This window comes from Phragmites australis, chromosome 8, assembly GCF_958298935.1.
Source record: "Phragmites australis chromosome 8, lpPhrAust1.1, whole genome shotgun sequence".
Taxonomy (NCBI): Eukaryota; Viridiplantae; Streptophyta; class Magnoliopsida; order Poales; family Poaceae; genus Phragmites; species Phragmites australis.
The window spans coordinates 25,226,072-25,298,160 of NC_084928.1; the positions used below are offsets into that span (position 1 = coordinate 25,226,072).

At 45.0% G+C, this 72,089-nt stretch overlaps 3 protein-coding genes and 1 pseudogene across 3 annotated transcripts; 3 read left to right on the forward strand and 1 right to left on the reverse strand.

The window, feature by feature from the left end:
* The first annotated feature begins 23,275 nt into the window (after positions 1 to 23,275).
* Positions 23,276 to 27,647, forward strand: LOC133925902 (glucan endo-1,3-beta-glucosidase 14-like). The gene is made up of 5 exons (XM_062371645.1): positions 23,276 to 23,526; positions 23,662 to 24,250; positions 24,676 to 25,144; positions 26,521 to 26,688; positions 26,973 to 27,647. The coding sequence occupies exons 1-4, from the start codon at positions 23,460 to 23,462 to the stop codon at positions 26,599 to 26,601; spliced, it is 1,206 nt and encodes a 401-aa protein (XP_062227629.1). The 5' UTR covers positions 23,276 to 23,459; the 3' UTR covers positions 26,602 to 26,688; positions 26,973 to 27,647.
* Positions 27,648 to 27,970: 323 nt separating this feature from the next.
* On the reverse strand, positions 27,971 to 30,195 carry LOC133927681 (protein DJ-1 homolog B-like; annotated as a pseudogene).
* Positions 30,196 to 31,837: 1,642 nt separating this feature from the next.
* On the forward strand, positions 31,838 to 33,572 carry LOC133925904 (protein trichome birefringence-like 37). Its single transcript, XM_062371646.1, has 5 exons — positions 31,838 to 32,145; positions 32,227 to 32,401; positions 32,482 to 32,657; positions 32,750 to 32,908; positions 33,045 to 33,572. The coding sequence occupies exons 1-5, from the start codon at positions 31,841 to 31,843 to the stop codon at positions 33,373 to 33,375; spliced, it is 1,146 nt and encodes a 381-aa protein (XP_062227630.1). The 5' UTR covers positions 31,838 to 31,840; the 3' UTR covers positions 33,376 to 33,572.
* Positions 33,573 to 49,008: 15,436 nt separating this feature from the next.
* LOC133926843 (protein PLASTID MOVEMENT IMPAIRED 1-like) lies at positions 49,009 to 50,728 on the forward strand. Its single transcript, XM_062372980.1, has one exon. The coding sequence runs from the start codon at positions 49,092 to 49,094 to the stop codon at positions 50,652 to 50,654; it is 1,563 nt and encodes a 520-aa protein (XP_062228964.1). The 5' UTR covers positions 49,009 to 49,091; the 3' UTR covers positions 50,655 to 50,728.
* Positions 50,729 to 72,089: the final 21,361 nt, after the last annotated feature.

Genomic DNA, 72,089 nt, shown 5'->3' on the forward strand with positions numbered 1-72,089 from the left:
AAATTTGTGGAAAGGAGTGGCGTTCATATGCTAAGGCCCTAGGCACTTTAACCTAGCTTTGCCTTTGCACAATCAGTGTACAAATTAGCCTTTTTGTGGGGGCAACTGGGTCTTGGAATGTTTTTTATTTGCTTATCATTTTTGTCTCGTCAATTTTCTGCAGATATTGTGCAATGGTCACCTTTACTTTTGTTATTGTTATCCACACTAATAGTACCGGTTGTGGTTAGTGAGTACGCTTACGTAACTTATACATCTCGTATAAAACTGTAACTAGCCCTCGGAAAACAAATAATAACTAACAGAGTTGCGGTTGTGAGGCTAGAAGCTGAAAAATAGATATACGTATCTATTAGACAATATTATGAAAAATATAGTTTTGTTTGCTTACAATCGTACTCCCTTCACTAAAAAATATTTGATGCTTTTGGAGTTGCATCTGGTCTAAAGATGAATATATCTAAATGTTCAGTCACACCCATTCGATACCAAGAGGAGAATTTGTCGGTTGTTCTGGAGTTCATGCCTTGTGAAATAAAGGAATTCCCATGTTTGTATCTCGGGCTTCCATTATCAGTAAGAAAACCAACTAAAGAGGTATTGCATGTGCTTATTGACAAAATACTGACTACCTTCCAGGATGGAAGGCCTCACTCATGAATCGAGCCGACAGATTGATTATGGTCTGTACAGTCTTTTCGGCTGCTCTCATCTACCTCACGATTGCAATGAACCTCCCTAAATAGGCTTGGAAGGAAATCGACAAAATAAGATGGGGTTTCTTGTGGAAGGGCCATAAACAAGTTAATAGAGGTAATTGCTTGGTCTCATGGCCACGAGTGTGTTTACCAATACAATATGGAGGCTTGGGCATTCATGACCTCCAAACACTTGGTTGGGCCCTCTTGTTGTGCTGGTTATGGTTGGAGAAAACCGAACCTAACTGTCCTGGAATGGGTTGCGTATGCAAGTGCACCCAAATGTGAAGGCTATCTTTGTACTGTCTATTGTCATGATGGCTGGTGATGGTGCATCCACCAAGTTCTGGACGGATCGCTGGCTTCATGGACGTGCGATCATGGATCTTGCACCTAACCTTGTTGCTCTTGTGCCTAAGAGAATTCTAAATTGAAGATCAGTGCAAGAAGCATTGGCTGAGCACAAACGGGTTACTGATATACGAGGTGCTTTATCCATTGCGGCTCTGGTAGAGTATCTAGAGCTTTGGGAGATACCAGATGATGTGTAGCTCCAGCAAGACATGCCGAACTAGCATACATTGAGTCATCTTCAAGGATATAATCAAGTAAATCAGCATACTTGGCATTCTTTGTTGGAACAATAAAATATGCTCTTGGAAGAGGATCTCGAAGTGCTGGGCACTATTGCACTGCAAATTCTTCATGTGACTTGCGCTTTCGAACCGATGCTCAACAACGGACAGGTTGGCGCGATGAGGACTACCCACTCGGTGAAATGCTCCCTATGCGATCAATCAGATGAAAACATGCAAGTTCTCCTCGTCTCTTGTGTGGTGTCCCAAGAGGTTTGGTTTTCTGTCTTAAAAAAAATATTCTCCAAGTACTCATGCCGCAACGAGACACATTATTGTCCAGCTGGTGGTGTAGTTCGCTGAAAAGATTGGAGAAGGAGGCTCGAAAAGGCTTTAACACGCTGGTTCATCTAGTTACTTGGGAAATTTGGAAACACCAGAATGATTGTGTGTTCAATGGAGTGTCGCCCGACCCATCCAAGGTTTTACAGGTTGTGGCAAATGAAGGATCCTTATGGTGTGCGGCGGGTGCAAGAGACCTCCGGGTGCTATTACCTGGATAGTTTCTTTCTGGGTAATGTGGTGTGTGTCGTTTTTAATGTATACATGGCGCGCATGTTGTAAGTGCTGGTAGGCAATTAGGGCCTGTAACCTAACAAACTTTCTTTCTTCTATTATTGAAATGACATATAGCTCTCTGCGTTGTTCAAAAACAAAAATACTTGACGTTTTTAACATGAGATGATCTCCAATGTGTACAGTTGACCACTATTTATATTAGAATATATTTATTAAATACAATAATGTTACGAGTTTATGAAATTATTTTTCAAGCCAAATCTACACATACCATTTTCATGTTTCCAAACTAAATATTTTAAAAATTATTTGGTATTCAATGTTTCAAATGTTTGACCGAATCTTGTCTAAGATGTTAAATGTTTGTGATTGGAGGCAGTGATTTTCATAAATTCTATCTGGTTAATCTATATATCATTGTAATCTACTGCACATGGAAATAACAGTCGATATTATCACTTTTTCTCTCAACGATTTGATCATTTTAGTGTAATTTTTAAGCACTCAAAGCGAACCAGTCTTTGATCCCCATCAATTATACATAGATAACTGAAGAAACCCCTATTTTACCGGCTTCCTTTGGTTTTCCAACCGGTGAATGCCCTCCCCTGATTATTTTCTGCTTCAATAAAGAACTTACATGCCGGCCGTCCGCCCCTCACCCACCACTCCGCTGGCTTACCCCTCCCTTCGAACCTCTACATCCACCTTTCAATTTGGATTTAGAAACTTTCAGTGCCTCGGTTTTCAACTCAAAAGCTATATGCATTCAAACAAATAAGAACTTTAAACTAAAAGGTCCATAAAGTTTTAAATTCAAATAGCGGACGTTATTTACCTCGAAAGTTCAGAAGCTATCAGTTCGAAGGTATCCAAAAAAAAAAAAAAAATCGAACTCTGAACTAGAAAAATCAAAACTACCAATCAGTTGGCTTTTAAATCAAGCATATATATCTTTCGATTGGAAGAAATTCCACCTTGCTAGATTTCTGCTCAATTGAGAAGAGAAGGAATGTCAAAGAATCGGTCAAATAAATAAACTAAAACATTAATCACGCACACAATCGGTAAGCGCAAGTGTGTTTACAGTGACAGCAATATGGTGGAAAGTGTTGCTATTAGGGCTTCATCATTTTGCAGCTGTATGGGTGACTTCACTTCGGCCAAAGTGGCACCGGTGGAAGAGGAGGGCAAATGGAGAAGGTTAGTAGTGATAGAAGAGGCAAAGAAGAGAGATAATGAATGAGAATGTCGACTTTAAGTGCCAGGAATTCGAGGATATACCCTGCGAAGGCTCCATGTCCCTCCAGTTGAATTCGAGGATATATATATGAAGCCAATTTCTACTCTGTGTGTATGTGTAAAACTAACCTATCTGAACAGCTCGACTTGAATAAATTACATAATTGATTTTCGCAAATCATGCATCTTTTTCTCGGGATAATCAAGTCGAGCTCGAGCTGGCAGATCTTAATAAGCTCTCTTACATCTTGTTTGGCTTAAGCCTTAAGAGAAGTTTCTTTTGCGAGCCTGCAAGGTATCCTTCGATCGTGGGCACCTCGTGCACCGTTTTGCCCTCAACATCTTTAATATGGAAAGAAGATAGCTCAAATAGGCCTCTCCATGTATGCCCTAAATAAACTAGGTACTATACTACAGCTACTAATTAAATTGAACACCTCAGCAAGCATATACTCCCTCTGGTTGCAAATGTAAATCGTTTTAGTCTCCTCAACTATTCTCTAAATATAAGTCATTCTCGAACTTCTATGCCTTTTTTTCTCTTTTGTTCCTATCTTGTCCTTGTTTAATAAATACTATCACTCTCACAAATGAATGAGTTATCTTTTCCAATACAGAATAAATGAAGTACAACAAGGTCATTTGATATACTTTCTTCATCATTGTGCACAAGTCTAAAACAACCTACATTTGCAATCGAATGGAGTATGAATGATGAATCTTTACGTCTTCGCATGTTGCGACAAACATCTCAACTGGACCATGATCGGTTGCAAAGGGAAGCCTTTTGTGGGACAAAGCAATTAAACAATAGGTATTCGAAACATTAAACAAGTAAAGCAAGAACACAAGACAGAAAGCGGGCATGCATGGAGGTCATCAAGAACATGGCCATGCACTAACCAGGACATGCAAGAACTTTGGATATACTTTAGTTTATCACTGTGTTGCTATTTCGGCGCCAATTGGCCTTTTTAAGCTGCAATGGGACTAAGCAATCTTGTGTGCAAAATGGGATTTCATTTATTCTTAATCTTACACTGATTTTTTAAATACACTGACTGACTCTTAGGCAGTGGATGCCATTGTTTAAGCAACTGTCAACAAATCCAAAACTGTTGCAGGAATTGACAAATTTTGCTCAGTTTGGACACAGGAATTTCATAGGAATATTCACAGGAAACAATATAATTTCAGCAAGAATCCCGTAGAATTCCCGTGTATTAAACGGGGCCTTCGTGTAGGTGCTAAATTAATTCAACTCCCATGCAAACTTCAGGTGTTCTCAGGCTGAGAAACAGCAACCATTGGTGATGGTTGGGCTGCTGCTCAACCTCAGAACCGATCAGCGACAAAGCTTTGTTCCAATATCAGTGAAATAAAATAATCAATACAGCCCGGTAACCGGCGGTTAAACTAGCCTTACTGGTGGGGCTCGGTAGTACATAGCTAGTCCAAATGAATAGATTCAACTTGAATTTCAGAAAACAAGATGGATAATTTCGAAATGTCATCGTGGGTTCAATTTTTCTTTGACAAATGTCAATAAATTTCAGTTGGATTTTGTTTCTGGGATAGTGGGATCAAACTGTGTTTAAATTCATTTGACCCAAAACTGATTCATATGGTTGGTTACCTATCATATCGGCCTTACCAGTGACCACCCGTCAAATTTTTGAACTCATCTCAAAGGATGGGGAGGTCACTTGGCTGGACAAATAAAGAAGAGAAATGCATTCTTCCAGAAGACTTATCCCAACTAGAATTGTTAGAAAAAGAAGGTACCCTTGGCAGTAGGCAGTGATACTACCGAAGTATCACTTTTGGTTCTAGAACCGGCAATAATAATACCGCCGGATCTACTTAGCTCATGAATCGGAGCAAAAAAAATATAAAAATATATTTTTGACCCCCCACCAGCCCTAGACACTACTACAAAGTCCATTTAGTAAGATACCCCTGTACAGATGGATCTATCCGAGCCGTCTGTACAAAGTACAGACGACTCCAAAATAGAACAGTCTGAGAAAATAGCAAAGAGCAGTTCCAACAAAGCAGGACGCTATAGTACGGATGGTTACAACGGTTCTAGTTTAGAACGATGTATACTGTTCCTTTTATAGTTATAGTATAGAAGGTTCTAAATTAGAACCGTCTGTACAAAAAGAAATATTACATACGGTTCTAAAGTAGTACCGTCTTTGCAGACGGTGATTGCTCAGCCAACAATCCACTTCAAAGCTCTCTTCTCCCTCTAAAATAGAGAGAAAGATGAAATCACATGGTGGGCCCAACGATCCACTTCAAAGCTGCCTCAGCCAATAGCCTTCCGGCATCACTCATCACATGGATCGGCACCTCCACCGTCCTGAGGTGCCCAAATCCTCATAGTCACCCCCTTCCTTCTTCCCCTCCCCCAAAACTTTCCCCAATCCAATCCACACTCTCTCTCTACAACCAAGAACCAACGCTAGCCGCACTGCCATCAACCAGGTCTGGTGATACATGACCCACCCCTCGTCCTCCTCCTCCCGCGCCCTGGGCTTCCGCTTCCACCCCACAAACGAGGAGCTTGTCTCCTACTACTTCAAGGGAAATGTCCTAGGCCACCCACTCAAGCTCGACGCCATCGCCGAGGTTGACCTCTACAAGCTCGAGCCATGGGACCTCCCCACCAGCTCCCATCTCCGCTCCCACGACTCCCAGTGGTACTTCTTTAGCCACCTCGACTGCAAGCACGCCAACCGTGCCTGCAACAACAGCGCCACCACTAGAGGCTACTGGAAGACCACCGGCAAGGACAAGGAGGAGCGCCATGGCCCCAGGCTCGTCGGGATGAAGAAGACGGTTCCTATTTGGTCGCGAACACCTTTGGGTCAAGCATTGCGGCATCTCTCACACCGGCTCCTTCAAGGACTAGATTTGTGTTGTAGTTCATAGATCTGCCCTGTCTTGTTTCGGATCTATGTTTGCTTCAAGCAATGCATTAGCTGAAGCTCTATCGTATCGTGTTACCGTTCTCAATTATGTGTTGGTTCCCCTGCATAATGTTGGTGGTACCCTTCGCTTTGGTACTTGTGAGGTTCGTGATGAACTGTCGTGGCATATCTCATCGTGCTCGTGTGATGATTGCTCTGGGATGATGTTTGCTTGATTGGTGCAGCTGATGAGCAACCAGAGCCGAGCTGACGAGCAGCCGTGGTGGGTGCAATTTTATTTTTATGTATATTTTGTGTTTGTATAGACAGTTCTAAACTACGATCTGTCTGTACTATTCTTAGTACACAGACGGCTCGATTCGAGCCGTCTGTGATATTCCATAGTATAGACGGCTCTAGTTACAAGCAATATGTACAAATCTTTTGTACAGACAGTTCAAAATCTGTCTATACAAATCTGATTTGTACATACTCTTTTTCACATATGATTCGAAAAAATGTCCCGCGCGGGGATTGCAAACCGTATGTACAAATGAATTCTCTAGTAATGAGACTACACACGGTCGCAACTCATAAGTCACATGTTTTTTCGTGCAAGTTATGCACGTATGAGGTTCATGGGAGTCAAACCTAGAAAATCTCACATTGTGCATAGCCTTCTTACCATCTAACATATCGCTAATTGCTGATAGCAATGTGATATCTTTTCCTTTAGACCCTTGTTCGCTGAAAGTTGTGATGATTATTTGGACATTAAAATGATTTCAAATGAAAAAGTTATTATAGATCTCATCGAGTGCTACAATTTTTATATAAATTTTGTCTCCATTTGACTATGTATGGAAAAGTTATAAATTTCTAAAAATGGGCATCACTGTTGGTCCGTATTATGGATCGGTAGTGACAGTGATAATCCAATGAGATATTTTTCAAAATGACTTTTATTGTTCATAACTTGTGACAATTATTTAGGTATCAAAATGACTTCAAATAAAAATTTGCTAACTATAAAGTTGTAGATCTCGTCAAGAGCTACAATTTTCATATAATGTTTATCTTCATCCGACTCCGTATGAAAAAGTTATGAATTTCCGAAGATGAGCTACATTTTACTATTAGTATCGGTTAATACTAGCAGTAATAATGCCTCCATTATGACTGTCAGTTCATGGCTAAAACCAGTAGTGATTATTACTGTCGTTTTTTACCGGATAGGCTATTACTACCTTTTTTTGTAAGAACAAGCAGCGATTCTTTATCATTTAGTCCGATAAGTTAATCAAGGGAGATAACAATACAAAATACTTCTACAGTGTAGCAAATGGGAGGAAGAGCAAAAAATCTATTTTTTGTCTGCTAAAAGATGATGTTAAAATCAGTGGTGATGATGCCTTGCTACAACATGCTACCAATTATTATAAAGACCCATTTGATCCCACTCCTGGAAATATTATCCCTCTTAATCAGTTCTTGAGGGTTGGGCATGAAAAACTTAATACAACTGACAATGAAATTCTAGATAAACCTTTTTCTGAGGAAGAGATAAATCATGCTTTATTTTAGATGGAGTCCATAAAGCAGCATGACTTGACGGTTTCCTGTTGAATTTTTTTTGACAGTGCTGTGATATTGTTAAATCTGACTTTCTTATTATGTTCAGAAAATTTCATGAAGGATCCATTGACATCAGTAGACTTAATTATGGGGTGATCACTTTGCATAAGTCCATGATGCTGAAAGAATTCAGCAATTCAAACCTATTTGTCTTCTCAACTGTACTTGTAAGTGTATTACTGAAGTGCTGACCATAAGGATGAAACCTTTTATGGATAAACTTATTAGTAAATATCAAATGCTTTTATCAAAAATATAAATATCATGGATGAAGTTTTGTCTTTGCATGAGATCCTTCCTAATAGGTGTCAGCGGGTTGGTATTGTCTTTAAATTGGACTTTGAAAAAGCATATGACAATTCATACATGCGTTCATTTACTTTGGCTAAAGCAGAGGTTACGAAACACAGTTGTGTGACATGTTCACGTTATGCTCTGATGGACCAGGTCCATCCATTAATGTGAGAGTGTGTACGCAGGTAGGACAAAACAGGGCGTAGTTGTAAAGACTGGAGGCTCAAAGGCTAAAGAGAGCTTAGCATGCATCATGATCATCACAACATATCAGCTAAGAGTGTAGCCGCAGATGCCCAGCACATTTGCACCGCGAGTATAGAATCCATGCAAAGCGGGCTAAGGAACCGGGCTACCTAGTTAAGCATAGCAGAGGAGCACACTTTCTTGTCGATCGATGTGCTGCTGCTACAAAGGAAATGCCTCTGTCAGTGCAACTTTCAGGGGGTTAAAGGGTGAGTAGGTTCTTCAGGAAGTCGGAACCAGAGAAGAACCCTGATCAAAAGAGAAGGAAATTAAAGAATCAGAGTGCTCCCACAGCAGAGGGATATCAGTTTTGGGTGTAGCCTTAATGCGTGGGTATACACACGTTATTCTGCAGGTATGCTCACTGTAGTTTATGTCTACGCACACAACCAGCTACAATAAAAAACAGTTGAGTTACAATCCATGACACTGGGAGTTACAATCGGACATAAATAAAAAAATTAAGTTGCAATTGCGTTATGAATGAACGTAACTTCTAATAAATTCATTACCTAATGATGTACAATTTAAGGAACACTATATGAAAAATAAATAAAGGAGACACGATTTAGTGATAGGTCTTTCTATGACCCATCACTTATGTAGCCTCAGGTCAGGACCAGACCATAATCCGTCACTGATGACAGATTATAAAATTACAAGTTATAAAATTACCTATCACTAATGACATTACTAATGGATCATAACTATAACCTATCACTAATGTATAACACATTAGTGACGAGTCTCCTTAGGCCAGACATTAGTGATGGGTCTCACTGGGCTAATCATAAGTGACAAGTGATATTACAACTCGTCACTGATGACACCCGTGTCACTTATGACTCAGCTCTGTTATTAAAGCTGGCCAACTACTGCATGCCTAGCAGTTATAGAGCGCGGCCTTTGGCCCCAACTTCTAGCGATTTTCTTCGGTCCCGCTAGAGACTCTCTAATATCTTATTAATTTAAAGTTAGAATTGTTGCTAGGTCTTTGAAGGTTTGCATCTTCCCTAATATCTTAACCCTTAAGTTGTAATCGACCATTTTGCATCTTTATCCAAAATCTTAGTACAAGTGATTTGTATTGATGTTAGATTTGATACTAGATTTGCCCGATCTACCGCGAGATATCACAGATCTAGTGTAATTGTATGAAATTTTTAATAGCATGCTTAATCACACAATTAAGGTAATTGTTAATAAAGAATGAATGTTTTTATATTGTAGATGACAGGCAGAAGTTGGATGTACCTTAAGACCTGGACTTGTCCAAATTACCTGAGTGGAGTAAAGTATTTCATGAGTGCTGCATTGGTGGATATGAAAGATCATGGTAAAATGACAATGTATTGTCCAAGTCACAATTGCAGGGATGATAAGAAGTTCCCGAAACAGTACTACGCGCACTGTAGATCTATCGATTTTCTTTGGTTCCACTAGAGAGACTCAACAGTACTGCGCGCACTGTAGATCTATCGATTTTCTTCAGTTCCGCTAGAGAGACTCTTATATCTTGTTGATTTGAAGTTTGAATTGTTGCTAAGTCTTTGAAGGTTTACATCTTCCCCATTCCTCCTTCTCTGACCTCTATTTGGTAGATTTTTTGTGCTTTGAGTTGTAATCTATCATTTTGCAGCTTTATCCAAAATCTTAGTGTGAGTTGTATTTATGTTAGATTTGATAGTGTTTTTTCCTGATCTACCGTGAGATGCCACTGATCTAGTGTAATTGTATGGAATTTTTAATTACATGCTTAATCACATAATTAAGGTAATAATTGTTAATGAAGAATGAATATTTTTACATTGTAGATGGCGGACATAAGTTGGATGTACCTTGAGACCCTGACTTGTCCGGAGTACTTGAGTGGGGTGAAGTATTTCACGAGTGTTGTTTTGGCAGATATGAAAGATAATGGTAAAATGACAATGTATTGTCCATGTCACGATTGCAAGAATGTTAAGAAGTTTTCGAAACCAGACAATGTCCATGCACACTTGGTCATACGTGGATTTAAAGAGAATTATACATGTTGGAACAAACATGACGAGGAAGGCCTTAATGAAGGAGAGATAGATTGGGGCCTCCATGCCGACAGTGTGGATCAAGGACTTACACTCGGTGATATGGGTCATGATCTTAGGGATGAGGACATATTAGGTTTCAATGATAATGATCTCGAGGATTTTATGGAGAATATGGACCAGATGGTGTGGGATGTCGAGTGGCACGACGAGTATAATAGTGGTGAGTTTGCTAAATTATAGTAATTTATGCAAGATTCCAAGGCGCCCCTTTATCCTAACTGTAAGGAGAAGTACATGCAGCTATTTGGGGACCTAAAGCTTCTACAGCTAAAGGCAACCCATGGTTGGATTAACAAGAGTTTTGAAGTATTGCTGGATCTACTAAGGGACATGCTACCGGAGGGAAACTTGGTGCCCGAGGGTGTCTACGATGCGAAGAAGATAATTTGTCCTTTAGGACTGGAAATAGAAAAAATACATGCATGTAAGCAGGATTATATCTTGTTTCATGGAGATTATACAAAACTGGATCAATGCCCCGTGTGAGCAACCCATCGGTATAAGCGTAGAAATGATGGTGGTGATGGGGATAAAGGCAAGAAAAGTAAAGGCTCACCTAGGAAGGTGGTGTGGTGTTTTCCTGTAATTCTCCATTTGAAGTGATTGTTTGACAACAGAAAGAGGCCCAACTGGTGCATTGGCATAAAGAGAGTCATAAGAATGACGTAATAATATAACACCTAGTGGATTCTGCTCAATGGCGAACCATTGATTCCATATTTAGTTGGTTCGCTGAAGAATTGAGAAATATTACATTTGCTATGAGCACAGATGCCATGAATCCATTCGGTAATATGAGTACCTCACATAGCACCTGATCTGTTGTATTATCGATCTACAATCTTCCACCTTAGCTTTGTAAAAAGTGGAAATACATTATGTTGTCGATCTTGATATCAAGACCAAAATAACCTAACAATGATATCAATGTGTACCTCAGGCATTTAGTCGATGACCTTAAGAAACTCTGATCGAAAGGTGTCGAGGTTTGGGATCAATACAAGCAATAGTACTTTACCTTTCACGCCATGTTGTTCATCACCATCAATGATCTGCTAACACTTCGTAACTTATCAGGTCAGAGAAAAAGAAAAGATGAAGCTTGCCCCCAATGTTTAGATGACACATGCAGTTTGAGGTTTAACGACTCAATAAAAATAGTGTACATGCAGCATCGACATTTCCTTCCCAGGAAGCACCTGTACTGAAACATGGACAAGCAGTTCGATAGCACAAGGGAGAAACCGTTACCTCCAAGGCATTTCAGCGGGGAAGATGTCCACAATCAGGTTAAGAATATCAATGTTGTCCTTGGCAAGCGAAAATGATCCTCCAAGGATGATGAACAAGAAATTAATACTATTCGAGCTAGAGTATTAGAAAAAATTAGATGTTTGTCACTCTATCGACAACATGCATATAAAGAAGAATATTTGCGAGAGTCTAATCAGTACATTACTCCAAATGAAGTAAAAAGGAAAAGATCATGAGAAAGCGCGAGCTGACCTTGAAGAAATGGGCTTAAGGCCGGAGATTCATGCACATGATATGAACAAAGGAAAACAACTACCCTAGCAACTATCACTCTCTCCAAGAAGGAGAAAAAAGAATTATGCGAGTTTTTACACAATGTGAAAGTTCCCTCCAGTTACTCGTTCAACATTGCAAGACTTGTTTCGGTGAAAGAGTTGAAAATGAATTTCTCCATGATGAACCCTCATGATTGCCATGTGACGATGACGTCACTACTTGCGATGCTATTAAGAACATCTTCCCAATTAAGGTTCGTGAGGCTGTCCTGAGCATGTGCTTTTTCTTCAATGCAATTGAACAAAAGGTGCTCGATTCGTACTCGCTGGAGGAGCTAGAAAAAAGACACTGTGAGATTCTATGTATTCTTGAGGTGTATTTCCCACCATCCTTTTTTGATATCATGGTCCATCACTACTCACCTTCTGAAGGAGATACACTACCTTGGCCCCGTGTTTCTGCATCACATGTTTCCATATGAGAGATTTATGGGCGTTCTCAAGTTGTACATAAGGAATCGAGCCTTTCCTAAGTGATGCAGCATATAGGGTTACGCGATGGAGGAGGCATTGGAGTGTTCTATTGATTATATTGACCCAAATAACCCAATTAGCATGCGTAAGTCTTGTCAGAGGGGAGGCTCGCAAGTGCAGGGGTTCTGGGGAAGATGGCAATAACTCCTAATCCGAAGGCATACGATCAGGCTCATTTCCTCGTGCTGCAACAAATGAGCGAAGTGTGCCCATATGTCAATGAGCATAAGCAGATGCTACTTGAAGAGAATCCAGGGTAGACCGAAGCTTGGTTGCGAGGCAACATATGCAAAGGTTCACCACTTGGTTCCGAGATCAAATTAGACAATCGAGTACTCCTACAAGTGCTCTGATAAAGAACTGGCATCGGGTCCTATATGCACAATTGTCACATATCAAGGGTACGATGTAAACGGATACATATTTTACCCGGTTGCCCAAGATAAGAAAAGCATATACCAGAACAGTGGTGTCCGCATAGATGCTTATGACAACGATATGCAGAGGGGCACATACTACGATCAAATAGAGGAGATCTGGGAGCTGAACTACTTGGGATTCAAGGTAGCCCTATTTCGGTACCATTGGGTAAATAGGGCAATGGGCATCACTAATGACAAGTATGGATTCACTAGCGTTAATCTCAAACATGTTGGATACAAGTCTGAACCCTTCGTACTCGCTAAAGATGTTCGCCAAGTCTTTTATGTGACTAACACAATAAAGAAGAAATGCCATGTGGTTCTCGCTGGTAAAAGACGTATCGTCAGAGTTGCAAATGTTGTTGATGAGGAGGAGTTCAATCAATCGAAGAAATCCCCCTTTTGCTACTGCAATTGTGCCACACCTTTCGCCGACCAAGAAAACACCATACCTGCACTCCAACCATAACGAAGGGATCCATGTCAAGAAAGAACAAAAATGGTGAATTTGAATTTGAGTGTCAAATTTGTAATATCCATGTCCAATTTGAATTTGAATTAAGTATCAAATTACATAAAAAAAAGTAATGAATTTGAATTTGAGAAATTTTAGGCTTCAAGTTATTTGAATTTGAATTAAGTGTCAAATTCCATATATTAAGTGTTTCCTTACACATAACAAGTTAGATGATTTTGAATTTGAATTAAGTCATAGGTGACAGGTGATACTCTTCACCTATCACCTATAACTAATTATAAGTGATGGGTGGTAATCATAGGTGACAGGTTACAGTCTTCACCCATCACCTATAACTTTTCTCTTCACTAGATAGTCCGACGCTCTCAGGGGATCATCCGGTATTCAGATATCTAGCAATTCTCTCTGATCTCTTGAAATTGTCCGACGAGTTCAATTTTATCATCACCAGATTATCCGGTGTTCAAAACTCCATGGTTTGCACAAATTTTTCATACTTCTACCCGGCGCTCAGTCGCGTTTGTAGCGGATTATCCAGCGTTCAAATCATAGGTGACGGGTGAAGACTGTCACCCATCACCTATGACAATATAACTGTATATACTGAGTCACAACCCTCCACCGTGTCATTTTTCCTAGCCCTAATTGGCACCACCACCTCCAGCCTACTCGTCCATGAACCGAGCACCAGGCTGCTGGCCTCCGCGTGCTCCTCCCGGACGACTGCTGACCACCACATGCTCCTCCCCCACCATCGCGCGCTCCTCCCTACTTCCCTCCCCTTCGCCGTGACTCCGGTCGACCACCTCAAGAGGACATCACCACCAGGAGCTCCACGCCAATAGCTGACCATCGTGCCCTCCTCCCCACCGACCACCACGCACTCCTCCCCGCTTCCCTCCCCTTCGTTATGACTCCAGTAAGAACTCCTTGATGTTGACTTCATGTTTGATGCCGATCGAGGCAAGGTTCTACAGAAGCTAGCAATTAGTAAGATGATTGATTGAGCGAGGTTTAGATGGAATTTGTCATGCGAGCTAGCTGGGCATGATTGTTAGCTACTAGCTGCTTGTATCATTTGCGTAGTATCATTATCATGGTGAGATTAGTGCTCAAATTTTGTGTTAGATGTTTTCATATAGCCCGGATCTTGGTAAAAAGTTTGGAATGGTGTTGTTGAGTTAATATGTATGTCACTACTGATAGAAAGTAGTTTGGACTTTGGAAAGTTTGTCTCTAGAAAATAATGACTTCAAATAAACGAGGACCATTGTTTCTATTTGGTTACAAAGGTATGCACCAAAATTGATTGCAGTTGTGCTATGTCCATGGTGGAGTACACTACATAAGTGATGGGTCACTATGGACATGTGTGGACTAGTGGTGGATCACCAAGATTGCAACTGTGTTATGCCCATGGTGGAGTACCAAATTTCCATTTATGTCCACTTGCTAAGTATTTTTCTTTCCATATATTTGATGCTTTTTATAGTATTTCCAAACCTCCGTATGTTATTTTCATGGTTGATGTTTTTTGTACTGCCAGGAGCATACCAAGTATACTAAAATGCATATATAGACATCTTAACAAAAAATTAATGTCAACCAAGTCAAATTTCTTAGTTTTTTTATAGGAATACAATAATCTAGTGGTCGATTAAGTACCATGGGGCAGAAGAGGACAACAACACCTAAGAACCACAAGCACAGAGGATGCTCAAACTAGAAGGAGCCCCAACACAAGATGGGACAGATGCAAGCAGGAGGTCGGATAGGAGCCCAATCCTGCACCCATCATCCTCCTCCGACAATAGCGAAAAAGAGTGCACGTGGCACAGCCCGAGCCCTATTCTGTGCGAGCGAGAGAGCCGACGTCAAGCAAGTAGTCCCGACTACGATCCCACCAAAGAGGTATTAAGATGAGTCAATGAAACCATTTGCTTCTAATCTACTAATTTGCATGGCATCCTACTCTAGCTATATCCTTATCTTTTCTCTCTCTATGTCTCTCTCTCTAGAAGCCTACCAACGCATCTTTGATAGTATCCTCTAAAGAGGATTGGTGACGTCCTAAGATGGGGTGAATTAGGGCACTTAAAACCTAATTGGCTCGAAAAGCTTCACAAGATAAACATATATCAAAATCTATCTAAATATGCTCAAGGTTTGTTTAGTATGTCTACTCTACCGCTCTAAAGAGTTTTGCAGCCTATAGCCAATCCTAGCAAACTACTCTAGTAAGATAAATGCGCAAAGGTAGATTGCAAGTATGTAAATGAGGAAATGTAAATAAGGTAGAGAGAGTAAACTCAGCACAAGGGATTTTTATCCCGTGGTATTGATGGCATAACGGTCACCCCTAGTCCACGTTGGAGCTCCACCAAGGATATACTCTCGGTTCGCATTCGGTCATAACTCTTGAGCCACCAAACCACCAAGGCAAGACTCAAGCCGAATAAGCCGGCAAGACACAAAGGCAAGGCATCACCATTAGCCTCTCTTCTAGTCACTTGTCATTATGGTCACTTTGGAGCTTGAGCCACCAAGGCAAAGGTCTTCGCGTCCCTGTACACGTGTCTTGCCATCGCTCCACACCAAATCGGAGGGTCAACAAGCTTACCAGTGAGTCACCAAGACTCTAAGGTGCTAGCGTACCTCTTGGTACAAGTTAGGATCACTCCTTTATCCCTTCTTCAACCTACAACACCTAGCTACAACTCACTAAAGGCCTATAAGCACTAAACACTCTCTAATCTTGTGCTTAATCACTTTGGATGATCACTTTAAGAACTTTGATGGCTTGGATGTCTTCTCAAGTGTGTATAAGCTTCATCTAGACTCCAGCAGCATGCCACACATTCAAATAACTAAGTGGAAGGGTATTTATAGCCTCAAACTCGTGCACTAGCCCTTAACCCAATGGTTTAGAAAAGATGTTAACACTAGATGAGATTATCCGGTGATAATAGAAGTACTAACACCGGATAATCCAGTGAGTACATCCTCAGAAACTACCGTTGGAACCACTCAAATCCATTGTGAACATCGAACTAGCTGGTGTACCTTCAAATCCAACACCAGACCTTTCAATGAGTTATCCTTAGTTATCCGAGTCTTGCAGCCTCTCTATGTAAAATGCTCTGGTGCATTCATCCGGTGTTCATTCCATTCAAATCGGACTATCCGGTGAGTTAAACCTTCTCTTCTTTTCCATAGAATTGCTCTAGTGCAACTATCTCTATGATCATCAGACTATCCGATGAGTTAATCTTCATTCTTCAACTAGCTGCAACCTTCTCTGTAGGAAATACTCTGGTGCAACACTCCGGTGAATACAACTCGTGCACCGAACATCCGGTGAGGTCATCTTCCTCCTCCTTCATCTGGAAATGCCCCAGTGCTTATACCCATTTGAACACCAGCCATCTCGTGAGGCAAAATTGCCTCTAGGCAAAATGCCTTGGCGTGTTAAACTCCTCTACGTCGGACCTTCCGGTGAGAACAAATTCTCTAAGACTTCTCCAATTCAATCAAACTTTGTCCTAGCTTTGATGGCTTCTTGATGTATTGCATCCATAAGACCTACTAGCATATATTCTTGACAAACATGTTAGTCGCAATGGCTATGTTATCATTAATCACTAAAATCATAATCATGGCCTAATAGAGCCATTTTCGCTACAATCTCCTCCTTTTTAGTCATTGATGACAACACAACCAAAGCAAGTGACAAATAATAAATGATACAAATTATAAAGAGTACAAAGTCTTACCACATTGCTTGGATGCATGTTCTTACCGTTTAGTCCCCTTTTTGTTGTGGCTCCTCCTTTCTCCATTGGCACTATCTCCCTTGATCGACCCATGCAAGAGTTTCTTCATTCCATGCTTTTGATACTAATTGTAGATGAGTACCCCTTTATCAACGTTGGCATCTTGCTTGTTCTCCACTAGGCATGCCTCTTGCCTAGTGGAGTTACAAACACATGTTGAACTCGAGGAAGAGTGTTAGAGCATATGGGAGAGAGTTTCATAAATTATAATCCATAGAAATGATACCAATTGAAAAGATACCACTTGTGAGGATACAATTATAAGAATATGATACCAAATTAAATGAAAACATACGGATCACAATTCATGAAACTCACATAATATGATTTAAAATCTCCCTATATGTGTGCATACATATGATGAGACCCACTTGTGAATACCACTTGTAGTAATGTAACAATATAGGCACATCTAGACAATAGAGGTAAGAAGTTTAAGTCATATCAAACATGGATGTAGCTTAAATATAGAAATGAATTGACAATGATACCAATTGAAGACTTTAAGCATAGTATACCTCTGGGGACTTGTTGATTGCTCCATAAGACTACAAAAGATCTAGCAACACATGTTAGTCTCAAAATCAAAGCATATACTCCCCTTAAATGTGTGCATACAAATATTGAATACTTGAGAGACATATGCACTTGTCATTAATAACGATGGGGAGGGTACCATATAGATTGGTTTATGACATATAAAAAGATACAAATTGTAAAACTAGTGCCATGAAAGTAACCTATAACTAATAAACTATGTAGGTTGCTCATAAAAGGGATAGAAACACAAGCAACCTACCATATAAAAAACATATACTAGGCATTGCAACAAATTAAAATATGCACATGCAATCCTAGTCAAGGTAAATGATCTAGATGCAAAACAAAATGCATAAACAAAGATCTAGCTACCATTTACTTCTTTTACCTTTAGATGGGGATTTGGGTATATGATGATCATAATCTTCATTGAAGCGTCCAATCTTGTATAGTTATCTTCTTTACTTGAATCTTCACTTCATCTTGTGAGCCAAGTCTCCAAATCTCATTAGCCGTCTCGGGCTTCAAGTCTTCTTTGGAACCCAAACTAATTGGAACCCTTCATATTGATGATGACTTCCTTAGACACCCAAATGGGTTGGTTCCACCTTCGGTCCTTTCTCCCAACTATATGCGTAACCACTTTGCCATTTTTCTTCTTCTTGAGCTTATAGTGGTTGCTCTTGATCTTATTCTTGTAGTTGAGCTTGATGTAGAGGTTGGATGTCTTGTTGGAGATGTTCATCAACTTCTTCTTCTACTTGATCTCCTTCTTGACTTGCTTGCATTGGAAGGACTTGTAGCCTTCTTGATGGCACTTGAAACATGTCACGGTGGACCCCTCCACAAGTTTGTTCACATGGTTGCACGGATATCTTGAGCAGGTTGGACATGTCCTTTGCCCTTTAGACTTGCCAAGCCCTTCTTGAGCTTCTCTACTTCTTGCTTGAGCTCATCATTTTCCTATGCAATGAGGTCATTAGATGGCTCTACAAAAATATTTCAATGCATTTCTCATTGCAAAGGGGTGAGCACGATATATCAATTAAATTATCACAAGTATAAGTATCCTTAGGATTAAAATTAAATAGAGAGGTAGATTGCTTCAAATGGACCTTAGTTTGAGATTCAATGCACTCACATTTAGCCTTAAGATCATCATGCTCCTTGTTTAGCAAATTGAATTTTCTCAATAATTATTCATAATTATAAACAAAGGTAGCATGAATGTCATTAAGTGTATTGAATTTCTTAAGCTCTTTTGATTGTTTCTTAAGGGCCCTTTGTTGCTCATTGATCAAATGAAAGAGTTCTTCTTGAGATGAAAAATCCCTATCGGATTTATCATCACTTACATCACTATCCATCTCTTTGGCCAAAAGGCACTTGTGAGATGATGACTTGCGTGATGATGACCTTGAGAAAGAGCTTCTCTTGCAGGAGTGGGTGGTGAAGCTCTTATCACTTGAGCTTGAATCTTTATCTTCACTCACCTATCTTTTCCATACATGCAAATACTTTGGATCTTCCCCTTGTCTCCCTCTTACTCTTGATCTTCTTCTCCTTCTTGATGTGATCAATTGTTTTGAATAAGTCTTTCATGGAGATTCGGTGATCAATCTTGGTATTGATCTTCTTGATGTTCTTCTCCACTCGAGAGATGAGTTTGGCAACTTTATGATCCATCTCTTCATCGCTTGAGGTGTTTTGCTCATCTCTTCATTGCTCTCTTCATCTTCATCTCCATCATTTGCTCTTGAGCTTGACTCTTGCTCTTACCTCCTCATCTTTGTCTTTATGTATTGGCATGGTGCTTGATTGCTTGTGAGAGCAAGGTTCTTAGCGCCGGATGAGGAAGAAGCTTCTACCCCTATGCTCATGGTTATCTCATGGGCGATAATCTTACCGAGTACTTGACTTGGAGTCATCTTCTTGATGTCATTATTGTCATAGATGATGGAGACTATCAACTTGTACTTCGGAAGAAAAGCTTGAAGTATTCTTCTCACCACTTGATTATCTTCAATTTGCGTCAAACCTAATACAATGATCTCATTGACAAGAATATTCAAACGTGAGTACATGTCATTAGCATTTTCATTGGGTAGTTATTTGATGACATTGAGCTTATTAACAAGCACATAATATTTCTCATTGCGCACATCCTTTGTGTCTTCATGTATTTCAATGAGACTAGTCCAAATATCATAGACATTGGTGAGAGAATAAACATGATTAAATGCATCAATATTTAAGGATGATAAAAGGATACTATTCACCAATGTATCTAATTGTATTTCCTTGTTGGTGATGTGTTGTCTCATCCCTTCCTCGGTGATTCTCTAAATATCTAGACCCCTAGCTTGCAAATAACAAGACATTAGAATTTTTGCAATGGGAGAAATTATGCCATCAAAAAGTGAAGCACTATAGGTATCCATCCTAACCCTGAACGTCACAACTCACTAGGCGATGAAGCCTAACCGATCAAGATGAGATGGGGTCTCAAATGCCACTTGAATGGCATATCCATGTGAAAGGTGTGAACCTCGGCTCTAATACCACTTGAAGAGGATCGTTGACATCCTTAGAGGGGGTGAATTAGAACACTTAAAACCTAATTGGCTCCAAAAGCTTCACAAGATAAACCTATATCAAATTCTATCTAAATATACTTTAACTTTATCTAGTATGTCTATTTCTACTGCTCAAAAGAGTTTTACAACCTATAGCTAATCCTAGCAAACTACTCCAGTAAGATAAATGCGCAAAGGTAGATTGCAAGTATGTAAATACGGAAACGTAAATAAGGTAGAGAGAGCAAACTCGGCATAAGAGATTTTTATCATGTGGTATCGATGGCATAAACATCACCCCTAGTTCACGTTAGAGCTCCACCAAGGATAAGCTCTTGGTCAGCACCCGGTTATGACTCTTGAGCCACCAAGGCAAAGCCTCACCACTAGCCTCTCTTCCGGTCACTTGCCTCTGTGACCACTTCAGAGCTTGAGCCACCAAGCCAAGGGTCTCCACGTCTCATACACGTGTCTTTCCACCACTCCACACCAAGTCGGAGGGTCAACGAGCTTGCCAGCGAGTCACCAAGACTCCAAGGTGTCGGAGTACCTCTTGGTACAAGCTATGATCACTCCTTGATCTCTTCTTCAAGCTGCAGCACCTAGTTACAACTCACTCAAGGCATATAAGCACTAAACACTCTCTAATCTTGTGCTTAATCACCTTGCATGATCACTTTAAGCACTTTGGTGGCTTGGATATCTTCTCATGTGTGTATAAGCTTCCTCTAGACTCCAACAGCATACCACACATTCAAATGACTGAGTGGAAGGGGGTACTTATAGCCTCAAACTCGCGCACTAGCCATGAAGCTAACGGCTCAGAAAAACTGTTAACACCGGATAATCCGGTGATAATATAAGTACTAACACCAGATCATCTAGTGAGTACATCCTCAGAAACTAGCCGTTGAAACCCACTCAAATCCATTGTGAACACCGAACTATCCGGTGTACCTTCAAATCCAACACCAGACCTCCTAGTGTAAAATGCTTTGGTGCATTTATCTGGTGTTCATTCCATTCACACCGTACCATTCGGTGAGTTGAACCTTCTCTTTTTCCCTAGAACTGTTTCGGTGCAACTATCTCTGTGATCACTGGATTATCCGATGAGTTGATCTTCATTCTTCAACTGGCTGCAACCTTCTCTGTAGTAAATACTCTGGTACAATACTCCAGTGGGTACAACTCATGCACTGGACCATCCAATGAGATCATCTTCCTCCGCCTTCATCTGGAAATGCTTCGGTGCTTCTACCCATTTGAACATCAGACCATCCGGTGAGGCAAAACTGCCTCTGGACAAAATGCTCTGACGAGTTGAACTCCTCTACATCGGACCTCCTGGTGAGAACAAATTCTCTGAGACTTTCCAATTCAATCAAACTTTGTCCTGGCTTCGGTGGCTTCTTGATGTATTGCATCCACAAGTCCTACTAACATATATTTTTGACAAACATATTAGTCCTAATGACTATGTTGTTATTAATCACCAAATCACAACATGGCATAATAGGGCTACACGAAAAATTATGCAGAATTATGAGGCTTGTTTTTTCAACGACGGTGCACTCCCGGGGATTTGACAACAGATCGCTGAGTTCATAATGTTTGAAGTTATCAACCCACACGGTGAGTTGCACTGTAGAAACCCTAGGTCGTGAGGTATTATGTAATATGAGGTGATTATAACTTTATAACTTGTGATTCTGTGATGAATTGATTGAAATTTTGTAACTTTGTGATTCTATGATGAAATGAGTTCTTATATAAATATATTTGCCGATATGGATATGGATGCGTTACTGTTGTTTTCAGGAAGAAGATGGCTACCAAATCCTGCCTATGCTCCAGGATGCAGCCAGGAAACAGGATAATTCTACGAAGGGAGAGATCATTAGTGACGGGTGAAGACCATTACTCGTCATTTAAGACCTACACATAAGTGATGGGTAACCTTCCCACCCATCATTGATGTACGCACATCAATGACGGGTGAAGACTATTACCCGTCACTTATGACCTATACATAAGTAATAGGTAACCGATAACTCATCGATGATGTGTTTCTCCCTAGCACATGGGAGACGCACGTTAGTAACGGGTCACTATTATGACCCGTCACTGATGACCTCTCATCAGTGACACGTTCAGAGTGACGGATGTGCTAATGACAATTACCACCCATCACTCATTCGCTTTTTTCATATAGTAGAACACGATTATAATCATAATACAATCTAAAATGTAACCCTGTAATTTTTTCATATATATATTAATTGTAACTAATGTATTTCTAGACACACGGTTGTAATTGGTCTACCTAGCAGATTGTAACTGACAGATTTTTTAATTGTAACTAGGGGTGTGTGCGCAGTGATAAATTATAGTACACATACACCTAGAATAGACTTGTCGTGTATATAGTTTCTAATTAATTAGTAGTGCTGCCAATAAACATATCAAATTGGCATTGGAAGTAAATTCACCTAGAAAACATCAAGACAGTAAGTATTGTAAACCTAAACGCCCCTTCAAAGTGGTGTCAGTTTTATACCCGAGGCCATTGGCTTTTCGGATGATCAGCTTGAATACAGAAATCACGGCAGTCGCTCGGTATATAACAATAATATAATAAATATTTTTCACCCATGTCGGCACCTAAAAATTGTATTTTTCATAATACAATTTTTCAGGGTGGGGGGGGGGGGCTTTCTAGGCATTTCTTATTATTATTCTCGTAACAGGCATTCTCTTTCGTTGGGCTTCGTTACATGAAATTAAATACCTTGAAGATTCTAACAAGAAGTCACCACTTAACCTCCTGCAAATCATTGCTCCTCCGTCGGTATCCCAGGCAGTCGCTTTCATACACATCTCAGTCTTCGAAATGAACTGGTTCGACAAGGGCATCAGCCATTTCCTTGCTCCAAAGGGCTACCACATATATACATGCCAAGCCACGGCAACGGATCGGAACAAGGCAGGCAGAGGCAACCAGTTAACCAACCCAACACAATCCCTAACCCAAAGCCTCTGCCTCTCTCTTCTGAAGTCAGCTCAGCTCAGCTCCCAACAAGGCCTTCACCCAAGTAAAGAAAAGAATTATTGCCCAATTAGCTTAACCCAGCCCCTCACCTACCTCCTAGCTGCAGTCGTCCTAGCTTCCAGAAGCCTTCCTCTGCCTATAAATAGACACCAACCCTGCTACCATCCTCCTTCCCTCCTCAACTCATTTGATCACACATACCTGCATCGATCAGAACAATGGCGCCTGCATTGCTCAGATCAAGACTTGTGATCGGTGCCCTCCTCTGCATACTTCTTTCCTCAGGTAGGGTATATTAGGGTGTATTCTGAAACCCGTTGCGGTTCGAAACTGTGGTCACGAACAGTTTCGAACCTGTGGTATAAGTTATACAAATAGCTTAATTAATTTGGTATCTATGATCGGAATGCTCGCATGCAGATGTCGGCGTGCTGCGGCGGGCGGCGGCGCTGGGCATCAACTACGGTCAGGTGGCGAACAACCTGCCGTCGCCACCGCAGGTGGTTTCGCTGCTGTCTTCGCTGTGCATCGGCAAGGTGCGCATCTACGACGTCAACCCGCAGGTGCTGTCGTCGTTCGCCGGCACGGGCATCGAGCTCATCGTCACGGTGCCGGACGACCTGGTGCCGCCCATGGCAGCCAGCCAGGCCCAGGCGCTGCAGTGGATCACGGCCAGCGTTCGTCCTTACTTCCCGGCGACGCGCGTGACGGGCATCGCCGTGGGCAACGAGGTGTTCACGGGCGACGACGAGCAGCTCAAGGCCAGCCTCGTGCCGGCCATGCGCAACCTGCACGCCGCGCTGGCGCAGCTCGGGATGGACGGGTACGTGCACGTGTCCACGGCCAACTCCCTCGCCGTGCTCGCCACCTCGTACCCGCCGTCGCAGGGCACCTTCACGCAGGAGGCGGCCAGCTACATGGCGCAGCTGCTTCGATTCCTGGCCGAGACCAACGCGCCCTTCTGGATCAATGCCTATCCCTACTTCGCCTACAAGGATGACCCGACAAGGTGCGCACAAATAATCTGTGCACAGAGATCCACTTTAATTTGTGCACAAAGATTTTTCTATTTTTATATGAAATCTCGCAGAACATTCACTACCAACTCTATGATAGTGAACGCTGCTTTCTACGCATAACTATATATATGCTTCTGCACTTTATTACACATCTGTTAACAAGTTGCATTTGTTTTTTTTTTCCCCTTGAAACGAAACAAGCTGCATTTGTTGTACGTATCTTTATTAGCTACATATATATGTTGAACGTATTTTACTTTACACGTCTCTAGGTCAACCAACGAGAAACTATGTACTTCCTGAAAAGGCAATGCAAGATGGTACACTGTCAATTTTTCTACTACAACATCGATACGGATCCCAATACACGTCACTAATATGTATGCTGACATGTCACTGTGCTACTCGCTCGCAGGGTGTCACTGGACTACGCGCTCTCAAACAAGAGCCATGTGGGCGCCGTGGATCCCAACACCCGGCTGCAGTACACGAGCATGCTGTACGCGCAGGTGGACGCGGTGACCTTCGCGGCGGCGCGGCTAGGCTACGGCAACGTCCCCGTGCACGTCTCGGAGACCGGGTGGCCGTCCAAGGGCGACGCCAATGAGGTCGGCGCCACCGTGGAGAACGCCCGCGCCTACAACCGCAACCTGCTGGTGAGGCAGGTGAGCGGGGAGGGCACGCCGCTGCGGCCCAAGCTGCGGCTGGAGGTGTACCTGTTCGCCCTCTTCAACGAGAACATGAAGCCCGGTCCCTCGTCGGAGAGGAACTACGGGTTGTACCAGCCGGACGGCACCATGGTGTACAACGTCGGGCTGGTCCAGCAGCGGTCCACGACGTCGGCGGCGTCACTCTCTCTCGCCATATCGCCGGCCAACAAGAGGGTGAGTACTATTGATCGAATTTTCGCGATTCTATTCGCTTTGTACGAAATTTCGCCATACATTGCAAATGAAAATTTTAAAGCTCAGCTCATCATTGACCTTGGACTTGGGAAAGAAATTAAATTGTAGATTGTGCAATACTACAGCCCATTAGTACGTGGTGACCACGTGGCTCTAGCACTCTTAGAGTGTAGTAAGATTAGCTTCACACGAAGCGTTCTGGTAAGTCGAGACACACGTATAAACTCCGGTAATCCAAACATATAATTTAGGTTGATCTTTTAACTTGAAGCAAGCATGAAAGTGAAAGTTTGAGTATCAAAGATTTGCATTCCCCACCGAAAACGTACGTCACCCAGGTGAGACCAGTTAGGTGCAATACACATGTGGAGCACTGTTGGGCCAAGCTGGACTTTGCAACATCACAGTGCCCATCCAAGTGGTCCATGACCATGCAACGATGCATATCACTTGCGGAGTTGCAGTCTCTATGACAGCACTACAAATCAACCACATGATCGATTCGCTCATACTTTCATACGCATCCAAGATGCAACTTTGCAAGAAACAAGTCAGAGCAAGCAAGCTTAAATTAGTGTGTCTTAGGCTGCAACTTATCATTGACCTGGCTGCACAGTTATTCCTTCCCTTGTTTCCACTTAAAGTGCATGCTGGCTGGACCTGCAAGGATCATCAACTCGATCACTCCATTCACAAAAAAGGGCACAAAAGAAGCATAGCTTCTAAAGATACCATGTCCATTGACAGAGAAAAAAATGGCCTTTTACACATGGTCGAGTTCACACCACCTTCTCGGAACTTGGAAGAAATGTGACCTAGCTTGCACGAGTCAAATTTGTAAGGCCGTGTGTTCTATTCAAATATGATCATCGAGTAGCAAAGATTTCTAAATATTCCTTGCGCATTTGCGCACACAAGAATAATTCCATAGTGTGCGCTTCTCACGATTTAGTATCTTGAGTGGCAAACTTTCATGATTGAACAATCGGCGTTAGGTGTGTACGGGATTGATATCGCGAAAGACATGTTGCAGTGGAGCAAAATGGTGGTTGATAATTAAATGTAGGAAACCACCGAAAGCGGTTATATATTTTATTTTTTATTTTTTTTTGCGGAAAGATCAGAGACGTTATTCTTTATTGATCAGTTCTGCAAACTAGAAACAACATAAGATTTACAGCATTTTAGAGAATGATTTAGGATAGATTCTCTTTTTTTTTGGCTGAATCACAGGCAGATTCTGGTTCATGTCAGAACTACAGCCGTTTAACACTCATGCAGTTTCACTTCCCCCAACCATATACTCTGTTTTTGTGAGCTAGCTATATCTGACAATTTTATCATTTGTGACGCAGGATGTTAGGAAGGACTTTGCCGGCATATGCCTGTTCACATCTTCGGCCATCCTGCTTATCACCCAAGCTTTCCTCTTGTGATAGCAAAAGCACCCAATAGAAGCCAGATGCAAGGCTACCAAAATTGCCTGGCTTTTGTGGACCAAAGGGGAGATGCACCATTCCAAGGTATGGCCCTCTCTCCTTTCCATAATGTGATATTGTGATATCTTACACGACACAACCCAACCCAGCCTCCTTTGTTTGTAGTAGCTTTATATCACCCAGCCCCAGCCATCCATGGAGGAAAGGCCCTTTTCTCTCTTTTTTCATATGGGACACCACACCATCCCACGCAAAAATTTAAAAAAATCACAAAAGAGAGGGTCCTAAGTAGGATCACACCATAGGACAATCCAAAACACTTTGGGTTGCAAACAACTTACAAGAGGCTCCCTCTTTTCCCAATGCAGGAGGCAAAGGAAAAGCTGCTAGGTGACGATGCGGAAGGCACTATCTTGTGTATTTACATGGCGAGTCCATTGTGACACAAACACCGGCACTTTATTCCTTGGTTTCTTACAGAGGAGGAAGAGGGAAAACATATGGATTCGGAGATTATATGTAAAGAGGAAAAGGGTGGTCTGTAGCTTTATTCTCTTTGCCTTGCCACACTGGTATAGACTTCAATTAGCTTCCTAATGCAAATGTACATATCGTTGATTCATTTATTTATTGCTAACCCCATGTAGCTGATCACTCTCACGAAGATGATCAGGGGCTGGCCGGTGATGTAAATAACTGAAAAACGAGCACACGTTGCTTCTCATGGTAATGTCTCGAACTATCATATTATAATGTTCTTATTCTTTCTATGGATAAAACTGAGCGTCCAACAACTGGATCTAATCTGAAGCACTAATCTCAAGTGAGGTAATACACAAATGAATGAGCCTTTCTTTAACATTGGGACTATAATTGTTACCTATGTACAACAACAAAATCAGCTTCCTGCCAAGAAACAGCGCAGAGTCCAGGATCTCTGCCCCAGTTCTGGTTCCTCAACCACTATCAAGACCAAGAAAACAGGTTAATCCCATTTCAGCCCATTACGCCATATGAGAAAACACAGTTCATGAAGCTAACTAAATACAATTTAACCATACCCAACATCCAACTCCTCCTTCATAAATATATCTGAACGATTGGCTCCTCGCTCGGTCCTCACTGATACACCCCATTTAGATATAGACTACTTCAAACCAAACAGATTCAAGTGCCCAAAGTTTTACAATCTCAAGGTGCTTTCTGATGAGGAACCATCAACCATCTACGCGTAATGTTCACAGCGAACCTTTTCTTGCAATAGAACCCATTACAAGGTGCCACCTTATTAGAGGCAAAAAAGGATTCTAGAGCACATTACACCGAAGCAAAGAACATACATGCCTCTTATTCACAAACCGAAGTCATACTCCACTCAACCAAAATACATACCACGAGAACTCATATGAAGACCATGGTCTTGGCGAGCTCAAGGGCCCTCTCCCTGTCAAAGAATTTCTCCACGATGGCGAGCGAGAATTCCATGGAACTGCCTGGACCTTGGCTGGTCATCAGGTTGCCATCAACAACTCTGTTGTTGCATTCGCTTTGGTCTGCGAGTTTGTTCCACATAGCAGGATAGCATGTAGCCTTCTTTCCCTGATGTAAAAACAGGATTTGTTAAGTCCTGAAAATGTTTCTGCGTATTTTCTCCACTAGGATAGCAGGATCTGTGTACATCTCATGCTATACCTTTAACAGACCATGCGGTTCAAGGGCAATTGCAGGAAACGCACATATAGCTCCATACAATTTGTTTGTCTCAGCTTGCTTCTTGATTAGACCCATCAGTTTATCAGATTTTGCATAAGCTTCAGCACCACCCAGACCACCCTATCAAAAATTACTGTAAGCTCATAAGATCTGAGAGTTATAAGTTACTGGTTCATGTAAAATCTATCTATCTATCTATCAGACTTACAGGTAACACAATGAGATCATATTGCTGCTTAAGAGCTTCATCCAACAGCACATCAGCAACCATCTTCACCTTCCGGGATGCAACAATCTCCAATTTGTCTTCCAAGGAGACAACCACAAATTCACTTTCGCCCTTCGCAGAATGTCAATTATCATAGTTGCCTCCATCTCCTCTGTCAGGTTAGCAATCGGTACAAGAATCTGCACAGGCAATCACCAAAAAACTTTAACTGTGAAATGCAGCAACATGTCTTTGAACTCAGCTTCCAATGCAATGGCAAAACAGACAAGCAACATAAATAACAAAGGGCCAAAAGTTGCATCTCAGTGTCGAAAACATAAGAGTGTTGTGACGGTAAGGAGTACAAACAAAAACAACATCGGCAAGCACATAAAATGGAGTTTAATGCTATGACAAGAAGATATATGTCACTTTCAACTAAGCAAAAAGTCTACAGGAGATCACTTGATGAGAATACAGATAAATAACATAGACGCAGTGTAAAAAAGATATTCCACGTGTAGATAACAACAATGAATAGAACTTTACGTTGAAACCATGAAATATTGATAACAATATAACAATCCATTGTAGAGGACTGAAATAACCACGTGTGAGTCGGTCAACAGCGCTCAACAAATCAAATGAACTGATAGTATTAGTATACAACACTCTAATTGCTGGACAGTGGCTACTGTGATCTAATCCCTTAATCATGAAATGTAATCGCTGGGTATTCCCACTTTTTCTAGCCACCCCAGCTTCCCTCACTCCATATTACAAAAACTAGAAGGATGACAATATCTGTGAAAGAGATTGTCTAGAAGGTCAAGTAAGTAACTACTCAATTCAAATTTCCTCGTCTTAAATCTATCAACAAACCTAGTGATCAAGCTTCGAGCAGGGGAGTCATGTCGACCATCTCGTCTTGTAGATCTACGGTCATAGTGGTGACGATCATCTTTACAGTGTTCTTCACAGTGGTTTTCGATCACCGTCCGTAGATCATGCCAATTGTGAGGAATATGATTCCTCAGGTCTTCCTGATTTTTGCGCCTATGGATGGGGTAGCTATAGTTTGGCCCACTGTGTCGTGTTCTGGCTCGACCACCTGAGCTTCCCGTCCGAGATTCCTCTACTCGAGAGTGTTCCCGTCCATGGCTCTTCGAGCCGGGACCATACCAACTAGGGGGCATGGAATTGCTGGGATTGTTTGCTCGAGCAACTTGAATCTGGACTGCATCGAGTAGGATCTTGACTTAATTGACCATAGGAGTTAGTGGATTCGCCGGATCCAACTCTGAAAGAGATATGAGAATCATATGTTCTCCTTGTATGTTAGCGTTCAGAGTACTGAATACGTCGCTACCGAGGCTCGATGGCGGTCGAGCCGATGAAGCTTCATGGTGACTGTTCGGAGGGAGCTTCTCCCTTGAACCGTGGGTCATCACGGGCAGAGGTGCACTCACCGAGAATCGTCGGGAGAGGCCAGGAGGCATCCACCCTCCCGTGGTTCCTCGGTGGAGGGTCGTGTCGGGTGCACGTAAGGCTCCATCTGCGGATGTTTCTGGTGGTAACTTGGCATCGATACCATCAGTAGCCATAGCTGTAGTCGAATCTTTGGGAATTTTTTCGCCGTTGTTGACCACGACCTTTGGATCTATCGCCATTAGGTCAGCCGATGGGGGGTCCTTGCTTTTAGCTATATACATGAATTAATCTGTTTGGCTGTTCTGGCTAGTGTTAGAATCACCATCGCCACCCTCGTCGCTGTCGGTGTCCATACAGTGGAGAACATTAGGCTCCGTGGGATCCCACTCGAGATGTCTCACCTCACGGTATGCATCCACTGGCCTGGATTCGAGGGTACCGGTGTGGATTAGTCCACCTTAACCATCCCAACGAAAAACCATAGTTCCGAAGATAATTTTTGAGTCAACGAGAGGGGACTCGAAGCTATCCTTCGTCGACTCGAAGTGGTCGTAGAAGCCGTTGTCGGAGAATCCGATGTAAACGTGAGCCCGCGACATGATTAATCTTGCGAAACAGAAGAAGGCCCTACCTAGCGCGCCAACTGTCGAAGATTAGTTCCTGATAATATATCTATAAATTAACTGGGTACCTTCAAATGCAAGGATTAATCATGAGACGAGACAATCGATGTATATAGGTTCGGTCCTCCGATTGAAGTATTACCCTATATCATGTGGGGGTGTTGTTACCTTATATTGATGATCTCGAGTACAAGCAATGTGGCTAAAACTATTACAGAAAGTAGATCAGATCTAATCTAACCTAAGACTAAAGTCATTGAATATCTTCTCTGGTAGGGTCTTGATTCTTGCCTAGAGTTCTCTCGCGTGTTTCGTGTTGTTGTCTTTCGTGTTCCCCCCTCCCCCTCAGTCTTTCCGTCTTGTATAGGGGTGAGGTACTGACTTCTATCCAGCTGTAATCGGTAGGGAATTATCTTTCTTGACGTCGAAGTAGATATATCTGTTTTGAATACTGATCGTATCGGGTTGGTAACCAATCTAAACCTTCCTGATATGTACTTTCTTGATGTTAGGTATATTAGGTACCGCTGATTCGGTTTCGTGATATCTGAAATTTCCTAATATGTGTTGCACATATTATGTCTGTGTGTTATATACTTTATATGCGCATATACCCATAATTAGATATTCGACAAATCCATTTGTCTAACAAACCCAATCCAATCTAACCCGGTAACTTTGCCAATCTATTTTCACCTATCCAAAGCAAACTTAACAGTCAACTCCACCCAAAAAGACCTATTTCAACGCAACCCATGGGTAGGCTAGGGCAGTACACCGCTGACTTCAAAACACAACAGTTCCTGGAGAGCCGATATCTGGGCTGATAAGAGGTATTTGTGGAGTTTAAAATACATTGGCATTCCTCGATTGTTCGCGTTTACTCCACTCCACTAAGCACTTTGAGATCCAGGCTCGACAATTTTTTAGGAAAAATCCACGCTTGGCACGACTTTCCTCACGCAGCGTTCACGTGTCTCGCCCGGATAAGCGGGGCCGTCGTCAAACACCGGTCCACTCCGTTCTCACTCACAGGCGTGACCGCAGGTCCAAATGGCACCTGCAGAGATTGATAATTCCTATAGCGAGCTCATTAACTTCAGTAGCACTCCAAGCAAATCTGTCCCACGCAACGATGGATTCGAGAGAATGCGTGCGCGCGGCAGATCTGCTTCAGAACGAAGCAATCGATCCATGCTACTGCCCCCCTATATCTCAAGCAGTCAGTGCCTTGGTCTCGCGGCACCGATCGGCGATCGTCATGGCGCCGGAAGGACGCCGGGTGGCGTTGCCGTCGCGTTCAGAGCTGGTCTGCCGTGTCTGGGTGCTGATGATGGTCGTAGCGGTGGCTGCTCTGGGGAGCGCGAGCGGGAGCGGGAGCTCGGGTTCAGCAGCTTCAAGCTGCGACCTGTTCCAGGGGAGGTGGGTGGCGGACGAGTCGTACCCTCTGTACAATGCGTCGAACTGCCCATTCGTACCGGACGTGTTCGACTGCCGCCGCAACGGCCGCCCCGACACCGCCTACCTCAAGTTCCGGTGGAGCCCCTCCGGCTGCAGCCTGCCCAGGTTGATAGCATGCACAAAACATCCACAAGTTGAATGCTTGGTCGCCAATGCAAGTCGTCATTCTGTCTTTCCATTTCTTAGGTTTGACGGCGTGGATTTCCTGAGGAGATGGCGCGGGAAGACGATCATGTTCGTGGGGGACTCGCTGAGCATGAACCAGTGGGTCTCCCTCGCCTGCATGCTCGACGCCGCAGCCCCGGCACACGGTCGCACAACCTTCGCCACCGGCGAGCCCGTCTCGTCAGTGCGCTTCGAGGTTCCATCTCGCCGCAAACTGATACTAATTCTGTTCTACTTCCGGCAGCGCGCGCGATGTTAACCGTGAGCTTTTCACAGGACTACGACTTGTTGCTGGTGCTCTACCACACCACGTTCCTGGTGGACATCGTGCAGGAGGACATCGGCCGGGTGCTCAAGCTCGACTCCATGCGCAACGCCAGCTCGTGGCTCGGCGCACACCTGCTCGTCTTCAACACGTGGCATTGGTGGACCTACAAGGGCGCGAGCCAAGTGTACGTACTAACCAGTGCATCTGCATCGTGTGGATTGCTTGTTCCAGAAGTCATGCAATGCAATGCAATGCTCTGTGTGTTTGATCGTGCAGGTGGGACTACGTGCAGGATGGGAATAGCACGTACCGGGACATGGACCGAGTGACGGCCTTCTCCAAGGGCCTCTCCACATGGGCGCGGTGGGTCGACGCCAACATCGACGCGTCGCGCACCAGGGTATTCTTCCAGGGCATCTCCCCGAGCCACTACATGTGAGCCCTTCACTCTGGCAGCGTTCACCTAGATTACTAGCTCTGTTCCCACTTTAGGCAATGCCGATCCTCTCTTCCCTTCCGGTTTTCCTCTGATCGACTTGACAGTACTCTCTCTTGCATACAAAACGAGCAGGTCGAAGCAGCAGGAGAGCGAAGAAGGTGCAGCAGCGGTCGTGCCAGCAGCAGGCGGCAGCTGTTTGAAGCAGACGCGGCCGTTGCAGGAGGCCACGGACCCGCCGAGCCCGCTCCCGGAGCAGACCGTCGTGCGGGGCGTGATCGGCGCAATGACGGCGCCTGTGTCGCTGCTGGACATCACCGCGCTATCGCAGCTCAGGATCGACGCGCACCCGTCCGTGTACGGCGGGCCGGGGAGGGACGGCATGGACTGCACGCACTGGTGCATCGCCGGGCTCCCGGACGCGTGGAACCAGATCATGTACGCGATGCTCCTGCAGCAGAGATGACCGAGGGGGCTGCCGGGCTGCATTATATTTTCTGGATGTACGTGTTGCGGTTGATGGTGAATTTCTGATTTAAATTTGTAAGCCTCTCAGCATTTAGGTCCAGTCTTTCTGTTTAATTTCTCTAGCTAGAATGATTAAAATGGAACCTGCCACTGCAAATTGCAGTATGATGATATATAGGCTGATGGATTGTTCTTTTTCGGAGTTAATAAAAGAAAATTTAAGATTCCGTCAGAGCTGGGAACATTAGTAAAGACAGTCATGGGCCTCCAGTTGAAGATTTTTTAAGATAATGAGATCACATATCCCGGGCTCTGTACGAACTTGGGAGTATATGAGATGAATGATTTACTAAGGATACCTTGAGCTGGGTTGCTTAACCTGGCCATCAACTCATAGACGGCCCCTCGACCGAAGAGAACACACACTTTCCATCCCTTTTTTGCATGCTGCATGTTCTCTTCCAATCTAAGGGCCCGTTTAGTTGCAAGAATCGGTTCCGAAAGGGCCTCGCGTTTCTCGGTCGGAACAAGCCGAATAGATTCCAGCGAGTGCACTTCGTGCGTGAAACGGCCTCAGGCCAATTTTACGGGCGAAACTGTTGGTTCGTCCCGAAAGTGCCCTGGCTCTGCAGTCGTTCCGCCCGTTGCTTCGCGTGTGGTTCCGCCTCTCCTGCGCCGCCTCCGCCTTCGCTCATCGCCCGAGGTGGCCGGCGGCACCACCCCCTCCCCCCCCCCCCCCCCCCCCACCCCCCGGTCGTTGGCTTCTGAGGTCGTTGCCTACGGAAACAGCCCAGCCCCTCCGCACGGGCGTCAGTGCCCGATCTAGGGCTCAAATCCATGTATATAGAGGCAAAATCGACCCGGGAAAATGAAGAAACGAAAATGAGGGAGCATGAGGAGTCCGTTTGACGGCCACCAGTGGCAAAATCGGCCACTCCGGCAGTAGATTAAGGAGGTGGAAGCATTACTGTAAGGAAGAGAGAGATAGGGGAAGAGTGCTGCGTGTGTGAGCAAGAGAGGCCGTTGGGAGGGAGAGAAAGAAACAGTTGGATTTTTTATTGGTCTGTGGGTCCATTCCTAGATGTGGCAAGGATACTTTTAGAGCGTACTAAATTAAATATGTGTTCTATATACGTAGAATTAATTTAAAATATAGTGTTTTAAAGAAATAAAAAATATATCATAATAAAAAAGAGATTTGCATAAACTATGATTGAATATAGGTGATCATGTGACGTACATTACCTCAGAATAGATTATTATATATAGTAGTTAAACTCTATCACAAACAATTTTCATTTCTATCTGTACAAAAGTGTCTCTGTTTTCACGCTTGTCACAGACGGGTATCACTTTATCTGTAATATAGTTACATATAGACGTGTTTGATTAACAACCATCTGTGTCATGTTACACGGACTATCTTTGAGAGCAAATTTCACATATGTGTTACTTTAAGAACCATCTGTGTCATGTTACATAGACTGCCTTTGAGATCATATATTAAATTTCTTAAGCTCTTCTGATTGTTTCTTAAGGTCCTTTGTTGCTCATTGATCAAATGAAAGAGTTTATCATAGGACGAAGAATTCTTATCGAATTCATATCACTTACATACCTTTAAAGATGGCCAAATGGGCCAATCGGGCCGGCCCGGCACGGGCCCATCTCGGCACGGCCCGAAATCGGCACGGCCCGATTGGCCCATTTACTGTTACGGGCCGTGCCGTGCCGGCCCGCGTGCCGAGCCGTCGGCCCACGGCACGGCCCAACTGTCACCGTGCCGTGCCGGGCCGGCCCACGGCACGGTCGGCACGATGGGCCCGGCCGGCACGATGGGCCCGTTCGGCACGGTGGAGGCACGATAGGCCCGTTTGGCACGACGGGCCCGATCGGCACTGTGGAGGCACAACGGGCCAGGTCGGCACGGGAAGGCACGACGGGCCCGGCCGGCACGGGAAGGCACGACGGGCCCGGCCGGCACGGTGGAGGCACATTGGGCCCGTCAACACTCAAAAAAATAGAAAAAAATCAAAAATAATAGCTAAAAAATTCCAAAAAACAATAAAAAATATGGAAAATAAATACATAACATCTTTATTGATTGGTTGCCTCGTTAAAAACCTTTCTACTAGAAGAAAAAAAGAGTACAACCAATGATTATGCTCCGAAAATTACATGGTTTCATTAGAAACCCCAGAATTTTGCTTGCAATTTTTCATATGCTTCCTCAAGTGTCCCGTTCCATGTGAAGATCTGACACCTATTTCTATACTGCATATATTACACTTAGCAAATCTTACCTGTTCCCCGTTAATTTCTTTGAAGACCTTTTCAAAATGTTGCCACACTTGGGACCATGCACCTGAGTTCTCGGCGCCTTGATCCATGAATTGAAATATGGAATTAATTTCTTGATGTGAAGTGAATACTGGATACTTGGCTAGCAAATAGGAAAAGAGAGATGGGTGGGCAGGGTGGAGTTTGAGATGGAGTAGATGGTATTTATAGGGATGAGAGGAGAGGTAGGTGGGGGTGGGGCCGCGGGGGGTATTTTAAAAAAATAAACAAAAAATATGAATAAAAAAACTTAGAAATAATAGGGGCACATGATTAATTCTAAAAATGAGCTTTATTGATAGGTTGCCTCATTAAAAACCTTTCTAGCAAAGGAAAAAAGAGTACAACATAGCTCAGAAAATTTAAAATTACACGTTCTCATCAGCATCTAGATACAAATTTTGGAATGATTCTTCAAGCTCAGTATTTTCTGTAGTGTGTTGCATTCGTGCTTCAGCTTGTTCCCAATCCTTTACTATGGTGAGTATTTCAACCATCCCACTTGACAGATTTGTTCTTCTCTCTTCGATTATCCTTCCTGTAAGACTGAAGGCAGCCTCAGAAGAAACTGTAGATACAGGAACCGTTAACAAATCTCGCGCTAACAGTGAAAGGACTGGATAATTCGTCTTGTGCTCATGCCACCATTGCAGTATGTTGAAGTTTTCTTGTTCGTGGCTGATAACGTCACTGTCGATGAAGGTAGTTAGCTCCCCTCCGGATGTTGGAATTCCGGTGCCCGTAGACGATCGTGACGAAGAGTCTGAACTTCTTGATGAAGAACCAGCACCAAATATTTTCCCCCACGTTGTCGTCTTCTTACTTGTTGTGGGTGCTAGTGGAGGTTGTTGCAGGCGAACTCCGCCATACTTTGTTTCATATTTACTATAAACTTCGAATAACTTAGAACGAACATTAGTATAATAATTAGAATAATCATGGCCAAGAGCATCACCTAGAATTGCGAGAACTCTACAGAAAGCTGCAATTTTAGCTCTAGGATCTAAAATAAAGGCAAAAGCGTATAACAAAGGAATTTCTTTCCAATACTTTAAGAATTTAGATTTCATAGGAACTACACAATCTCTTAAAAGATTGTCATTTTCATAGTTGTTTAAATGAGTAGCAATTTCAACAATATTATGCACTACTAAACAAGATGTTGGATAATAAACTCCTGATAAACTCAAAGTTGAATCATAAAAAAATTCAAGAAACTCCAGTATCCTTTCAGCAACATACCAATGCGCTTCCGTGAGTAAAGTTTGACCCCATGCTGATGGTAATGTGTATGAATAAATACACCAAATGTGCTCTTATATGGTATAATATTTTTAAGCATCAAGAAAGTAGAGTTCCATCTCACCGGCATGTCCAGAGCAAACTTACGTGGACGCACACCCATTGCAACATAATACTGTTTATATGCTGCAATTAGTTGGTTAGAGGAGTTCACAAAAGATATTGCAGTACGAAAATCTTCTAAGTATCGCGATAACCTCTTCAAACCGGATTTTACTATAAGATTGATAATATGACAAGCACAACGTTGATGTAACAAGAAAGATACTAAACAACGGAGTAAGAATATCCATTGCTCTAGAATTTGCACCGGCATTATCTAAAGTGATAGAAAATATTTTATTCGTGAGGCCAAAGTCTGCAACTACTTTAGATATTTTTTCAGCAATATTTTCACCGGTATGCGCGTTGTCAATCAAGCGAAAACCTATTATTCTCTTTTCTAATTCCCAATCATTATTAACAAAATGAGCAACCACACTAAGATAATCCTCTCTAGCCCTACCTGCCCATATGTCCGAGGTCAAAGCAACTGAAAATGTACATGTTTGCAACATTTCTTTAAGTTTGCTATGACACGTATTGTAGTATTTTACCATATCCCTACTAGTTGTCTGTCTAGAAACATGCGTGAACCTAGGATTATGAGCTTGCTTAATGTAATCTTCAAATACAGCAGACTCACCGATATTGAGTGGTAGATCCGCTCTTGCAATGAAGCGACATAGCTCTTTTCGAGCATTGACAGAGTCGTACTCCCAATGATGAACAGAGCCGTCGGGGTTGTACTGCAACACCGTCTGCTTCATGGCTGCTCCACTCTTTCGCTTGCAACTTATGGCGTGCCTCTTCAAGTGCCCCGTTCCACCCGAGGGCTTTGCAGATAATTCATTTTTACAAATATAACACTTAGCATACCTGACACTTACCCCATCTTCCTCTTTGTAGATCCTTTCAAAGTCTTGCCAAACTTCAGAAGTACCGGCTCTTGATCTTTTAGACCCGCTGCTTGCTAATGTGTGCGCACTTGTAGAGCCTGACGATGGCACTCCTGCTGCATCACCTGGATCTGGATGTGAACCAACCGGAGGTTCACCGTCGGGTCCATCATCACTTGCAGCACTAGTATCAAAGGGGCCGTAGTCCCCTGTGAGTTCTTGGAGAAAAAAATCATGATCTATGGATGTATCATGATCACCGGTATCCATGATCAATGTCGAATGACACTACAAAAATTGCAAATATTCAGAGTTAGAAATAATCAAATAATAAAATAAGACTCAACAACGATGCAAAAAAATCACCAAGATTTCTTCAACTTCAAGATAGCAAATCAGCAGGATGACGATTTTGGAATTGCTCGGATTTTTTTGCAACAATTCAAACTAATTTTGCCAAATTATCGCTAATTCTCACGAACTTTGAGACAAGAATGAGAGGAGGAAACAAGAGAGAAAATGGTGTTGCTGGTGTGGAATGGAAGGGCAAGGTGCTCCTCTATTTATAGGTGAAAAATGGTGATTTTTGCAATTTTTTTCGAATTTTTTGGAGCTCAAACGGTCACAAAACGGCTATAAAATTCAAAAATATCGGGTTAACGGGTTAAACGGGCCGTTCCCGGCCCGTTTAACCCGTTAACCCGCGTGCCCCTGTCGGCCCATCGTGCCCCCACGTGCCGGCCGGGCCGTGCCCCCCGCGGTGGGCCGTGCCGTGCCGTGCCGGCCCGGCCGTGCCGTGGGCCGCCGCGTGCCGAGCCGGCACGGTGGGCCGTGCCGTGCCGGGCCTGTAACACCCTGTGTTTAGCTTAAGGTATAATTGCAGAATTAGCTCCAAATTAAATATTTTTTTTAGGACAACTAAATATGTGGGAACAGGTGCAGGGATGTGTATGTATACCCGTACATACACACTCATACATGTTGAAGGTGCTAAGTTTAGTAGATGTTCCAAGATTTATCAAGGCTAGTTAAAACATGAGCACTGCATTAGGTTGCTTAGCATGCATCAATGGTTTTACGGTTCTTTGGGTGGGGGTTTGAATTGAATGCCTCTCAATCCAAACTCACTCTTAGATTCTGATCAGCTCCAATTCAAATCCAAGTTCAGGGATTCCAACTATTACCAAAAGCTAGAGGACCAAATTAAGTCAACCTCAATTAAATTGAAGTTGATCTTAATCCAAAGCCATATTGCAAATTCAAGTTCTCCAATTGAAGTTATTCCAATTCAATCCAACCCAATTCGCTTGAATCATACAATTCCAATTCTCAATTCAAATACAATTTGAATTCAAATACAATTGCATTAATACATATCAAAGTTCACAATTCAAAATACATCAGTTCCACAGATCACACCGATCTCTCTCTCATCAAATCTCATCTCTCTCTCTCCCCTATGGTCACCGACCAGCCCATTCCGAGCATCAGTCATCCGTGCCCGATCACCTCAATCAACTCACCGGCCACCACCTACTCCCTCTCTCCCCGTTCTCTCATGGCCGGCACCGTCCAACCCAGCCACCCATGCCCCTCCCTGTTCCGCCATGCCGGCCTGCCGGGGTCCCTCCGCCTACAAATGGCCCAGCACACTCGCCGGTGCCCTCTCTGCTCTCCATTTCCCCCCTGCACGACCCCAGCACAAACACCACACACACCAGCATCACAGCCCTCCCCACGCCACGCAGAACCCACACCAACCAAACAACAGCCGGAACCACCGACCCGCCGTCGCCGTCCTTCACCGGTGAGCCCCTCTTCCATCACCCTTTGCCTCCCGGCGTGATGTCCGTCGCCGAGCTCTCGGCGTGCTGCCCGTCGCCGGGCTCCCGGCCGCCGCCCCGTCGCGGAGCTTCCGGGCGCCGCCCCGCTGCCGCGCCACGGGACGTGCCGCCCAGCCGCAGGCCCGCCGCCCAGTGGCGTGCCGCTGTGGCCGCCGTCGCCGAGAACCCCGGGCGCCCTTCCTCCTTGCCCTGGCCCGACGCCGTGGCTGCCCTGGCCGCCGCCACCGAGGGTCGCCGCCGGCTGACTCTCTCTCTTCCGCCGGCCAACCGCCGCTCCACGCCGTCTCGCCGAGCTTGCTAGACCCGGGCCTCGTCGCCGGCGAGCTCCACCGGTGGATCCCCGCCGTCGGCTGTCTCTCTCCCCTCCGGCGCCGGTCTTCTTCTCCCCCTCGCCGGCTCTCCCTCTCCCTCGTTCTCCCTGGCTTTCTCTCTCTCTCTCTGGGAACCAACACACGGAAAAAGGGGGGGGACCGGCCCCTTATCCTTATCCCCTGGCCGGATTGCCCCTGGGCAGTGGGCCCTTTTCCCCCGGGTAGGTGGCCGGTCCACAGCCCCTGGTCCACGGTGGACCGGCCGGGCGGCTCACCACCGGTCCATAGACCGAGTCTATGGCCTAGGGTCCACGGTGAACCCTCCCTTCACAGCTTCTTCGGTCCACAGAATTGCGAACCAAGTCCACGGAATAGTAGCATTATCTGATTTTTAGGATTTCCCTTCCAACAAATATTCGGAACACCATAGCTCATCCATTTCAACTCCGATTTCGGCGATTCTTTCGCCGAAATTCATCTAAAATCGAGCTCCACACGTCTATCATGTTTTAATGCCTATTAGAGACTATTTGGTTTTTCGTTGGTGTTGTTTGATTCATCGCTAATCTAGCACGTTACTGATCGTAGTCGTAATTGCAGAACACCCAGAATTCTGCGAATTCTGCGCAGGAAGTGTCAAGAGCGAAGGAGATCCGGATTTTAACCAAGACTTCGAGGAAAACTCCGAAGAAGGCAAGTCCTATTTCCTTGATCATATTGAACCTATGTTTTCGAATAATATACATGATCAACTAAAATCGGACTTATTATCGCATGTGCTATATATTGCATTTTCTTTCAAACTACTTGTAGTAGTTAACCCTATCAACACTGCCATGCCATACATGTCATCATTCAGAATACATATCACCCTAGGAATACCTGTTGTTAAATATATTAACGATGGACGATGTCTTGATATCTAGCATGCTTAGGATTGAATACATCTCCTCGGAGATGTCACTTTTAAAATACGTCTCCTCGGAGATATTGCTTTTAAAACACTTCTCTTCGGAGACAAGATTACTGTTATCAACAATAACTCATATACCATGATTCCTTGATGGTTGTGAATTCCGTGACTGTGGTGAAATCCTTGATGTCGGGTGGAACATGGAAGGTGATGTGTAAAAATGGGTGAAAACTGTCTTGGCGCGGGCAGGTAGAGTGGTCCTCCGGGGAGGATGCTCTTGGGGGCTTGAGTTACATGGTGGTATTCATTGCCCAGGAAGATGCCTAGCCCGGCCGCTTAAGGACCAAGTCTTGCGCCGTCATGCTTAGCCACCCCGTGCAACCATGCGTCCTGTATGGGCAGGACTGGACTTCTCCCTTCACCAGACTGGGTTGGGCATAATACCAGGAGGCTGAGAGCAACGAGCAGTCAAGTGACTATCCTGTCGGCTGTTTGGAGGTTTCAGGTACCGGCTTGGGCTTAAAAAGGGATGCTGGCCTTCGGAACATACAGCTCTGGTCCTTAACGTGCGTCGTGGAAAAGCCCGGCAGGGAAGGTGTTGGGAAGGTCTCGGTATGATTCGCTCCTCCGCTTGCAACGGATGGAGGCTGAGCATATCGCATGGGTAAAGCTGTACAACCTCTGCAGAGTGTAAACCTATTCGAATAGCCGTGTCCGCGGTTATGGACATGCGAAGGCATGGTCACGCTTGACTAGACTCAGGGTGCGTGTGTTTTGATGAGTGAGTGTGTGGACTAGATGTCCGTATGATGAAGCTCATGGCTTAACCCGCCAGAAGTTGCGTGATGCTAGAAGTGTACCAAGTGTGAAAAGGGACTGCGGAGTGAGGTGTAGCCCCTCCCAGGACCAAAAGCCCCAGATACAGCTTTCTACTGTTTTGAACCATTTCAACCGTTTTAAGATTAATGGTAGATGAAGCAAAATGTATACCTGCATAAAACTGCTTTACGCTAAAACTAAAGCCGTGAAGCCTTATCCTTGAATTACCCCATATGCATCTATCAACATCTTGAAAGTAGTGTAGGGCTTGCTGAGTACCTTGAGTACTCATTCTTGCTGTCATTCAGATGAAGAAACTGATCCTGACTTCGCTGGAGGTGAAGCCGGAGATGAAGAGTAGTTTCGCAAGTCGCGTCCGTACCCTTGCTGCTTGTGGCTTGGGCTTTTGCTTCTGCTGTGTACTTTTGCTGGCCGCTGGGCCAGTTTTGTAAAATTATAGTGGTTTGTAATCTTTTGTACTCTGTATCCATTATATCTATGTACGAAGTTTGACTGTGATACTACGACTGTTATGCTGTGCGTATCAGCTACTTGATCCAGGGACTGATATTAGCGGCACAAGAGATCCCGGTAAGTGGGGTCTTACAGGGCCGGCCGTGCCGTGATGGGCCGGCCGTGCTGTGATGGGCCGCCGCGTGCCGTGCCGGCCCGGCCCGGCCGTGCCTCCTGGGCCAGCCGTGCCTGAGCCGGGCCGTGCCGTGCCGGCCCGCCGTGCCGCGCGCTCGGCCCAGGCACGGCCCGTGGCCTCGTGCCGTGCCGGCCCGGCCCATCTCGGCTCGGGCCGGGCCGTGCCTGGGCCGTGCCTACAGTTCCGTGCCTCGGGCCGGCCCAGTAAGCACGGCCCATTTGGCCATCTTTACATACCTTTAGCCATAAGGCACTTGTGTGATGACTTGCACGATGACAACTTGCGTGATGATGACCTTGAGGAAGAGCTTCTCTTGAAGGAGTGAGTGACGAAGCTCTCATCACTTGAGCTTGAATCTTTATCTTCACTCACCCATCTTCACATGCTTGTAAATGCTTTTGCTCTTCCCCTTGTCTCCCTCTTGCTCTTGATCTTCTTCTCCTTTTTGATGTGATCAATAGTTTTGACCAAGTCTTTTATAGAGATTCGATGATCAATCTTAACATTGATCTTCTTGATGTTCTTCTCCACTTAATAGATGAGTTTGGCGACTTCGAGATACATTTCTTCATTACTTGATGTGCTTTGCTCATCATCTTCATCTTCATCTCCATCATTTTCGCTTGAGCTTGACTCTTACTCTTATCTCCTCATTTTCACCTTCATATGTGGGAATGGTGCTTGCTTGCTTGTGAGAGTAAGGTTCGTGGCATCGGATGAGGAAGAGGCTTCCATCCTCATGTTTATGGTCATCTTATGTGCGGAGATCTTGCCGAGCACTTGACTTAGAGTCATCTTCTTGATGTTGTTGTTGTTGTAAATGATAGAGACTATCAACTTGTACTTTGAAAGAAGAGCTTGAAGTATTCTTATCACTACTTGATCATCATCAATTAACATCAAACCTAGCATATTGATCTCATTAATAAGAATATTCAAACATGAGTACATGTCATTAGCATTTTCATGGAGTAGTTGTTTGATGCCATTGAGCTTAGTAACAAGCACATGATATTTCTCATTACGCACATCCTTTGTGCCTTCATATATTTCAATGAGTCTATTCCAAATATCATGTCCATTGGTGAGAGAATAAATACGATTAAATGCATCAACATTTAAAGATGATAAAAGAATACTCTTCGCCAATGCATCTAATTGTCTCTCCTTGTTAATGACGCGAGGTCTCATCCCTTCTTCGGTGACTCTCTAAATATCTAGACCCTTGTGATGAGGACATCACTCATTTATATACACGCGCTACAAGTGATCCTCCAGTGATTGATCCATTACAAGGACCAATTACACGGGCTCGTACACGTTATTTAACTCATGAGGTGAATTCGTTACTTGCTGTCTATACTACTAATTATAAGGATAGTATGCTACTCAATTTTTGTGAATTTTTTATGCTTAGAAATATGAGAGAAGCACCTATGGAACAACCAAGTCGGATGGGGCTCAAGCCAACTTCAAGTCGGAGTCAGAACTCGGTTCAGATTCAGCAGACAGCGCCGCACTAAAACGGCCATAACTACTTCATATGGAGTCCAAATAAGGTGTTCTTTGATGCGTTGGAAAGCTAAGGACGATAGCTTTGTTTTGGTACTAGTCCCAGCTCCAGATTCATGATGGATTATTTTGTTTCATTAAAACAATGTGTTGTGTTATAATTTTGAGCCACATAGGGCCTTGTAAACGTGTTCGGGTCTAAGACCAAGTTGTAGACGCCCCCCTGGTCGCCCAAAATCCTAGCACACCCCTCTTCATATATCTAGCAGCTGTCATCATAGACTTTTTGGGTTTTTCTTAGATTAATATGTCATTGAACAATTTCGCCATCGTTCGGTTTGTGAAACCCCAACTCATGAGCTTAATCATATTTGCAATTTCAGATTGTGTTCTTCTGTGTTCTTGCTTGTGTTCTCAATTCGCTTGCAGGAATTAGCCTTCTTGGCGAGGTCAATCGTGCAGCGCGCGGTTGATAACCAACGGAGCAGTGGTGTAGCGATTGCAAGGGTTGCGTTCTGTCCTAATCGGAAGCCTTGGATCGTCAACATCGAGTCTTCACCAATCGACTTACCATTACCTAACGGAAGATCGGGCCTAATCCCCTCATCACCTTGGCTTGCAAATAACAAGACATTAGAATTTTCCAACGAGAGAAATTTATACCATCGAAAAGTGGAGCACTATAGGTATCCATCCTAATCTCAGACATCACAACTCTAGGATGTTAAGCCTATCAAGAGCACGAGACTCTGATACCAATTGTAAGAAATGGTGACGTCCTAAGAGGGGGTGAATTAAAACACTTAGAAATCTAAAACAAATTGGCTGCAAAAACTTCACAAGATAAACCTATCTCATTTTCTATCTAAATATCCTCTAGGTTTATCTAGTGTGTCTACTCTATCGCTCAAGAGGATTGCAAACTATTCTACCAAGGTAAATTGCAAGTATGTAAATACAGAAACATAAATAAGGTAGAGAGATAAACTCGGCACAAGGGATTTTTATCTCATGGTATCGATGGCATAAATGCCACCCCTAGTCCATGTTCGAGCTTTACAGGATATTCTCCCGACTGCCAAGTCTCTTTCGGTCATGGCTCTTGAGCTACCAAGTCACTAAGACATGGTCACAAGCACGATGAGCCACCAAGCAACCAAGGCAAGGTCTGACCACTAGCCTCTCTTCCAGTCACTTGTCATCATGATCACTTCGGAGCTTAAGCCACCAAGGCAAAGGTCTCCGCGTCCCCATACACGTGTCTTACCACCGCTCCACACCAAGTCGGAGGGTCAACAACCTTGAGCTACCAAGGCTCAAGATGCCAGCGAGTCACCAAGATTCCAAGGCGCCGATGTACCACTCGGTACAAGGTAGGATCACCCATTGATTCCTTCTTCAAGCTGCAACACCTACCTACAACTCACTCAAGGCCTATAAGCACTAAAACACTTTCTAATCTTGTGCTTAATTGCCTTGGATGATCACTTTAAGCACTTTGGTGGCTTGAATATCTTCTTAAGTGTATATGAGCTTCCTCTAGAGTCCAACAACATGCCACACGTTAAATGATTGAGTGGAGAGGTATTTATAGCCTCAAACCCGCAAACTAGCCGTTTTCCCAATGGCTCAGAAAAACTATTAACACCGAATGATCCGGTGAGAACAGTAGTACTAATACCGAATCATCTGGTGAGTACAAACTCAGAAACTATCCATTAGAACTCCACTCAATGCCTCTATGAACACCAGAAAGTGCGGTGTGCCTTCAAATCCATCACTGGACCTTCATTCCATTCACTGATATGCTTCGATATGCTCCAGTATGGACCTTCAGATCCATCACCGGTATGCTTTGGTGCATTCATTCAGTGTTCATTCCATTCACACTGGACCATCCGGTAAGTTAAACATTCCTTTGTTTTCCCTGAAAATGCTCCGGTGCAACTATCTATGTGATCACTAGACTATCCGGTGAGTTGATCTTCATTCTTCATCAATTGCAGTCACCTCTGCAAAAATGCTCCGGTGCAATACTCGGTGTGCACAAACCAAGCACTAGACCTTCCAGTGGGTTGATCTTTAGTCTTCTGCACTCGCATTCTTCTTTGCAAAAAATACTCTAGTAAGTTTAACACACAGAGCACCAGACTATCCGGTGAGGCTATCATCCTCTATGCATAATACTCCGGTGAGTGCAAACTCCTCTGCACCAGACCTTCTGGTGAGGTCAATTCTCCTGAGACTTCTCTAATTCAATCAAACTTTGTCCCGCTGCTGTGGCTTCTTGATGTATTATATCCGTGACCTAGCATATATTCTTGACAAACATATTAGTCCTAATGACTATATTATCATTAATCACCAAAATCACAATCATAGTCCAATATGGCCATTTTAGCTACACCTTCCCCCGCAGCTCTCTCACCGACCTCAACTCTAGGGACACCAACTCTGCCACGCCTCTACTGCGGGACACAACAGTGACAGAAGGTGGCATCGGCTAGATGCATGGAGGGGCGGTGTTAGATGGGCAGCGACAACCGAATCTATGGAGGGGCAGCGTTAGAAGGGCAGCGGTGACTAGATCCATGGAGGGGCGGCCGCTGCCGAATCTGATAGGGAGCAGGACGCGACGAAGGGGCCACACAGGCTCACCTCGAAGAGGCATGTGATCTTGCCCTTTGCATTGAAAGCCGCCATGGTGCGCAAGTTGGCCACGACCTTGTCGGTGATTTTTGTGACCCTCGCGTGCACGCCCTCTAGGTCCCCAGAGAAGTCCTTCATGAACATCTTTTGCGGGACGGTGGCATCGACGACGAGCGAGAAGATGGTGAGGAGCACAAGCGTGAGGCATCACTATAGGATGAAGCCCGTGATGCAGGCGACGAGCATGAGCACCGAGTTCTAGACGATGACATAGATGTGGTCCCCGATGGCGGAGCACACGTTCTGGGCATCGAGTTCGAGCCTGGTGGCGACACGCCCACTAGTGTCCTCCTCGGCATCAAACTAGGCTATCTCATAGCGAAGCACGGCGGCGAACATTTTCTCGCGCACCCGCTTGGTGAGGTTCTCGCCCACGGTGTCCCAGAACACGTGCTGCAACATGCTGAATAGCAGCGCCACCGACAACATGCCGATGAGCAGGTAGCAGTACTTGGCAATCCCGTGCTTCATGTACAGGGGATCTGGCACTTAGTAGACGCTGAGCGCGGCGCTGAGGATGTAGGTGAAGATGGGGCTGAAGGAGCCGCACACCTCCTCGAGCGAATTTAGTGAGGTGCAGCATATATGGTCGCTACTGAGCTCGCATATGAGGAAGAACAAGTAGCTGTTGACATGTGGGCCAAAATGGTAAAACATTTTTTTCACATGTTTGACCGCCAGAATATAGTCAAAATGGCATTTCTGGGTACAAAGTTTAAGGACGTTGGCACTAAAAGAATAGGCAAATCTTCGATGGCATATTAGGGATATGGCAAGTTTCCAATGGTACAGAAGAAAGTGCCCCATCTAGAAAAGAGAGTTAAAAAGGCAAAAAAGGAGTAGGAGGCATGTAGGAGAGGCCCTATTCCACATGATCATGTAGCTAAGGAGATGACTCGCTCTTAGATTTATGTTAGAAAGATTGGAGGAACATGTATATGTGTATTGGAAGCAAAAGGCCCATACAAAATGGTTAGAAAAGGGATAATCCCATACGCACCATGGGATTGTCGAGGTCCTTCCATCGGGTGGTGAGTTATGACCCGGTAGTAGTGCTTCTTAAATCTGGCATTCATCCACGAATAGATTTTTATTACGCCGTAGGTGATATTAGAGGTCATAAAAAAAAATTCGTGCTCATCTGTTCCTCATTCAACGGCTCCAAACGGAAGGAAGAGAGGGAGCAGTGAAGACCCGGGAGCCACGAATAAGAATAAACAACATATTATCCTGTTACAGTAATCCCAGCATTGTTGATCATCACGCTAGCAAAAGACATGCAGCAAAACAAATATGCTAAAACAAGAGGTTTCATCCAGGATCCGTAGAAGAACTTCCTGCCATTAGTCTTCTAGTTGCCAGGGCCCACCCAAGCGTCCTGCAAAATGCCTCAGCCGCGACTTATAAAAGTAGTCAATTCTTTCACGCACCACTTCTCTTGGTTCCTCTTTCAGGTATATCGGCCGATTGTGCATCCATGAATAAAGAATGTAAATCACATACGTTGGATCCTTCGTTTATTTCCACTGAGGACATGCAAAATTTCTTCTCTCTCCATAGTGTCCAAAGAACCGCCAGACAACCCATCAGAAATAGAGGCCTGTATTTCTTTGAAAAAGATTTGCTCCATGCTCCCATATCCCATCAGATCCTCAGAATTGTCTGGGCATCAAGGTATATTGAGTGCACAAGCCACAACTTGCCAAAATGTTGTGCCACAAGATAATAGAAGAACAAGTGCTGTATAGTTCCAGGGGCACCACGAAAACTGATTGGAATGTTTTGAAGAAAACAAAAGAAAGTCAATTTGGAATGTTTTTGAACAAAATAAAATACATGCCAAAAGATACAACATTGCATGACAATTGCCACATGTTATCCTTGAGACGGATTGCCTGATGGGGATGACTGCGACATTTCTTTCCGATTGGTCCTAGAGTCTTTGATGCTAAGTTTCTGGTTCGTACTTGTTTTAGCAGTATCGAAGTGGAGTATTGTGGCTATTGCCACAGAAGTTGTAACAAAGTTGCTCATTGTCTTGCTGGGGTTGGGGTGTGTTTGCTGGACAATGCTCGGCCAGATGCATGTAAATTGCTTTGGTTGGTCAGAGATTTGGGATTTGTCTGTGCCTCAAGTTCAATACTAGAAAGCACCTTTCAAAAAAAAAAAAAATAGAAAAAAGGAACGGCACAAGTTGCCCGCCTCCTCTCCTCCATCATTTCCCACCAAATTCCACCAAAACTGTAACAATCTCGTCCCGCCCGCGCCATACACTTCACCGTCTCCTCCTCTCCCTCTCTTATCTGCTCGACGGCCTTAACTTGCTTCGAGCTGCTACCTATCAGCTGCAGGTGAGATCGAGCACTGTTGCAGCGCCATGGTTGAGGACGAGAAGTCCACCAACCAAATCCTCCAGGCGCTCGACGCGCTCAGTCACACGCTCTACCAAGCACGCGCTAACCGCCGCACCACCTCCCTCGCACTCCCTCGCTCGGCCGCCGACGGCGATGATGCCGGTGGCGCAGACGCTGACGTGGCTGAGGCGCGCCCGCGGCCCCGGCGCCGCTTGTCCCTGATGTCACCGTTCCGGTCGAGGCCTAAGTTGGACAAGAATGAGAATGACGACGACGGGGAGGAGGAGGACGACAACGCGGCGCCGTTCAAGAGCCAAGGCTTCGCCGCGGTGACCACGGAGGCAGAAGTGGCGGACGGAGAAAAGAAGGGGATATGGAGCTGGGGCCCGATCCGCGCGCTGTCGCACATCGGAATGCAGCGGATGGGCTGCCTCTTCTCCGTGGAGGTGGTGGCCGCGCAGGGCCTGCCGCCGTCTATGAACGGGCTCCGCCTCGCGGTGGCCGTGCGCAAGAAGGAGACGCGCGACGGCGCCGTGCAGACCATGCCGGCCCGCGTGCAGCAGGGCGCCGCCGACTTCGACGAGACGCTCTTCGTCCGGTGCCACCTTTACCGCAGTGGCGGCGGCACCACGGGCAAGCCGCTCAGCTTCGAGCCCCGGCCGTTCCTCCTATCGGTGGTCGCAGTGGACGCGCCGGAGCTCGATCTCGGCCGGAGCGCCGTGGACTTGGGCTTGTTTGCGAAGGAGTTCACGGACAAGTGTCAGCAAGGGGAGTGCGTCCGGCAATGGGACATGGCGTTCCCGCTCGCTGGGAAGGCGAAGGGCGGCGAGCTCGTCCTCAAGCTGGCGTTCCAGAGCATCGACGACTGGGGCGCCGGGTTGTACACCCAACCAGCTGGAGAAGACAAGACTAGCTCCTCTTCGTCGCTGTCCTCGTTTGCACGGAAGCTCAGCAAGTCGTCGTTTAGCATCATGCTGACCCCGAAGATGACTCGCACGGCGCCGTCACTGACGCCGAAGATGGGCGTGCCGTCTCCGGACTTGAAGGACATTGACAACTTCAAGCTTGACGAACCCACCCCAGCGGCCGAGGCCGTCAAGGAGGAAGAGGTCAAGGAGGAGCAACAGAAAGAGCCAGAGCGTGAGGCCGAGGACGCAGAATCCGATGACTCGGAGCTCCCAGAGTTCGACGTCATCGACAAGGGCATCGAGGGACAAGAAGAGAAGGATGAACTAAAAGAAGAGGCTGAAGCAGAGAAAGGAGCCGAGGAAGAGGAGGATTCGTCGGCTGCCGGCGAGGTGATCAAGGAGGCGATTACCAACCAGATGAAGGCCCTCGAGCCGACAATGCTCGGCGACGCGTCGGAAGCGGTCACAGAGTCGGTGGAGCCGCCGGAGGACGAGGAGGTAGAACCGGACGCCAACGAGGAGGAAGTGACCCGGGAGTCCTTGCAGGTGCCGGAACAAGGAGAAGACAAGGACGCGGCCGCCAAGTCCTCACCGCCTCGAATTGGGTGGCGAACTATTGCCATCCTTGTCACCCCCATAGCAGTCTTCGTAAGCAAAACTCTTGTCACAATGCGCTGAAAATACTTAGGAGCCGTTTAGAAAAGTTGTATTTGTATATCGTTTGCTACAATGGTGTATGTGTGCTCCTCAAGCCCCTCCCCCCCCCCCTCCCAACCCACACACACGGACACACCTTCCCCTCAGCTCCTGTCTCAATTTTTGAGCATGAAAGAGGAAGAAGGGAGGAGGAAAAAACCCTTACATAGTGGTCCTAGATCCATCACAGATGGTAACATGTAAACTTGCAGTAGCTCAGCATATATTGGACGGACGAAAGGATGCAACATGCATATACTCTTTTAAATAATATTATTTTATTAGAAAATTACAAAAATATTAACCAAAATAAAAAATATGTGCCTCTCGACATGTGGCGTACTGACTAGGGACTTGTCGGCCCTTCCCGTACCGACAGCCTCCGTGGCATTACATGGCAGTGGGTCTAAGGCCTATTGGCATACATGTTGGGCCAACGAGGCTTATCGACACACTGTATGCCAACAGGTCCCCGGTACCTTAATAGGTATGTCGGTAGCTTTGTTCTAGCCGATAGACCTGGCAACAATCGGTGTGGCGACATATCTATTGGCGCACTAATTGCCGACAGGTATTTCGGCACACTGACTGCCGACATGTATTTTTTATTCAATTTACTTAGAATTTTGTATTGAACTGCTTTTTTGTTAACCAAAAATAATAATTTAATGGAAAATTACAGTGGAATACGACGCAATGGCATAACATTTGAATGATAAATTATCCGACAAGAACAATTGAATACAACAATTTTATTCACGTAAGCCACTAGCGGACCACATACTGACTCTAACAACGACGATGACATGTACGTTACAATTTTCATACTAAACTAGACATATACCAACTCTAACCCTAACATGCCTTAGGAAATTAAAACTAGCCGATTACTACTAACACTCTACTGAGTGCAGCGGGGGTACTTTCCCTTCCTCGCTGCCTCTGGTGCAACTTCACACGCCCAACATGCCCTTTTGCGCTTCCTCTCCCTATCCACCTCACGCGCCTCCTCCTTCTGGCGGTTCTCCTCCTATCTCAACTTCCGTTGTTCCTCTTGTGTGTATTTGCATTCAGCCTCTCGTCTCATCCACTTTCATGCCTCCCGGTGTTGCTCGTGTAGGACAAACACATCTACTAGACTCTGCTAAGTATCCAACCACTATACGAAGTCACATAGTGGTGGCGAAGACTAGCAACGATAAACAAAATCGTCAGTAGTAAATGACAGATAGGTGTGATATAGTTTTGCAAGATATGAGTACCTGGCCACGGTAGCCATCATGGATGCTGCCCTCCACGCCGGTCGTACTTGTAGTTGGAGCACATGAAGAATCTCCTGATGTAGGTGTTGGAGAAGTCATTGGATTTCCTAACCCTACAAATGTCTCCAAACCAGCACATCACAACTTCAACCCCAGGAGGCAAAGCATCTAACAGAGACTTCTTTGGGTTAGGATCAGAGGCCATTTTAGTATGAGTAGAAGCCTTTGGTTTGTTTAGACAAGGTGCCTTTGCAGGGATCGGTGACGTCCTAAGAGAGGGGTGAATTAGAACACTTAAAACTATTTTCTATCTAAATATGTTATAGGTTTATCTAGTGTGTCCACTCTACCGATCAAAGCTCTTGCAACCTATCTAAGAAGGTAAATTGCAACTAAGCAAATGCGGAATCGTAAATAATGTAGAGAGAGCAAACTCGGCACAAGGATTTTTTTTCCCATGGTATCGATGGCATGAATACCACCCCTAGTTCACGTTGGAGCTCTACAAAGGATATACTCCCGGTCGATACCCGGTCACAGCCTTTGAGCCACCAAGTTACAAAGACAAGACCTCTACCCAGATGAGCCACCAAGGCAAGGTTTCATCACTAGCCTCTCTTCCGGTTCCTCGCCGCCGTGATCACTTCGAAGCTTGAGCCACAAAGGCAAGGGTCTCCACGTCCCCGCACAATCGCCTTGCCGCCACTCCACACCAAGTCGGAGGGTCAACAAGCTTGCCAACGAGTCACCAAGATTCCAAGGTGCCTGCGTATCAAGAGATACACTGTTGGATCACTCCTTGATCCACTCTCTAGGCAGCAATCACCTAGCAACTCACTCTCTAGGCCTATAAGCACTAATCACTCACTAATCTTGTGCTTAATCGCCTTGGATGATCACTTTAAGCACTTTGGTGGCTTGGATGCCTTCTCAGGTGTATATGAACTTCTCTGGACTTCAGCGCCTTCAAATGACTGAGTGAAGGAGTATTTATAGCCTCAAACTTGTGCATTAGCAGTTAACCTAACGGCTCTAAAAAGCTGTTAACATCGGATGATCCGGTGAGAACAGTAGTACTAACACCGGATCATCCGGTGAGTACTTCCTCAGAAACTAGCTGTTGGAACCCCACTCAAGCCTCTGTGAACACTGGATACTCCGGTGTATACTCCATCTTCATCACCAGACTTTTTGGTGAGTATACCTTAGTCATCTGAGCCAACATCTTCTCTGTGTAAATTGCTCCGGTGTATTCTCCTATGCTTATCACTTCATCACCGGACCATCCAGTGTATTATCCTCAAGCAATTGGGCCAATGCAATCCTCTCTGAAAAATATGCTTCGGTGTACACATCTTTAGAGCACCGGACCTTCCCGTGAGGTCACTGCATTCTTCCCTTTTGTCAACAATGCTCCGGTGTGTTCAAATCAATCACCGAACTCTCCGGTGGGGTCTTCTGCTTCTTTTTTATCTTTGCACTGTTTATTGTCTAGTGCATTTGTCGGGTGTTGCCTTGCTTCGTCACCGAACTATCCGGTGAGGCTTTCATACCTCTGTCCCCCTTTGACAGAGATGCTCCGGTGAGTGCAAATACCTGGAGCATCGGATCATCCGATGTAGTCATTTCTCCTGGAACTTTTTCCAATTCAACCAAACTTTGTCCCAGCTTCGATGGCTTCTTCATGTATTGCATCCATGAGCCCTACTAACATATATTCTTGACAAACATGTTAGTCCCAATGACTATGTTATCATTAATCACCAAAATCACAATCATGACCTAATAGGGCCATTTTCGCTACAGCCTCCTAGACTGCTATTTATACTAAAAATCAGTGCTAGTTCATGGACTGGGTCCACAAAAAATAGTTGGGGCATAGAATTGATTCCTCTAAAAAGCCTATATCTGCAAAGGCTACATCTGAAAAGGTTACATCTGAAAAGGCTATATCTGGAAAGGCTATATCTGAAAAAATCTACCTCTGAAAAGCCTACAAACTGAAAAGACTATATCTGAAAAGGCTACGTTTGAAAGCATAGGTCTGAAAAGGCTACCTTTGAGAAGGCTAGATCTTAAAAGCGTTGGAATTAGGGCTTAACGTTGGGTTTAGCATTGTACGTAAGGTTTAAGGCTAGGGTTAGCGTACCTCTCCTACGAACATGCATCTATAAAAGGGTTCCTTGACTTCCAACCGAAGCCATAAGACTCCATGCCGACTAGAAGTGGGAGAGGGAGAGGGCAAGGGTCAAGTGGCGTGGGGAGGGCATCGGTGATCTGGTCGGGTTCCATTAGTCCTAGTGCGTACAATGAGCCACTAGACAACTACCCTTTGCACGGAAGAGTGAGTTTCATCCATCACTTCATCTTAGGACTTGCGACCACTTGATATGACTACGTTATGCAGATGTATGATGGTAGCATTAATGGAGGGCGTCAATTAACTGAGTTGTGGAAGTTAAATGTCGAAATGCTCGTACAACTAAAGGTTTAGCAGCAGTGGGCAACCAGTGATCAAACCCACCGAACTCGTCCAGGTGCATGCGTCGCACAACACTCAGGATGTCTATGCAAGAACTGCAGATCCCCAACTATACTGAGGGATTTTGTCGGGGGTGGGGGGGCGTCCGCTATCTACTGTGCGAAAAAACCAACCGCATGTCGACGTTGTCGTGGTGCATGCTGGTAAACAGGACCCAACCGAAGAGCCACATGAGGTATGCCTCGAGGTGCCGCCTAACTCTCCACTTCTATGAGTCTGTTCTCAAGCGGTGGTCATGGCACTGCTCTAGCTAGCCCTTCGTTGGCCCATGTTGGGAAGTGAAGGCAACCTAGGCTAGCTCCTAACTCTGAGGGATGACACTCTTGAATCAGTGGAGAATCTCGAACCTCCATCCGACGTGCACGTTCGGGGATTACACAGTGGCCCTGGCTAAAGATGTCCAAATGGGCGGCCCGGCCCGGCACGGCACGGGCCCAGTCAGGCACGGCCCGTTTTGGGCACGGCCCGTTACAGCCCGTTAGCTAAACGGGCCGTGCCGTGCCGGCCCACGTGCCGTGGTTGCAGCCCAGGCACGGCCCATTTAAGATCGGGCCGTGCCGTGCCGGCCCGTGGCACGATAGGCCCATTAGTATTTTTCTGGCCTAGCGGCCCGTTAACACGTGAAAATCCCGAAAAACATCAAAAAACCGCCGAATGCAGGGATCGAACTCAAGACCTCGTACATGGGAAGCAATGACTCTACCACCCTGTTAAGGATCTCTTTATGTATTAGGGATAAATAAATTATATAAAACCTTAAAAAATAGAAAAACTTAAATGGGCCGTGCCGTGCCGGCCCGGCGTGCCGCGGCTCCGGCCCAGGCACGGCCCGCCTAACCGTGCCGTGCCGGCACGGCCCATTTACTTTCGTGCCGTGCTGTGCCTGGGCCGGGCCAATTTTTCCGTGCCGCGGGCTGGCCCGTTAGGCCCGGCCCAGTTGGCCATCTTTAGCCCTGGCTATGGGCAAGCCCAGGAGCATGGAGACGTCCTGCAAGGTAGGTATCATCTCACCAACAGGCAGGTGGAACGAGTGCGTCTACGACCTTCAACGGTCCACCAGCTGTAAGAAGCGACCAGTCTAGGGGAATCCGGCAAGATAGGTCCCTAGTCGGGTCGAGCAAGCGCGCCAAAGGCAGTAGACTCAAGGCTCTCAACCTATCACAAATACATAAGGAGATTCAAATATTAACAGATTTAAAATAACAAAAATACAATGGACGTCCATACTACCTTGGGATCCAATGCTGGTCAATCTCCAGCTGTGGTCCAGAGTTTGTAGCCTCAAAGATGGAATTTTTAAATATCATATCCTAAACATGCCACAGAATTTCTACTCTACATTTTCTCTCTATTTTTTCCTATTCTATTTTCTCCTACATTTTCTACCAATATTTTCTAATCTAAATTCTACTCTAAATCTTCTAATCTACTCTAAATCTGCTAAAATTTCTACTCTAAACCTTCTAATCTACTCTAAATTTTGTACCTACATTTTGCTAGTGTATTCTAAATTGAACACATAAAAAAAGGAGAAAAAAACCGCTCACTGTCGCCCCCTATCACGCGCAACGTTGGCGGCGGTAGCCTATCACAGAGCAAGGCGCTGCTGCACTCCCTGCCGCCAGCCGAGCCTCCTCACGTGCTGCTTCTCTCCCTCCCCGCCACCCATCTCTCTCCCTCTCCTCCACGCACTGCTTCACCACCATGCTCTCGGCTCGGTGACCTTCTAATATTGTAGGCTTGCCGGTACTCCGCTTACTGAAAAGACACTTATTTCTGTAATTTTTTTATTTTGGTTAATATTTTTACAATTTTCTAATAAAATAATATTATTTTAAAAATTATTATCATAGTGGATGATATGATCAAGACATTTCTGCTCTTCCACGGCACCAGTTATTTCAATTTGTTTTCTGCAGATTCATTCATTTGGCAAACAGAGAAAAAAGCGAAGTAAGAAAATTTAGCAGTGTGAGATGCTGAACAGTAATAGTCTTGCATCGCATGATGAACAGTACAGTAGGAATTTGTTCCCTCGCGTCACATGCCGCAGTGTGCTCTGTTCGTTAAACCGAACCATACTTCTTGCTGGACCCTACACTGGGGGTGCTCTAAACAGAAAACTAACCGTGGGTCGAGTTGAGCTGCTCTGGGCTGACCCTGTTGAGAAACCACTGCTATCAAGTGTAATCTAGCGATCCCTCAAGAGAACAATTGTAAAAAGAGACAAGCGTAGAAGAAAAACTGTTTATTCTTTATTCATCTGTTTTTCTGTGTTTTACGATGAGAGATCTCCCCCCGTATATAAAGAACCAAAAAATCCTAAGAGTTGGACTCCAATCCTACTAGGATTCGAGACGGACCTACTTCAATACGTAACCTGCTAGGTTTCCTAACACTCCTCCTTGGCACTTCTCGCGGAATGCATATGTCTCATCAAAACTCCCCAAAAACTCAGTGGGAAAAATTAGGAGAAAGAGTACATAGCTCGCGAAATGGTCACACAAATTGCCTTATTAAAAACCTTGCCATGAAAAACTTCAGGAAAATTCATATAAGGGAAAAAGAGTACAATCCATCCAAATGCTTCAAATAATCTTCATAATTAACCTTGGGTACTTAATCTTCTTGACTAAGATTTAATTCTTTTTATCGGTGTTATGTGAAATATCTCCTCCTGAACTGTGCAATTCTCTAAACCTCATCATCCCAATGCCACGAACACATCTTTCAAAACTAGATGCAGTGAGAGACTTAGTGAACAGATCTGCAAGATTCTCACATGACTTGGTATGCATTACCTTTATTTCGTTCATTTTATGCAATTCATGAGCATAAAAGAACTTGGGGTTGATATGTTTCGTTAAGTTGCTTTTCACATATCCCGTTTGCACTTGTGCGACACATGCAGTATTATATTCATAGATAATGGTAGGAGTATTAGTAGTGTTCAAGTCACATGACTGCTGGACGTGATTGATCACTCTTCTAAGCCATGCGCATTCTCGTGCGGCTTCATATAGAGCTATTATTTTTGAGTGGTTCATCGAAGTAGATACAAGACTTTACTTCGATGATTTTCAGGATATTGCAGTTCCACCACATAAGAAAATATAGCCAGTCTGTGATTTCACTGTATGCGGGTCTGATAGGTACCCAGCATCCGCGTATCCAACAAGACTTAGATCCTGATTCTTTCTGTAGAACAGGCTTATATCCTTGCTACCTTTCAAGTAGCGCAGAATATCCTTCAAGTCCTTCCAGTGCCTTTTAGTGGGCTCTGCACTGTACCGTGCAAGTAGGTTTACCGCAAATGCTATATCTGATCTAGTGCAATTAGCCAGATACATCAGTGCACCTATTGCACTTAAGTATGGGAATTCCGGTCCCAATACTTCCTCCCCCTCTTCTCTAGGTCTATAGGGATCTTGATCTGCTTGTAATGATCTTCCGACTATGGGGGTTTTAGCGGGGAATGATTTATCAAAACTGAACCGCTCTAACAGTTTCTGAGTGTAGTTTGATTGATGTACAAAGATTCCATCTGCCACATGCTCTAGCTGCAGGCCCAAGCAAAATTTGGTTCTACCCAAATCTTTCATTTCAAATTCAGACTTCAGGTATGAACTTCCTTCTTCAATATCTTCTTCTATACCGATGATATTCAGATCATCTACAGATACAGATATTATGCAAAATTCATTCTGGGACCTTCTTATGAATACACAGGGACAATCTGTGCTATTTGTGTAGCCTCATTTTTCAAGAATTTACTTAAACGATTGTACCACATTCTACCTGACTGTTTCAACCCATACAACGACTTCTTCAATTGTACGCTATAAAGGTGTCTATTTCCTCTATTCTAATTCGGCAATGGTATTCCTTTATGTACCTTCATATAAATGACTGAATCTAGGCTCCCATATAGATATGCGGTCACAACATCCATCAATTTTATTTTCAACTCCAGATTGACTGCCATTGAGATTAAATATCTAAAGGTAATGCCACCCATCACCGGGGAATAAGTTTCTTCATAATCAACGCCTGGTCGTTGAGTGAAACCTTGTGCCACTAGTCGTGCTTTGTACCTCACAATTTCATTCCTTTCATTCCTCTTACGAACAAAGACCCACTTGTATCCCACTGGTTTGATGTGGGGAGGTATGCGGCATACTGGCCTAAAGACCTCTCTTTTGTTCAGGGACAACAGTTCAGCTGTTATTGCCTTCTGCCAGTCTTTCCAATCTGACCTTATTCTACATTCAGCGAGCGATGCAGGCTCAGGGTCATGATCTATGACTGTGGAAATTTTATTTGTCAAGTATGTGTCGACTATTGTTGTTGCTCTATTCCAGGATTCCCCTGAATTCACATAGTTTATTGCTATTTCATCATGGGCTGCACTTTCAGGTGCTTCTTCATCTTGCTCTTCATAATTTCTTACTATTGGAGCAAGGTCCTGTAGTTTACCAGCGTCAATTTCAGCGCGCACGTTTTCGCTGGTTTCTTCCTGCGTGGGAAGATTCAAATCTGGTATGCCTACTTTCTGAGGTTCCATACCATCGCCAGGTCTCAACTGGCTCTCCTTCTTTTTCCTTTGGGGCACTTTTGTGATCGGCCGTGGTAAGCTCTCATTTTCCACTTTCGCCAGACGTCTCCGGCTATTTGGAACTTGAGTAACCAGATTTCTTGTCCTTTTATTATTTTTCGGAGCTCCTAGGACAAGATGAGGGGTACCTTCTTTTGGTACTTTTACCCTCTCCGTTGCATTGCGTGCAGGCACATGCGACTTAGTCACGCTCTTCAAATCACAAAAATGATCAGGCAGATTGTTTGCTAATTTCTGTAAGTCGATGATTTTCTGTACTTCATCATTTGCTTCACTAGTGCGAGGATCATGTGCCGCAATTCCTTCAGCCTGCTATATAATTTCCCAGCATTTCTCATCTAAGGGTTTATTTCCTCCCCCTAATGATGGAAAATTATTTTCATCAAAAATGCAGTCAGCGAAGCGGGCCGTATGCAGATTTTCAGTTGCTGGTTCTAAATATCGGATTATGGATGCAGTCTCATAACCGACATAGATTCCAACTTTTCGCAATGGCCCCATAGCAGTCCGCTGCGGCGGCGGTATCGGCACATAAACCATACATCCAAATTTGCGTAAATGGGAAATCTTCGGGATCACCCCTTGCACTAGTTGCATAGGTGAATGAATGTTGTAGGAGGAGGGCCTGTAATTAATGAGGGCTGATGCATGCAATACTACGTGTCCCCAACATGTAGCAGGCAAATTACAGTGCTGCAACAACGGTCTAGCAATGAACTTTATTCTCAGGCTAGTCCATTCTGGGTGTGGACATGCAGTACAGAATGTTCAACTTTAATCCCCATGCCAGTGCAATAATCATCGAGCGCTTTCGAAGTAAATTCTTCAGCGTTGTCCATTCTAATGGACTTCACTCGATGATCCGGAAAATTATTCCTGATTTGTATAATCTGCGAGATCAACTTTGCAAAGGCGTGGTTACGGGTAGATAATAAACATACATGCGACCACTTCGAGGACGCGTCTATTAACACCATGAAGTACTGAAATGGGCCAGAAAGCGGCTGAATAGGACCACAGATATCCCCCTGGATTCTGTCCAGGAATGCAGGGATTTTATCCTATACCTTCAAGACAGATAGTCTCACTATTAATTTTTCGGTAGCACATGCAGAGCATAAAAAATCTTCATGATTCGGAAAATTCTTCACATTTATGCCATGACCTTGTGAGTTAGTAATTATGTTCCTCATCATTCTCAGACCAGGGTGACCTAATCTATCATGCCATAGGAAGAATAATTCCGCACTACGAAATACAGTCTTTAAGGTAGTGAACACTTCAGGTGCTCTAATACGAGTGTAGTACAAGCCACTGCTCATGGAGGGAAGTTTTTCTAATATTCTTTCTTCACTATCACGCTTAGTGATGTATAGGTACTCCCTATCATCTTCTTCACCAGTTTCTATATGAAAACCGTTAGCGCGAATGTCTTTAAAACTTAAGAGATTCCTTGTAGATTCAGGGTATAGCAATGCTTCTTCAATGTGCAAAGTAGTTCCCATAGGTAGTGTGACTGTGGCTCTTCTAGATCTAACTATACATTTATCACTACCAGTGACAGTCATCACCTTTCCAGAGCTATTTCTGATAGAATGGAAATACTTCTTTTCTCTTAAGATTGTATTTGTGGTTCCACTATCCACAATACACACTTCCTCCATGTGGGCGCCACACATATTCTATAAATAAAGCATTCAATCATTCACATGCAAGAATGTAGCACAAAGACTAAATACTTTATATATACTATCAAAAAATTATTTGCAGCTAAGATCTGCTCATCTAGAGCTTACATTTATTCAATCCTCCTAAATTCAGTAACTAACTAAATAAATGGCTAATTACTCTAATTCTAGATAGAGTATGTGAAACATGTGGCCACTTCATCTTCAATGGCTTTGTTTTCCGCTTCATTCATTTCGGCATCTACTATGGCAGTGAAAAAGGGCAAAGTGGAGGCCTCTGCATCTTTTATTGGGAGGTCTTTTACAGTCATTGTGGGAGCATCATCAACTTCCATGTGAGATGCATCCCTTTCAACTTTGACTGCTTTGTCCTCTTCCATCCTCACTGCAATGGTAAGGTGTGCTTCTGGCTGCTCCTTCTTCTTTTTCCGGAATATTTCCACAACATGCTTAGGTGCTTTGCAGATGCGGGACCAATGGCCCCAAACACCGCACTTAAAGCATGTCTGGTTCTGCTCACCATAAGGCTTGACTTCTTTCTTTGTCTTACTATTATCATCACTAGGCTTGACTTTGTCTGCCACCACTTTCTTTCCTCCCTTCACCCGCTTCTTATTACGGTTCTTACACGCTTTGAAAGAGCTGTGATTGACTTCTAGACCACTGCTCTTCCCTTGCGGCTAGGATAAGAAGTTCTTATTTATGACTTCATCATGAACTTCATGGCGTTGCAACACATCAATCAATTCAGAATACTTCTTGTAATTTGATTGACGGTGATTGCGTGCGGATTCTGCCGCATTTGGGTGGAAAGTGGAGAGAGTCTTCTCAATTTTCTTCTCTTCTGTGATCTCTTTCCCACAGAGACACAGTAGTGTGCAAATGCGGTGCAGCGCGGAGTTATACTCTCTGACATGCTTATAGTCATAGAAACGGAGCCGGACCAAGAAACGGAGCCGGACCCATTCTTGCTCTGCGAGAGGCTTGATGGTGTACTTAAGACGCTCAAAATGCTCCTACAGTGCGTCCTATAGTGCCTTGACGCTGGTCATTGTCTTGTACTCATCCTTCAAAGTGGGAGAGATGATGATGGAGAAAATGAAGTGCCTGATCATTCTCATCCTCTGTGGGAATAATTGTACTACTTGTTCCTAGGCCAATTGCAGCGCGGAGCCTTTTTGCTCCTAGTACAATCCGAACATCCGATGTCCAAGTGAGATAGTTGCGGCCATCAGCACTCAGCTCAGCGAACTCCTTGTTCGTGATGTCAGCCATCTATATATTTAAATGATGCAATTATTACTACCAGTAAAGTTGCTTCATGTTACTTAATTGGATTGCTGTAATTTTTCGATATTTTCTATGCTATTATGTGAATTTTACTGAATTTAAACGCATAACAGGCAATTTAAATAGCAAAATAACATAGAAATAAATACTGCATAAAGGCTAAAACATATGTAAAATTCAAATTTTAGTGGTACTTTGATGTAGGAAAAGTATTTTCGGATTTTCTGTAAAGTTCATGGGTTTATACGCAAAATTATAAAATTTACGTAATTTCTAGAAATCACATGATCTAATTTGCGAAATTTCTGCATGCCTTTTTTTTTAAGTTGTGTGCTGCATGCACGTGGATAGACATGACTTGTTGCATGTTGCATACATGCATGTGAATCATCACGTGAGGATAACCTGCTGGTGGATGCATAAGGCTTTTGCACATAGGCATGGCCACTAGGACGGCAGAGCCCCAAGCCATGCGGAGCAGCAGGGGCGTGTCTTCTTCTGGGCATGCGGCACGCAAGGGCTCCAGGCCGATTTTCATGTGAACAGCAAGGGGGCATGGCACGTCAACGAAGGCTTTCGGCCGATCTCCATCTGCCCGCATGTGGTGACACAACGGCCGGTACAGCGACCATAGGGGCGACGGCCTGCATGGCCTCTGGCCGGTTTCCATCTGCACGCTCGACGAACGCTTGCAGGGCCTCTGCTAGACTTGCGTGTACTTCAGTGCATGCGTGCATTCAATTGCTTGGCCGACAGGGCCTCTTCGCGTTCTGATCTGTGCAGAGATGATGGACGCTGGTACCGACCGGCGGCGATGTGGTGGCTGCGGGCCCCACAAGATCAGATGTGATCCACTACTATTCATGCATACGGGGTACTGTTTATGCGAGATTTCAGATCTATTTTGATGTAAAAGACGGTAGCTGCGAGAATATATACCAAATCGATCGTACCTTTCAATTCTTACGAATAATTCATGCTATGTAGGGCATATAGGCTAGACCAAAGACCTGCCCGTTTGACGACAAAGTCGATGCAGTGCAGATCGATCCTAGGCAGATTCGTTCCGCTAGCTTGATCTCCGGCAGAGCTTCGTGCTGATAACGTGTTAAGGAACTGTTGCTACCGAGCGTAATCCAACAGTTCTCCGAGAGAACAATTACAAAATAAGACACAAGCGTTGGTGAAAAACTGTTTATTCTTTATTCATCTATTTTTCTGTGTTTTACAATGAGAGATCTTCCCTCGTATATAAAGAACTAAAAACCTCTAAGAGTTAGATTCTAATCCTACTAAAATTCAAAACGGACCCACTTCAATACGTAACCTGTTAAGTTTCCTAATAACCCCTGCCCACACAAGACCTCTCACGGCCCGGCAGACGCTCCTGACACGGATTCGACCCCAAACGCGTTCGGATTCCGAAGCCGGATCACGCTCGGTCCCTCTAAAGGCCACGCGAGAGGCGTGCTCTGCGCTCACGTCTCGCACGTCCCCGATCGTCCAAGAAACAGCTCACTCACCCAGGCCAGCGCCATCCGTCGACTCCAGGTCTAACGCATGTATGTGCCCGCGAATCGATCCATCCTCGCGCTGCGGCGGCGAGCGACTGGCCGAGTGGAGGCTGCGCGGCGCCCCTGCCGTGGGCGGCGATCAGCCATGGGCTCTTCGAATTCAGGACCACAGTAACTGGGAATACAAGTTTTATTTTTTTAATTAGTCCTCGGTCGATCAAAACCTCACTTAATTGAACTAAAGATACATTTCTACCGAATCAAATAGTGATACAAATGAACTAAAAAAACAACTAAAACTACCTACTAAGTACGCATTTGCATCACTTGCATCACTGGCGGTGAGCAAGAACCTCTGCGCTGCACCCTGGAGTGCTACTTCCGAACCGGTGCCCTCGGAGTCTCGGCACTGGCAGGAGTACCAATCATGTAACTTTCCCTCTTGCTTTCGCCACTGCCGCCGCACCAGCAAGGCGGCGCCTTTTTTTGCGCCGCGTGCTGCAAGAAAGTGGGCCTCCTCGGGTTCGCAAGTCGGTGCGGCGGTACGTTCTGCTCTCTGCATCGGCACGTGGATTGGCACGCCTGTGGCTTCGACTACAAGGAGTTTGGCCGGGAGCGGATCGCCAGGGACAACCCGATCTTCATGGTGCCCAAGGTCGCGAATATTTGAACGGAACGGAAGAGTGAAGGGCCAGTGCATGCGCCGGAGATGGTGGACTGTCCGCTCTGACTTCTTCGATTTGCCCGGTGAAATACTCCTGTACTCCTCCAGTTCCGAATTTGTTGGCGTTTGAGGCTTGAACCTTTTGGATGGGAATTCTTGACGTTTTGACCTCTGCGTGGTCACTTTGGACTGTTTTACCCTTGCATGCATACAAATCGCATTAAGTTGGCGCATCGTCTCCAGCGGTGCCGCAACGCGAGCTCCTGAGACGCGCCTTTAAACTGCGAGTGTCCGCACCCATTTCGACCAGCGCCGATGCCGCCATGCTACCTCTCGCCGCTCGCCGCTGCTCACCGCTCACCCTTGCCCATACTCCCGGCGCCATGGAGCAGAAGCTACTTGCGGTGGAGGCCAAGAAGCTGCGTGATGGTGTCACGCAGGAGGGCAAGGTGACCGCCGATGTCCTAGATCAGGTTGCATAGGAGGATGACGTGCGACCGACTTCACCAAGCAGCTCGCGCAGCAGGATGAGATGACCAGCGGCTAACCAGCACAGCAACAGGCGCCAAAATTTTTGTTACCAGCGGCAAAACGCGCAACACCGGCCAAAATACTTGTTACCAATGCGCTAGTGAAAAAAAGGGGCATGCAGCCTGACCACAGCGCGCACATGAATATGAAAAAGTCAAAAACCAACGCTCTGCATGCCAACGCTCGCGCAAAGCCAAAAAAATGCAACCAAACCAGCACGTGGGTGAAAAGTGGGTGCCAGAAGTCAAACCCAGCACATGAAGTTTCGGGACTGGTGGCCGTAACCACGCAGGCTGAAATGGAGTACTAATTAGGGGTGCCACGCGAATGTATTTAATATAGGTAAAATAGAGAATAGGCACCCTAATTAACCACTATTTGGTATGTGAGATCTGTTCAAAACGCCAATAAATTCAGAACCGGAGAGAGTAGGCCCTGTAGAGAAGTTAGAACCGTTCTGTCGATCAAATTCAGAAGTTGTATGTCATGACCAGAAGCATCCAGATGGAAGTAAAGGAAGTGGGCGCATCTATCTGTCTGAACTGACGGCGTGAAGCTTAGTTTAGTTTATTGTCGGATTAAGCACAGTTAATACGGCTTAATTTCTTTTACCTTCCTTTATGGTTCATTAGCTCTTAATTGCGGTGATTACCAATGTATTGATGGGTTAACGGTGTGGACCAACTGGATATAGCCAGGAGTGGTTGGGTGAGAAGAACCATTACGTCATTTGTAAGAACCAGAACACATTTTGCTGTGAACAGGCGACGCTAGCAGTTCGTCACTATCCGAATCCCCTTTTCTCTTTCGATTTCTTGTTGGATTTCTCTCGGGTATAACATCGGGTTGCACAGCATCGCTGTGTGTAAAATCCCCGGTGCTGGAGTCCGGTTCTAGATCGGAGGCGACGGTGGAGAGTTGGATTCAGACGAGGGTTGCACGACGTGTTCGTGCATAAAATCCTGGAGTCGATCTCCAACTCTGGCAGCGGTAGACATCGGTGGAGCGGACTGAATTGGAGAGGATCTAGCTCCAAGCCGATCTGCTCTAGGGTTGAGTATGACGTGCAATACCTGGATGGTGATGGCGGCGGCGGTTGCTCCGGGTACAACCAATCATGATGGGTTGGCCAATCTCGAGGTCGCCAGCGAAGGATTTGTGGAATCGGTCCAAGACGAGGTGTTGGTTATGAAGTTGCACGTGGGGAATGTGGAGGCGCGCTTGTCACACATTGTGGATCAGCTCTCCACTATGCAATCTTGCCTGCTCGAGTTGGTCAGGAACTCCCAGGCGTCTCAAGCTTCCATCAAGCCATCTGAACGAGTGGTTGCAAGGACCATTCAGGATGACAAGGAGAGGGTGAGCAATATAATCCTGTTGGAGGAGAAGGCAGGTAAATCGATCATGGGAGGTAATCCTGAAATTGCTGAATATTTACCTTCACAGCACAGCCCTACCTTTGGTTATGTCTATGCTGATTTGCATTCCATACATGATACCCATGCTCTGGATGGTGACATAGTTCAGGACAGGCCCTTCCATTTGCATACTCAGGCTCATAGTAGATACATTCAACATCCCACTTATGTACCTCCTCATGCCAGAACACATGAGTATGCCAGATCTGGGTTTAACCAGGATAGATGGGGGTCAAAATTCAGTGAAAATTCTTTGTCCTTCTATATCTCGGCCAAAATTGGATTTCCCTACATTCCATGGTGAAAATCCTAATGGGTGGACAAGGCAATGTGAGAAGTACTTCGATTTAGCATCTGTGCCTATTGATCTTTGGGTATCTATGGCAACTCTGCATTGTACTGGGAAGGCTGAGCCCTAGGCTGAGCATTGGTGGACTAGGTTAAGGCTGTCAGCTAGAATAGTCAAATGGCCTCAATTATGCACCATGGTATGCAATAGGTTTGCAAAGCACAACATGTATGACATTGTAGAGCTGTTTCATTCCGTCTCTCAAGATACATCTGTCTCTCTTTACATTGATAAATTTGAGGACCTTATGGCAAGTATGCAGAGGCAACACCCCGGACTTTAAGAGGACTACTACGTTAGATGCTTTGTGAGAGGTTTAAAGGACCAAATAAAACACTTCTTCAAACCTCACAGACCTGGGATGAGGCATATGTCATTGCAAGGGACTTAGTGAGGGCTGCTTTGAGCAGGAAATATGTACCACCTGGTATTACTTCTGTTAGTAAGAATGCAAACACCTTTGGTAGCTCTCCAAAAACCCTCACCTTGAGTACTGTGAGTCAGAAGAATGAGAACCTACCTAAGATTGAGAAGCTGTCAAGCATAAATGTTAAGTCAAGGGAGCCTGGTATGTTCTAGCTAGATTACACCGATCCTGACACGCGTATCAGACACGATACGTATCAGACACCGCGATGCGGCATTCGTCAGATAGTTCATCGCTGAAATCCACCCAATCGATCACCAATTCGTTAGGAAGAGAGTAAAGTCATCGTAGAACCCCTCATTCGAAAAAATAGTTTTTGGCAAAACATTGTGTGATGTCAACGGCATATCGCATGTAGATTCTTCAACGCCTTTTTCAATGATCCCCACGGATGGTGCTTGCTGTCGATGATTGGTGAATTGCTGATCTAATAAACTTGTTGAAGAAATAAGGGATGTTTGAAGTAGATGAATCACAAGGGAACACACAGGAGTTTTTAGACATGTTTGGACCTCCCTGAGGATAATAGTGCTACATCATGTTTATCTTGTATTGATCTGAGCCTGTTATAAAGGGGGTGTAGCTAGTCTAGATGGATCTAAATACAGTTGTGACTTCCTCCTTAGCTTCTGTTGGCTTCTAATGACTTGTTTAGCCTTGTATTGCTTGTGGTCCTCTCTCCTTCCACATGAACCCTTAGCTTTGTATATATGGGGGTGTCATACATCCTCTGGACTCCTCCTTCCTATTCTTAGAGATAGACCTTCCTAGTTATTTGATGCCTTGGGTATATGTGGGTACTTTAGTTTCTTCCAGTGATCCCCTTCCCAGAGATAAAAATATGTCCCAAGAATTATAGGAAACCTGGGATACCCAGATATGGTAACTATCTATTATTCATCGTTAGTGTTCATAACACTTTGGAAAGTTGCTGGTGCACTTGTGAGGCCATAAGGCATGACTCTGAATTCGTAATGTCCACAATGGGTCTTCAACACTATCTTAGCTTCATCGTCGGAGATCATGCATATCTGATGATACCCCATGTGAAGATCCAAACTGTTGCTCCAACTAGCTCATCAAGCAGTTCATCAATGATCGGCAACGGGCAACGATTTTTGACAGTGATTGCATTGAGGTGACGATAGTCCATGCAAAAACAACATGTGACATCTTTTTTCTTAACAAGCAACACTGGTGAAGTAAAAGGGCTTGTATTGTGCCGTATCACACCTTGCTGTAGCATTTCAGCAACCTACTTCTGGATTCCATCTTTTTGTGCTGGACCATAACGATATGGTCTCAAATTTACTGGTTTGGTACCTGGCACCAATGAAATAGAATGATCGAAGGATCTTGAAGGAGGAAGACCCTTTGGGTTGCGGACCCTCTCTTCCGCCCGGCCTTCGACTTCGCCTCCGACACGCTGTCACCAGGCTCTGGACGGAATACCTCCGGAGCCGGGCAGTGGCTAAGGGCCAAAGGGGTCGCAGATCCTCTCTTTCGCCCGGCCTTCGGCATCGCCTCCGACGCACCGTCGCAAGGCTCCAGACGGAATACCTTCGGAGCCGGGCAGCGGCTAAGGGCCGAGGGGGTCACGGACCCTCTCTTCCTCCCGGCCTCGGCTTCGCCTCCAACACGTCATCGCCAGGCTCTGGACGGAGTACCTCCAGAGCCGGGCAGCGGCTAAAGGCTGAGGGGGTCGCGGACCACCTTTCTTGCCTAAGCCTTCGGCTTCGCCTCCGACGCGCCGTCGCCTTCAACCCAGGCAGTTGCTAAGGAACCCGAAGGGTCAAGGACCACCTCCGGAGCTCATCTCCGAAGGTTCCAAAGGGACTTCACTGAGTCAGAAATCTGGAACAAATTAGGAAGGAGTACGCAGTAACCAGAGACGACGAGATCACCACTACTCCACTCGGTTCTCCTCAGTTAGCCTAAGTACCCACCGGCCATCAGAAAAACTAGCCATCGCCTTCGAAAGGGACGAAGAAGTACGGTTTGGAGGCACGAAAGCACGCACGCATGCGGCCACCCATTCTAAAGGTCCTCTCGCATTGCGATACGGAGGGAGACATGACCGTTCCCGAAGACCCACGTTATATTATTAAACAACCAGTACATCCAGGGGATACAAACTAAAACAACCGTACATAAATTGCCATGAAGAAGATAGATCCCTACGGAGCAAAATAAGGGAGAAAGAGTAAAAAGTGACTAAGCTCAGCCGTGACATGGGTATATCACGGCGCCACCAAGTATGCCATCCCGGTGACCGTCTTCACCTCCTGCGGGTCCCGGCAGGGGCCACGCATGAGACGACCTATGCGCCTCATCTGCGGCCTGCCGTTGCGGAAGCCGATACAGTAGCCGGCTCTCGAGCTGCCAGAGGACGCTGAGGATTCTGAGGAGGTCACTAGCGAGGCCCTCTCCCTCGCCTTCCCAGCCTCTTCCTGCTCCACCGCCGACCCCATTAACGCCGGCTCACTCTCCCTTAACAGGAGATCCCAGTCGATCTCCTCGTCATCATCGAAGATATCGTTGGTCTCGACAGGCATACCCTTCCTGGCCAAAGGTCGGGCCGGAGTAGTGGACAACCGCCTCCCCTGCAGGGGAGGAAGCTGTTTCGCCTCCGACGCCTCTACCGATGACCAAAACAGCCCAGCTCCTGAAGGAGCCGTCGAGATCATCGATGTCTCCGGGGAAGATGAGGAGGAAGATGATGCCATACTCAAGTCAAGGATAACTGCTTGCTCATGGGCTGTGGAACGTACAGGATTCTCCAAACCTACGCGAAACCTCTACTCGAGCGACTTCGAAGGACAGAGAATCACAATCAGGCATCCTTGATACGACACCAGGCTGGGGTTGATATTTCCTCTGCATCCTCTCCCCCCTCCAAAACGTCGGGGCTCGAGAATGAGGGGGTACTGTTAGGGGAAAAATAAGCCAGCCTAAGGATAATAGTTTAAGATTACTATCCAGGTCCCCCCGGAACCTTGATCTCCGGATCTTCAGCTAAAGGCTCAACCTCTGAAGTCATCAGGTTCCTTCATGGTACCTCTTCGTACCTGCGAAGCCTTCCCTTGGCTTAACCGGCTCGACCTCCCGAAGGCTCAGCCTCCCGAAGCCTCGGTCCCCCGAAGCCTCAACCTCCCGAAGCCCCGGTTTTCCAGAGTCCTGCTTCCCGAAGCGTTACACCTCTCGATGCCCTCGTCTCCGGATGATCGGGCCACCTTCCCGAAGGCAGCAGGGTGAGTCAGCAGTCCCTGGGAAGATCTACCGAAAGGGGAGCGTCGGTTCTACTTTGCCTGCCAAGAAGTGACCAGCATTAAAGGCCTAGGCTGATGGGCGCCACTTTGACACCCTAGTATAATGGAAGCTATCCTGACACCCCTGATAGTGCGACGCTGGGCCGCAATTGGTGACCGACTTGTCGCACTCGAGGGGGCAGGCACTACGATAGTTACCACAGTGGATATTTATCTCCCTGATAGGATAGAAAATAGTTATCCGGGATAAGGCCCAGTAATTCGATTGGGTCCCAGATATTCGTACATTATGATAACTTGTATGCCAAGCTACACATAGCCCTATAAATAAGGGGTCATGGTCGTCTGGGCAAGACAAGGAGAAGAGAGGAGAGAGACAGGCGAACAAAAATGGTGGCGATGGACACAGAACACGCATCACAGCAAACCTGTGATTCTCTCCCCAGATCGATCCCTTTTCCCTATCATCAATATACTCGTGGTGTTCCTTTCTCTCAAATTTCGTCTCTAAGCTTGAGTCTCCTCCTTAGAAGAAACCCTCGCCATATTTGCTGGGGCAAGACGAACTCTTGCTCCAACAGAGACACTACCTGATAGGGCAGAGATGCTAGATCTTCTCGGATCATAAAAGTCTGAAGTATATCTTCACTCAACCCAATCTCAACCTCAGACAGCGTAGATAGCTGAAACTTATCAAGGATTACAATTTGGGAATCAATTACCATCCAAGAAAAGCAAATGTAGTGGCAGATGCCCTGAGCAGAAAGGCTTATGTTAGTATGCTGACCTTACAAGAAAGACAGCCTAGACTATGTAAAGAGTTTGAAAAGCTTAATTTGGGCATTGTGTCTAGTGCAGATGCAGTTATAATGGAGGTGGATTCTACTTTGGAGCAGGATATACGAAAGGACCAACAAGAAGATGAGAAGATTCTAGAGATCAAACAACTCATTAAGGAGGACAAGGCTCTAGGATTCATGGAAGATGAGCAAGGAGTGGTGTGGTATAAGAAAAGAATATGTGTTCCAAATGTTAAGTCCATTCGAGAGTTAATTTTAAGAGAAGCTCATGACTTGCTTACTCCATTCACCTGAGAAACACCAAGATGTACCAGGATCTCAAGAATCAATATTAGTGGTACAAGATGAAACGTGAAGTAGGAAAATATGTGGCTCTGTGTGACACATGCCAACGAGTTAAGGCCAAACACCAGAGACCAGCCGGGCTGCTTCAACCATTGAAAGTACCTGAGTGAAATGGGAAGAAATCGGTATGGATTTTATAGTGGGATTACCTCGAACACAGTCCAGGTATGATTCTATATGAGTTGTAGTAGATCAGCTAACAAAGGTAGCTCACTTCATACCAGTCAAGGAGACATATAAGGGACAAAGGCTCGCAGAATTGTACATGTCTAGGATTTGTGTCTGCATGGAGTACCCAAGAGGATAGTATCTGATCGAGGTACCCAGTTTACATCACATTTTTGGTAGCATCTACATGAGTCCATGGACACCAGGTTGAACTTTAGCTCAGCATATCACCCGCAGACTGATGGATAGACAGAAAGGACCAACCAGATTCTAGAAGATATGTTGAGAGCATGTGCTTTGAAGAATGGAAAGAGTTGGGATAAGAATCTTCCCAATGTAAAGTTCTCATATAACAACAGTTACCAAGCAAGTTTAAAGATGGCCCCTTTTGAAGCACTATATGGAAGGAAGTGCAGAACCCCACTATTCTGGAATCAGACCGGAGGAAGCCAAGTGTTTGGCCCAAAAATCTTAAGGGATGCGGAAAGGCAAGTACAAGAGATTCAGAACAGACTACGAACCATGCATTCAAGGC

Coding starts and splice junctions, on each gene's coding strand:
- LOC133925904 (XM_062371646.1), top strand. CDS start 31,841: ATGGCGCCGGAAGGACGCCGGGTGGCGTTGCCGTCGCGTTCAGAGCTG. Junction 32,146..32,226: donor TCCGGCTGCAGCCTGCCCAG/GTTGATAGCATG, acceptor TCCATTTCTTAG/GTTTGACGGCGTGGATTTCC. Junction 32,909..33,044: donor ATCTCCCCGAGCCACTACAT/GTGAGCCCTTCA, acceptor CAAAACGAGCAG/GTCGAAGCAGCAGGAGAGCG.
- LOC133925902 (XM_062371645.1), top strand. CDS start 23,460: ATGGCGCCTGCATTGCTCAGATCAAGACTTGTGATCGGTGCCCTCCTC. Junction 23,527..23,661: donor CTGCATACTTCTTTCCTCAG/GTAGGGTATATT, acceptor GCTCGCATGCAG/ATGTCGGCGTGCTGCGGCGG. Junction 24,251..24,675: donor TACAAGGATGACCCGACAAG/GTGCGCACAAAT, acceptor ACTCGCTCGCAG/GGTGTCACTGGACTACGCGC.
- LOC133926843 (XM_062372980.1), top strand. CDS start 49,092: ATGGTTGAGGACGAGAAGTCCACCAACCAAATCCTCCAGGCGCTCGAC.